Below are 72089 nucleotides of genomic sequence, written 5' to 3' on the forward strand. Positions count from 1 at the left end.
CCCCCCCAACCCTGCATCACTACTGATGTTTATCATCATTACTATGCTGCTGCTAGAATGCCCGAGGAGCCAAACCTTTACACAAGACATAACATAAAAAAAACGTAGAACCTTGAACGTGTTCCCTCTGGAATGCTAATGGATGGAAAAAACACCATACATTGCTGCAGGAACTGTGGAAATGTGTTTTACTTATAGTGAATGCATCTGTTTGTCTATTGCGTTTAGCCTAGGATCATCGTGAATTTAAACAGTTTAAATAGATTTTCTATATTTCTGCGTAGTTTTTGCTATTGTTTTGTCCAGTTGTTTGAGTGTTGAATGTTTAATGGACCACAATGGAAACAAGCCTTTGGCTTTTCTGTGTCATCCATTTGTGTGTGAGTTTTTAACTCATTGTACTGCATGTCAATCAATCAATCGATGAATGAATGATGTGAACACTGAGGAACTTGAAGCTGCTGACTCTCCCTACAGCAGACCCATTGATGGCAATGGGATCAAGCCTCCCTTCTCTCTTCCTGTAGTCCACGATCAGCTCCTTGGTCTTGTCAACATTGAGAGGTCACTATATGGTAGCCTAATGTTTGTAAAACTCCATTCACAGAGCTTGAGGAACTGTGTGTTCTGTTATTTATTACCCAGCAACTTTTACACATACCCATAATTAATCCTGCATTGAACCCATCCTAAGCATTAAGCGCAGTGGGTAGCCATTCCCCAGCCATTCCCCAGACACCAGCTTCAGCTCTATTAGTGCATTTTGGTCGACGGCAATGGCATGTACAGGAAGAACAACTGCATGAAGAAAGGCCTTAGTCAGCCCACAGTGGGATTCAAACCCAGGAATTTCTTGCTGTGAGGAAACAGCCCCCCATGATACTGTAACATAGCCCACAGACACTACTAGTTCTTTAAAGCATCAGCTATAGCCTACAGTATCTTCTTTATGGCATTGACTCAATAGGGCAGGCAATAGGCATAGTGGCATGCTGCCCTCTGCTGTTAGAAAATCAGACATGCTCTTATCTTTCTTGAAAGGCTCCAACTTCATTCAGATACTGGAACATACAAATGATACCAAGTTATTAATCTATAGAGTCACTCTAGATATAACTTTAACCACCTAAGTACCGGCTACCGGTATTTGAAAATACAAGGTCACAACGCATTGTGATGCAACACGTTGCAAGCTTGTAGATCTGTTTATTTGAGCTGTGCAGCACCATTGTATGCCGAAATATGAAATGGAGCTTATATTAAGTGGTTAATTCATCTTTGCCTAGACTATAGGACTGACCATATAACCTCAGAGCATTTCCTTGTAATATTTAACCAGGTACATAATATGTAACCCATTATATGGTCAGTTCTCTATTTCATATTCAAAATGTATGCAAACTGTAAAGCTGGAACTGTGCCAGTGTTTGAATTAAAGCGCTTACATGAGCCGGGCCTGCATGATGCAAGCTCCATAAACTTGAACTCACATGACTGACCACACACGCACACCACAGCATTAACACGTGGAAGTAAACTGCTTCCCCCAGGCAATCAGGTTTATGACAGATTGACCCTATAGAGGCCTGTAACCTGTCCTCCTACTGCCTGTGGACTCGGATCCGGACCTGGGTCCACTTGCCAGATGTTTTGATAGGTGTGAACATTATTGTCTGGAGTATACTTCATGTAACGGTATACGTATCAGGTGTGAAAACCCAAGTGTATCAAAACACAGAAGCTCACAGCAATATGACCACTCTCTCTCCCCCTCCCTCCCACTCTGCCCCACTTCCCTCCCTCGCAAGTGTACTCGGGTATGGAAAAACATTACTAATGTGAAAGCCAACAGGTGAGGGAAGGTGTAGTTGGAAAGCAATCGTACCAAATGTGAAACCAGCAGCACATCCCACCACTTTATATAAATTACAAATATTGCACACAAACATATGCACACATTTACGGGGTGTGGGTGATGTCTGATTTAAGCAGTCACACCTGGCCTTACTACTAATTGGACTGTACATACATAGTGTATACTCTATTTTAGATATTGTCCCATGCAGACTGCACCTTCAAAGCACCTCAGAGTGCTACACCATGACTTATGTACATACTTAACTATGTATTTACCGTATCAATTATTTTAGTGTGACTGCTGCCCAAATGACATGGACCTGAATGTTATGGATTTTAAGAGAGGTTACAGTAGCCTAAGTACTTCATTATGGAGATCACAGCAGGTTAAAGGAGTAGTGCACCCCAAAAATGACTTATTTCTATCAAATTATTGACTTCGAAATGCAACAAAAACAAAAGCTCCATGAATTCAAGGCTTTGTGGGGTGTGTAACTGATAGAAAATAATATTTTTTGGGGTGAACTACTCATCAAAATATGACGCACGTTGCACAGCAGTCGTTGCTTTCACAGATCAAATTAAGATATCAAAGGAGCACTTTAATGTTCATAGTTATTTTAATTCGGCATATTTGTACATAATATTGAATGTCAGGACTGGACTAAGTAGAATCCCTGACACTCATCGGCTTTATTCAAGAGTAAAAAAAAAAAGGAAAACGTTACACTGATTAGAAATGCACTTCACATGCATGTCACACTTCACCATTTCAAATTTAATATACAGTATATTGAGTCAGCGGTAGCCACAATGATTTTACTTAAAATAAATCACTTGCATTTCCACCCTAGCGCAATAACAATGTTAGTGGTACAGATGCCAAAAGGGAGACTTTTGATTGTCCTGCTTTTTCCTATTATAAAGGCCCAATTTATAAATCATCGTACAACAGTGTTGAGCGTCAAAAACAGACGTTCTACAAGATTGTGATGTGACGTGTTGTGACCTTGTAGATCTGCGGTTTCCGGCACGCGACAACAGCGTACGATGAAGTATGAATTAAGCATAAGGCTTGGTGATAGAGATTGCGTGAAAGCATTAGTTGTGCTAGATCTACCATGTCCACGGAAAGAACCAAAAAAATAAAAACTATAAATTATAACTAAACCTAAACATATATATAACACAAAACAAAACACTGATTTAGACACGGCAGCAACCGTCACACATTGAAATGAATACAGTACACAAAAAAGAGTAAACGAGACAAAAAATATTTTGACATGACAACTTGTCAACAGATGGTAATAATGCTTATGGTATAATGCATATATAGATATTATAAGAGCTTTGCGGTCTGTTGTGCTTTGGTATGAGAGGGAGACACCATTAGATGGGTAGAAAACACATTAAAGGGGAACTTTGCCGGTATTTTGCATGAATTGCATCGTTCTATTGTCAGAACGACAATTCACGATGTGAAAACTGTGCCAACGTGAGCTCTCGAAACTGAAAACATTTGGAAGGTCTGGTTTTCACACGTCCTCCGCAAAACAAAACGTTGCAAATTCACATTAAATACCAGCCAACTTCCCTTCTAAGAGAAAGTCCCACAACAAGGCAAAGAGGCCAAATTCCAAACCAAAACTCATAGTCCTACACCCATTCCCTTATGGAGCTACCCTGCCAGAAGTATAAACATCGGGACAGTGAGGGTATTCATGTGGCGCCAGGCCTTGTACTTCCATAGGGCGACATTGAGAGACTACTGTAAGTATTAGTCCTGAAGAGTTTGGAAGAGTGCCAAAGTCAACTGATGTGCTGAAATTCGCTGATTACACTTTACCTAACCACCCCGCCGTTCTCATCTGTCATTTTCTTTCCCTGGTGTGTCGTTATGTTCAGAAACTGAAGATGGCGTTCCCAGAGGGGCTAATGCTGATGAGAGTATTTCCGTTGGCGGCGTCCCAGTCGGGTTCTGACAGCCAGTCGTGGGAGGTCACCCCAATGTCCAGGACCTGGGGGTTAGTACGTGACACGGCGAGTCTGAGTAAGAGGGAGAAATGGGGGTGTTTACCATTAACTGAGGACCAGAAGATGACTAAGACAAATAACTAGGCGCAAGTATGATTTCGGAACATCAAAGGATTAGTAAATTAAAGAAACAACAGTTCATTAGGTTATGCTATTTTTTGTTCATGGATGTTAGTGATGTCCTCTGCTGCTATGCCGTAATTGCAAAAGATTCTTCGAAGGTCAACCGAGTAGTTCAGAGCAATGACAACTAACAATATTTGAAGTGACAAAACGTCTGGGAGAAAATGTTTCCAGCCCAGGGCCTTTGCACCTAGAGGAGCCATCACACACTGACCCTGTTGTCATAGTCTGGTAACTCTGCTCTCAGGGCCCAGGGGGCAATGCTTGCACAAGGTCTGGATAGAGCTCAACAGGATTACTTTAAGACATTTGGTTCATGGAAGGAATGGCGTGGCTTGTGGGACGAATGCCGCAGAGTTCAAATTACCTACAGAACTGGTTCTCAATGTGGGGTCCGGGGACCCCCCTGGCGTCCTTGAGTGCGTTTCAATGTTCCCAGCTAAATGATTGATAGTTAGGAACCAAATGGGCCCTTATCGGTCGGTAACTCAAATGGTTCCATTTGAACACTCAGATTTAATTTAACACTAAGGATCGATTGGGGTCTAAGAAATAAACATGATATCAAATGAGGGTCTGTGGCCTAATGCAAATCAAACGGGGGCAGTGACCTACAGTAAGCCAGTTAACAATCCCTAATACATGATTATTCAAAAAAGTCCTATGGTGTGTCAGTCATGTATTATTATAAACTGCCCTGGGGTAAAGGATGTCTAGATTGGTAATTGCCAAGTCTCCTTTTCTTTTGAAGGAAACAGAAGATATCACTCACATTATATTTATTTCATATACTATTTGAGTATTGAAAGTTGACCATAGTTTTGTTCCATAGAGACTGAGGACAATGTCACAGCTTTTGTGCTATAAACTGGGTGGAAAAATATTGGGAAACAACTGCACTGCAGAACCAATCAGAATTCCCCTCGAGATGAATAAAAGGTCCATGTATCCGTCCATCCAGCCACAGTCCTAAGGGAGGTCCTTCATATTGGGGCGGTGACAGGACTGTTTCCAAAGCAGTGGCCATAGGTTTCGTTAGCAGCCAGTCTTGCAGCTGTTCCAGCAACTACAGTACCTTGCCATTAGAAGTCTGCAGATATATCGGTACTAGGCGGAGAGATCGCCAATCGTCTGGCAAAGCAAGACTATGTTACTGGGATGGAATCTAAGGTGATGGATTACTATTGGTGGATTGAGGTTATGTTAGTATGAAGGGCTTCTACAGTTAACAAGGCTTTTTTAAATGGATAGCAGTATACAATTTTACCTGGAGACGACCCATAGCTATTCAGAGCAAAGCTGGAGATACAAACAAAGTAGATTGATTATAATTTAGAGCCTGGCTTTAGTTTCAACCATAGAGTTTCTTCTAGTTGATATCAAAAGGCATTTGAATTGGTCATTCTCAGACCATCACCAAGTGAATTGTGATCCATTTCACACAATTTTCTGTCTAAGCCCACCAGATGGGAATAACTGTGTCCTGCAGTACACAGGAAGCACCAGTATGGGGCCTGGTAAGATCATTTTAGGGGTGAAATTTGAGGAGAATGTTTTGGTGATTGGGAAATTGTGGTTGAAAACGGCGGAATCATTTTGGATTCTGTTTAAACTTAGAAGCATACAGAGGAATCTTCTCTCACCTGGAGAAAGCTTCCTCCAAACCATCTTCTGTTTCCTGGAAGAAAAAAAAAGATGAATCTCAGTGTTTGACAGATGTGCCTTTATTTTTCCTCTTTGATTGTGTCGAGCTGAACAGTGTTACATTTTAGATTGCTGTTATCTCTTAGTGCCTTCCATACGTTTAGTGGATAATGGAAGATAATGGAATAAAACATATTTAAAAAAGGCACAAAGCCGACATTTTAACTAAAACCATTATCTGTGGAAATAATTATTTCAGGCACCAACACTCACATGGAAAATGTAATTAAGTAGTTGATTGTGTAAATCATTTCTTGTTTGTGCGAGATGTGTGTGTGTGTGTGTGTGTGTGTGTGTGTGTGTGTGTGTGTGTGTGTGTGTGTGTGTGTGAGAGAGAGAGAGACACACACACGTGTCTGAGTGAGACCTGTGTATGTGTGTGTGACTGTGCATGTGGAGATCTTACCCAGGCTGGGGGGTTGTTGTTGTTATTATTCTCAGAGGGCCTGTGGTTGTCCACTTGAACTTCTACAACATTGCCGTTGTTCTCCACCATCACATCAACATGGTCGTCAAAGTCCAGCAGGTTCTCTGTGATGACATCTGTAACATCAATGTTCCATCAAATCAAAAACCAGCAATGTTCTCTTATATCTCCTTTTTACATCAGTGGTTTGGTAGAGTTGGGCGGGGTTCACGTTTTCATACCGTTTTTTTCCCATAATGTTGCCAAATTGCTGAGAGAGTCTCTGCCATGTCACATCTTGTCAGAACACATGAACTGTGAAATCAACACCAATTGTGTGTAACCCTGGCTTTCCAGCAGTGTGCTTTGTCGACAGAGTCTTATACGAGACGATTCTAAGATGACCCAATGTTATTCTCCATAGAGAAATTACTTCCGTGAACCAGGGGATGAACGGGTGACGACGGTACTCTATATGACATTGATAACCAACTAAGCCCGGTGCACAGCTCAGTTTATAAACAAACATAATATTACATTTATCACGTTGTCCTATTGCGTAATACTAATGCAATATAAATGGACTAAGCGCCGTCACCCGTCAGTACGTAAACGTGACATAATCGGCAGCTGTCCACATCAAATCCAACGTGTTTAACCTTGAAACCGAGCCAACGCAACTCTACTGGTTGGCTTCAGGTGTAGATGATACATTTTCAGTTACTTTGTCTGTGTGTGTGTGTCTTCACCTGTCCCTTTCAAGCTGCCCAAGCTATTGGATCTCTCCGACTGGGAACTGCTGCTAGCCTCTCCAGCTGAGCCAGACTTCACTCTCTTCTCTTTTTCTAGGAAGAAAAGAGACATTTATCTCCTTGATCAGGAGAAGATAGTAAAAAGCAGCTGATTGTATCCTGGAGATGTCCTTGGTGTTTGAAACTTGAGTTGGATGAACCCAGACACAAGCTGATAGGTGTGTTGTGTGTGTGCGTGTGCGTGTGCGTGTGCGTGTGCGTGTGCGTGTGCGTGTGCGTGTGCGTGTGTGTGTGTGTGTGTGGGGGGGGGGGGGGGGGGGGGTTGGAAGTAATGAATGGTGACGTGCGTTTTCCTACCCTCTTTGGCCCCCTGCCAGAACTCGAAAGCCACCCTGAAGGCTTGGGCCACTGTTAAAGTCACAGCCTGAGCCTGGATAACACGAGAAACATTATCAGCAAGCGATCATAACAATGTTGTTTGTTGACAAGGGTTCATGACATTTACCTTGATTTCGCACTTTGAAGTCGCACTGGATAAGAGCGTCTGCTAAATGCCTAAATTGTAAATGTAGATTGTTCGTCCATATAGACTGTTTTGCATTTTCTGTACTGAATTTCGTCACCGTGGTTATATTCGCATCATTAGCACCACCATTTTAGCTTTCTTTTATTGTGATCTTAATATCTTGCAGTCTTGCTTTCTCTGCACCTGGAACTGCTGTTGTGTTGACCAATCTCCCCTCAGGGATAAATAGATGTCATTCTTATCTTATCTGTAATGTAATTCCTGTTGACATTACAATGTAGACAATTTTTGTTTAGGTGTTGTAAAGTGCCACTGGAGATAAAGTATGACAGATCAGAGGTTCTCAATTGGCTTTGCACAAGGAGCCTTCAACACATAATCGTGCCCCAGCATGTTATGTACAGTGATAAGGTACTATTCCAGTGCACGCAAAGGGATTACCATTCTACAGTAGAGTATGACGTGATGTTGTGGTGCTGCGTAACACAACATACGCATGGCGTCTAAAGTCTAACTGAAAAAAAACCCACCAAAAATAACAGAATGCCATTCACAGATAACCTCGACGAGAGGTTAAACAGATAGGGGGGGGGGGGATTTCAAAGGCTATGAGAGGGTCATAAAATAGTGGCAGTCACAAACGTGACATAACATCCACAAAGCAGGTCATGTTCAATGGCCTTGTTATGCCTGAACCGTTACTGAGAATCATTAGCGCCCTCGCGACCTGTGACTCAAGAACTGTTATGATAGGACAGTAGGAGGTCAATGCCATCTCTATAATCTCCATGTAGGAAGACACGGGTGGAGTAAGCCCAATTCATACTTTGTTATATGACGATGTCGGATGTGGAAAATAGCCACTTTACAAGTTGTTAATTTGGCTATTTTCGGCACACGCCACCATCATACGACGGAGCATAGAGTAGGCATTGGTGGGGGGGATGGGGAGGAGGGGGTCTTGGAATGTTATCCTAGAAGACGGATGGGAGGAGGATGGAGGGAAGATGAGAGGAAAAGTGCCCTTCTTCTTGACGTCCAGAAACACAGGGAGTTGATGGATGGGGCTTAGAAGTGTGGCCGTCTAGGGTTTCCAGAGCGGCGGGGGGGGTCAGGGGGTGGCTAGGGGGGATACAGTGGGGAAAAAACCCTGTTCCAAAGACGACTGCTAGACAGTTGCGTTATATCTGAAGGCATTTGGCTGACTTTAGATGGGCTTAATACAGTCTCATGTAGCCAGACGTTCTGAGATCTCCACCTACCGACACATCAGGTGACATCTAAATTCAATGTAGTGGCTAAAACCGGGTGTAATGTTGAAATGGTGTAATGTTGAAAAACCGGGTGTAAACCATTTGGAGATTAAAAAAAAGATCATATCGGTGCAATAAATACGAGTCCACCTACCTTATCATACATCACTAATACCTAATTCCACTAAGTATAATTAGGTGTTTAACAGAGGCACTTGCAAGAGTAAGCTGAATCAATAGAATGTTTGTTGTTTTTAAGTCGGCCAACTCACCACTTTCCTTTTGGAGCACAGGTAGGCGTGACACTCCAGTGTCCCATTCAAGGTGTTCTGGGCGATGTAGGCAAACACCTTGTCATGCAGCTTGTCGGCCGTACAGTATGATATTCTGCAGACAGTCAAACTGAGTTTCAGCCATTTAAGCCTGATCCACGGGTGCATTCGCAAATACGCTCTGAGAATCTACTCCGATTTCATTTTTAAACATTTATATTAAAAATATTAATGTTATAATATCATTAAAAACGTTTTTTTTTATATTATTTGACAAATTGTTGAATGTTTGACCCGTTTTTATAGCATAGTTTGTTGATTACTTTTGATGCAGTATAGGTCTTTTTTGTTGTTGACATATTAAAAAAAGTCTTACTGTATATGTCACTTCACTGTCATCTGGGTACCCCCCCCCCCCCCCCCCCAAAAAAAAAGAAAATCATGTGGGGACGCCCCTGGGGGTCCCAACCCACAGGTTGAGAAGCACTGTTCTAGACCACAAAGAAGCTACAATCATCGCGTTTAGCAATGACTTCCTCCATCATTGTCACAAATGTTCAGACCCTTGGACAACCTGGCCTTTCAGTCGACAGATCAGTGGAGTGCACTCCAGCGTTCTTAAAGTGGATTTACGAACACACTTTGTCTTACGCCGGCATTGCGTGACGGAAATAGCTGATCTACAACGAGTTGCATTGCGAGCTGGTAGATCGGATATTTTCGCCAGGCGACATCGGTGTGTGATGGAGTAGAAATTATTAAGCATAGCCTATTTTTGAGGTTTTTTTGCATGTAATGACATAGGGAAGACACACACCGAGTTACTGACACAATCACTTTGCCAAAATGCAGTGTTATTTTCTCTTACACACACACACACACACACACACACCTGTATATGGAGATGTTTTCTAGCAGCTTGTTGGTGAGTCTGTCGTGTAGCATTATTCCCTGAGGAGACACCTTGAGGGAAACCTTCTGGGGTTTCTTGCCACTTGCTTTGGCCTACATTGGAATCAGACAGAAGACAATTCAGCACAGCAAACTGGCCATATTCACATGGGGGGAGGGAGACAATTTTGCCCTTACTTCATTGTCCAAGGTTTCACCTAAGGCTGCAGAATTGATAATTTTCTTAATTATTCTATCGATAACTTTTTATTTTATTGAATATTCAAGAAGCATGCTTTAAAAAAGGAAATATTTCAACGAATCGATTAACAACTTAATTATTATACGTGCCGTGCAGAAATAGTGAAAACAGCCCATCTAAAAGCTCACAACGCATCACATTGAGTTGTGACGTGTCTTGAGCTTGTATATCGTCTACTTTCACTATTAAAAACAACAACAAAGAAATCTATAACGACATGCCCAAAATGGATCGATTATTAATCCATTAAAACCTTTTTTATAATCAATTAGTTTGATTAACTGCACCCAAACCTCACCGTGGCCACGATCCTCTTGACGGCGGCTGCCGATAGCTCCTCTCCCTTTGGCTGGTCCACTAGGGTCATGCCAAGGTGACGCAGGTTGAAGGTCATGCCCTCCAGGATGGTCTCCCTGGTATCGGTCCAGTTCTCCGGAAGCTCTGGAGAGAAAAACACATGCACCGGCTTGTTTGTTTGGCTTTCCAGGAACAGCGTGTTTATTTCCATCCCGCCGAGAGATACACGGAAAGCAAACTACAATGTAAACAAGTATACATTAAGCTTTTAAGTTGGCCAAGTTCTGCTGCTTTTCATGCTGACGCGGCTTTGGCAAAAACAGCAATCTAGGCCAGAGGTGGATGTAAAGTCAATATTTTCGCTCAGAGTAAAACTTCTAGAGCTTGCCAATCAAACAAGAAAAAAGGGGGAGAGCTGGGAGCTAGGATGCGTGGACTCTGGCATAATAAGTGTGTTGAGAAGTTCATATTTTTGTCCCCAACACTTTCACAAGTCTCTTTAAGGCTGCAATTCAGAATTTAGGTTATTTTAGATCGGTTAAAATTTAACCGATCTGTATGGTAGAGTATGTTAATATAATATAACCATAACATCTGCAGTGGTTGGACGTGGTTTCCCTACTCTTCCATTGAGACATTTAGACCCTGGTGTCGGGTAGGACACCTACTGGTTGACACGTAGTACTGCCTGAAGCTCATAAGCACCCTATCTTCCCTTGCCAAGCGGGAATGACTTTGATGAGCGGGAGGTAGAAGTTTGGTTTCCCAGGTTCCCACACCTGGGTTTGAATAAGTTGCCACAGTTGCAATTACCTCTCTGTCACGACACGAGAGTACATAAAACATCCAGATTGCTGCTTTGAAAACTAGGCCATTAGATTATGTCATCAGAATCTTTTACTTCGTCTTAACCCTCTGGCATCTTCTTTTAAAATACAAAATGCCTATCCTTATTCATCAAGGCTGTTATGGCCGACTTTAAAAAGGGATTAAAAACAGTTAATAAGTTAACAAAACAGCACCGCACACTGAGAAATATTACCATTCGGAATGATAAGCGATGAATAGACTGATATAATGGTTTATATTGGCCATTATTTTGCTTTTTGATGACATGGGAATTATGTAGTCAGCTCACGTGTAGTGATGCGACGCATTGTTATAAGTTAAGTTTTCAATGCCAACTTTAATCAAATCTAAGAACTTCAAAAAGATCCTGCCCCTACAAATAGCGGTCGATACATGGGTGGTCTAGGACTCTCCGAAATCGGGAACAGACCCGTAAATCTGCCATCGGTCAGGCTCTAGTCATGAGAACGAGTACGTGAGAAAGCAGAGGTAACAGTAACAGTTGGAAGGAAGGAACAGTTGCTTCCTCTGCATGGTGCCTTTATCAATTTGTGTGTGGAGCGTACTGCCCCTGACCCCCGACCCCCAGTGTGTTTACACAGGAGATTCCCACAGAGATGTGGAGGAGGAGGGCCGCCAACTCACCCCAGTGTTGCCAAGTCTGCTTATTATAAGCGACTTTGGGGTTGTTTTTCTGTTAAGTCGCTTGTACACATTGGTAGTTGCGTGTGGGTTGCGGGTTTTTGGGCTGTTTATTACGTGTAGTTGCTTATTTTGGGCTCGCTCATAAATGTTGTTTAAACCAGCGGTTTAATCATGTCAAGGACCCCCAAATGAATAGGTCTCCCATCAGCATTTTGTGATCCTTTAGCCTGTACCAGGATTTGTGTTCATAAATATTCAAAATGTTTCACTCCCCCCCCTCCCCAAGATTTTTAAAAATAGTATAAGTACAAGCTCACTTCGCATCGTGAGCTTGTAGATTTGCTATTTTCAAATAGCTGATGTATAGGTAATTAGGTATATAGGTTTATAGTGCCTAGCTGTTCTTTAGGGCTTGTTTTCATATACCTAGTTGCTCATTCCTCTCGCAAAATCTGGCAACACTGCTCACAACCTCAGTTACCTAGAAATGCTTTCTTATTCTCCTAGTTGAACTCTTCTGGGAGCCGCTGCATTCCAGTACCACATATAATGCTCTCGAACTCACGTGCACATATGCCCAGTTAACCTCTTAACCACTTGAACCCTAATACTATTCTGAGGGGAGAAGATTCGGTGCAAAATGGTCGATGCCATTGTGTGCTTGTAGATCAGCTATTTTTGGTCAATACATTTGGTGTAGAGGGAAAAAAGATAGATAGACCCCTGGGGGACAAACTAAGTTAAACCTTGATTGTACGACGGTGGTGTGTGGCGAAAATAGCCGACCTACAAGTTCACAACGCTGTAGCTCTGCTACTTTCACCTATGACGACATGGCCAAAATAGGGAGGCCAGATTGAAAGGGGTTACCGCACGCAGGGACGACCGCACTAGAACATGTGGCCTTGTTTTGGCCTGGTTGTGAAACGCAGGCATGCAGCAGGTACCAGGTACCATGCACCGCTGACCCAGTTAAATACAAAGGGCTGAGGGTTCAAAGGTCGGCTCTCATGACACGTGAGGGAGACAGCTGTGTGCGCACGAGTGGCCGGAGAGACCAAGTGAAACCAGATGAGCCGGGTGTAACAGGTCCATCAGTTCATCTGCTGGACTTCAAGAGATTAATTAGTATTAAAAAAAACTTCTCAGATAAGTTCTAAGAACATATAGACAGACAAAGAGTGACAGAGATTGGGGTAAACCCAATTCATGCTTTGTTGCATGATGGTGCTGATTGTCAACAAAAAATAAATCAATCATCACTTGGAAACCAGTTATATTAATAATCGTAAATTAACCAAGATATCATTTAGACCATGAGTACAAGATGGCAGGCGGGCAAATCTAAAAGAAGGCACAGGACAGAGCAAATTCTCCTGGTCCGAATTCCAAAAGTAATTTCAGTCAAAGACGAATCCAAACATTGATAGACGAGTGTCCACTCCACATACACACACACCAGAGTGTGAAATCCCTTCCTCCAACACGCTGCGACAACACTGGACAATGCTGATCAAAAGGACCCACTGACAGGCAGTTCACGTCCCAGGCTGATTTGTGTGTCCACAGCAAACACTAAATCACTGTGGAAACCCAACTGTTGGCTTAGTTGTGACACAGGATCACAATGGGACTGGATGCCAAATCTTGCTTCTTAACCAATGTTTGCCTCTACCCAACTGTAAGGATACACAAAACTTCACTAAAAGAAGAGTTTTGGCCCATTTTTAGAGGGTGAAAGGGGTTTGACTTCCAGTGGAGACGTGAGCAGCTGCTTAACTCTTAATTCGCTAATCGGCACAAACATTGTTAATATTGGTTGCATTAACACATGTGAAGGATGTTCTTACTCTTCAGAATTTGTGTGACTTAAGACACCCCTGGGCTTTAGTCTTAAAATCTGAATAAAAAGATTTTGAAAAGAAAAAGACTAAGAGGATGAGACAATGTTATGTTTATTATTTTGACTTGAAGGGCATCTTATTCTTGGAGAAACATATGGGCATTCTGGGCCAAATCCATTATCTGCCCGCAAATTCCACTATCAGTTGGGCCCCATCTTGAAATCAAAGATTGTTTAAGATACTTGCAGTTAAGAGACTAATTTACAAACACGATAAGGTTAGAAAAACAAGATGAAACTTCAATGAATGCGATTGTGGATGCATAATAAGTTCCAAACAGAAGCGGCCTTAGTTGGGTCATATCTGCTTTCTACCAAGCCTCGAGTTGAATCAGTGCTCTAGAAAGCAAAATGTGAAGCACAGTCAAAGATTCAAATAACAGACGTTAATAAATATGCAAGACTCAATATACATCCACAAACTCACTAGTATTACATGGGATTCTGGAAGAATAACAGGCAATAAACTTGTTACACAACAACCGTGTGGTGCATATTTTTTCAAATTGTAAAAAAAAGAAAGAAAGATTTGGGAGAACGTTAAAGCTACACACTAACTTTCATATCCAACTGAGATTCGAACCGGGTCCCCCAAGCAAGTGCTGACATTTTTACCCCAGAGCCAATAGAACACGCCTGCTTGCTCAGGGGAGAATGTGAACTTTGACCTTCAGGGAGTACCACTTGCCAACCAATAGTGGTCCTACCAGACCACAGGATCTAAATGTCTCAATAGTAGAGCAGAGATACCAGTAAAACTAGGGTTGGGATCCGGAACCGTAGGAACCGGATCCAACTTTGAGGAACTGGAATCAGTTCCATCACATTTGGAACCGTTTACGGAACAGGTTTTATCACACTGGTATGTGGACCTCACGGCTGCTATACAAATACAATACCACCATAACTCGGAGTGTACAAATGGAACCAAATGGTCCATTTGGTTCCATTTGTACACTCAGAGTTACAGATTTGGAACCCCCTATAGGAATCGTTAAAGGGAACTGTTAAGGAATCGGACCGTTAAGAGGGATTCGTTAAGGAAACCGGAATCGTTAGAATCCTAACGGATCCTAACACAACTGCGGTGGTTGTAACTGGGGTTGCCCAGTTACAACCACCGCAGTTGTGTTCGTTGTATTGTATTAACAACATACTCTACCATACCGTTTAGTCAAAATAACATTTGATTTACAAAAGGAAGTTACATAGTGGAGCTTTAATGCAGCTAATATTTTTGGATATAAAATCCCATGGAATAATTGGTATTCAAGGACAGATTTAAAAATAAATGGGGAAACTTTATAAGTGACATGGCACAGACTAAATGAATACTTTAAATGTATGTGTTTAACTTTTGTAATATTTACTAAAAACCAACCATTTATTTTTTTCATCTTACTCAATACTGTGTTGTCCCATTTTACATTTTTGTGAAAACTCAACAAAAGTCAACCCTAACGGTGCGTTTTAACAGCGGGCGACTCTCGGGCGATGCCGGGCGACATCGTCCAAAAAGATAAAGAAAATCCATCTTTCATCGCCCCCCCCGCCCACTTCGCCCGATCGCCAGTAGTTGCCGGCTCTCATAAACTTTCTTTATATTTTGGACGATGTCGCCCGGCATCGCCCGAGAGTCGCCCGCTGTTAAAACGTACCGTATGAGAGAACTCTTGAGTTCATGCAAGGATTCTGGAATCAAATATACTACAGAGCTTCGGAGGATGTAGAAACATAAACAGGTGATAAAACGGGTCTGCAGGGTGTATGCAGTGCTAAAAACAAACATTTGAGAGGCACTTGGCAGTGATTGTAGGGCTGAATGGGCACCTAAACTGAAAAATAATTCAAGGAACACCGCATCAATGAGCCAGAAAGGAGCCGGAAAAACCATAACAATCCTTTATAGATGATACCAACAGTTGCATTTAAATACATTAGTTGACAATAACTGCAGTAGATATCACAAGACAGAAGACAGTGTTATTATGCATAACTAAAATGCACAGACCTTGCACAAAGCCACTGTCTGCAGTTTGACAGCTAATAAGAGATGGCAGATCTAAGATGGCCTTTGTTTTGCAATATCGACAATTCACTTGTCGTCCCAAAACCAAAACATCGCCTGTGTCAAAAGATCCCCCAAAATGTATCCCAATCACTCCTCTAATTTGGGTTGATCGATTTCCATATGTTTAATTTAACGTATACTACATTGTAAGACAACGTATAAATCAGGCTTTAGCCTAAAGGGAAATGGAGTTTCTAGGTATTGAGGAGAACAGGGATATAAATCTCAACCCTATAAAGAAGAGCCCTGTCTTCATTACAAAGCATCACAGACAGACAAGACTCATATATTCTACTGCATGGCGCCCTGAGTGCTGCTGGCTCCACAGTGAACAAGCAACACTTGTTCAGTTTATCCTTCTTTAGAAAGAAAGAAGAGAGAAAAAAGTAATACAAGACATATTGTAGAGGGTCCACATTCCTAGTCCTGTAGGTCAAATGTAGGACACAAATCCTTGGTCCAGACATGGTCCCCAGGGATTAAAGAAAAATAAAAAGTTCCCACTCTGTGATTTGAGAGACTGTATGAAAGATTGAGGATTTAAGCTTTGCTTTTATGAAATATCCCAGACCATTATGGTTCATGACAGATGCTTCTGAAGTAAACATGTATCCTATTGCTAGTTATAAAACACCCTTTAGGGAAAGCCAAGAGAAAGCCATGCTGGACTCTATTAAGCCATGCTGGACTCAAATGACTGAAATCAGTCATGGCAACTGAGAACTTTAATCCATGGGTCTTGTGGGCCAGCAGCGGGTGTGTGTGTGGAGGTCAGGTCACCGTCTGAGGGATGTGGGTCAGTTGGTAAGGAGTGTTTGCCCTATAATTGGGAATAAGGTAAGGTTCTTCTGGGGCACAACAATACATTACAAACCAGATTAGAGATCAGTAAATGGGTCATGGCTAGCAGCATGCCTTGTACCCTAAGTGTTGAACTGAGCCATTGATCTTTTTCTACATAATATGCCTGCCGCAGGTAAAAATATGTGTCAGCATCAGTTCATCATAAAATGTGCTTCAAATCAAAATCCACTGTCTTAATAACCTGGCTTTTGCTAGGGCATAATGGGGGCTATTAAGGTCATCATCTTTAATGCTCCTCTACAGGGATCATTCAAAATGTTCCTCTATACACCTAATTTAGGTGTATAGAGGAACAGTGTTGCTAGGGAACAGCTTGGGTCTGAGCTACTGATATTTGATGATAATAAACAGTGCAACAGCATAGAAACTTGGACCCATTTAAAAGAATGTCGTCAGGTGTGAAAAGGATGTTATAATGGCCATCATGGGTGGTGGCGGAACCATAGATATATATAAAGGCTAGATGGCTCAAGGGGCGGCGCAAGCGTAGCTCAACCGCGGCCATCTTGCGACGGTCACTCATAACATTATGTCTATGGTGCATATACTTTGAAATAACCATAGCGTGCTCAATTTTCATCCGATTTTCAAACGGTTTGGTGTTTTGTAAACACCAAAGATGTAGTTATGATACTGCATACTTATAATTATAATCATGTTTTTTTTTTTAAATACAATAATATCATAACTACATCTTTGGTGTTTACAAAACACCAAACCGTTTGAAAATCGGATGTAAATTGAGCACGCTATGGTTATTTCAAAGTATATGCACCATAGACATAATGTTATGAATGACCGTCCCAAGATGGCCGCCATGTGGCGACGTCGTACTCCATTGGCCAGCAGCGCGGGTGAGTCATCTAGCCTTTATATATATCTATGGGCGGAACACTTAAGTCAAATTCTCAGTGTTAATTTATCCATTTGTAACTCCCAAGAGTGTACAATAGGGAAACAAATGGACCATTACTTACATGTGTTTACCTCTCATAGTTAAAAGTTATCAAAAACATATTGTAAACATATTTAAGGTCATAATCACTGCTAGACTGTCCAGTAACAGGGGTCTCCCCATCTCTTTAGTAAACAGAAAATACTTTTTCAGGCCAGGAGCCAGGTCAGGACAGAGAAACTCATACAGGATAAACAAGTTAAATTGGCGATTAAACAAAACAAATTAGCTGCAGACAAAAATGGACCACGTTGTGGGGTTCTCCCTCCTGATTGGATGAAATTGGTTGCCATCCCGACACTGAAAATAGATTTTCTGTTTACTAAAGAGCTGGAAAGACCCCCGTTACTGAACAAACATCATATAACAGAGAACACTGTCAGACCGAACTTTTCCAACAATATTTATTTTACAAAAACATCACTACACCTCCTTTAACCACTTAAGCCCTGCAGTATATACCTGGAAACAGACTATCCACAACACACAGCTTGTAGATCTGTTATTTTCGCATTATGTGACATGCCCAAAATAGTGATGCCAGGGTTAAAGTGGTTAAATGAACTGCAGCCAACTTGAACTTGAACACACGGTAGCTGTGCACTGGCTGACCTGCAGCATTCCTGCTGGTTGTTATGGTTCTACAGACAAGTAGAGACTCATGCCGTTCAGACAGAAAGAGACCCCAGAAGAACCAGAGATCAAGTGAGATTTAAAGTGTTACAGGGCTGAGCCAAGTGGACTCTCGGTGTGAACAACAATGGTCACAACATTTACAAGACAAATAGCAGAGGAAAAGCACTAATCATTTGACACCCCCACCAACCACCTCGTCAATAAATAGAGTAATGCAGGCCAGGGGCTCTCAACCTTCTCAGGCGGTGAGTGACCCCCAAAATGATCTCATGTGAACTGGGGACCCCCCACCCTGACAAGTACTGTAAGAATGAGGCATTACATTTAGTTTGACTCAGTTCCACAGATAAATATTGTGGAAAATATTAGATCTACAAGCTCATAGCTCACAACACCTGGCATTGCTTGTAGATCTGCTATTTTCACAGTTTTTGCGCTTTCTTATTATTTGACAATTTGGCCAATGTTTCGCCAGTTTTAATAGTATAATTTGTTGATTACTTTTGATGCAGACAGTAATGCTTTTTTGATTACAACTTTCTTAAAAGTCCTTAAATTGCCACTTCACTGTCATTTGGAGACCCCCCGCTCCCCCAAATAATAAATCATGTAGAGAGTGGACCCCCCGGGGGTCCCGACCCACAGGTTGAGAACCACTGAAGGCCTAATTCCTATATTAAATTGTATTGAAATGTAATTTTATAATGCGTTTGTTTCGCAGTGTTTTAACTTCAATGCTTTTGTGAATATCCTAGTAGTCGGAATAACAACTAAACTTGCCTCGCCTAATGAATAATACGGATATACATTATACACATTTAAAAAGGCAAGTGGATGCACTTAATTGCCAGTTGCCACATCAACAACACATTTTTTTGGATGTCAAGTTATAGCGCCCCAATGTGTTAAAGAAAATATGAAATATGCAAATGTCACTGCGTTTCGCGACACTGTGTCTACACACGATGGAAATCGGCAAATCGCAACTACATAACGGAAAACTACTAGCCTTGGATCAAGACTATCATAGATGTATTTGATCGATTCTGACATTTTCACATCTAGATACGAAAGTCAAAGTCAGACTCGATAAAATACGATCTATGATAGTCCTGATCCAAGGCTAAAAAACTACTGTCTTTACTTCTTAAAACTTAAAGTGGGTATCAGTTCGTTAAGGAACTTTGACAATAAAGCCAAACTGACTCTGGTCCAGGTCCATGGCTAGAGTCAAGTCAGCCACACTGGAAAACTAATAGAAAAAAGGTTTACATTTTTTATTATAAATCAACTTTTCTTATTAAAAAACGTCTTACTTCTGTGCCGGCCGGAGTTCCACGACTGTTTGGCGATACTTGGACTTCTGATAATAGCTCTTCCAGCCGTTCTCAGGGCGTCCATCGCTGAGTTTTTAATCAAAGTTTGGTGCCAAACCGAGCCGTTCTGATCGCAGCTGAAGCTGGAATGTTGTTGTCTGGCCTGATGATCAACCCGACGATTTGAACCTCTGGCATTGGGCGGGGACTACAACACGCCACTCAATCAACCTTACGCTACGCCGTACGACGGTGTCGCTCGCAATTCCATTGCGATTCCAGTGGTGGATGAAGTAGTTGTAGTAAGTTTTGTTTACTTGAGTTGAAAGTAGCAATACCCCAATATATAAATACTCTTGTTACAACGTACTAAAAGCCTGTATTCAAAATTTGACTCGAGTAAAAGTCCAAAGTATTACCATCCCTGCACATCCCTTGTGATTATTGAGCTATAGGATTATAGAGGGAAATATATATAGCTTATATATAAACTCTAGCGATAATAGCAGATCTACAAGCTCACAATGCATTGCATCAGTCTGTTGTGAGCTTGTAGATCTGCTATTAGCCTATTTGTCAAACAATGACGTATAAACAAATCCAAATGTTCTAGATCACTCCTAAAAAATAATTATATATATTTATATATATATATAAATATATATATATAAAAGAGTTGTTTTGTTTGTTTTATTAGGAGTTTTGAAACATCGGCAATTTGTCTATTAACTATCTTTCACCATTTTGAATTGTCTTTTGACTTTGTATATTATTTTTCTTCATTAAAAACAGTCACTCTCAGATAATAGCCGATCTACAAGCTCACAATGCATCACAAGCTTTTATCTGCTCTTTTTTTGTAAGACAGGGTATATAAATAAATGAACCACTTAAACCCCAGCATCCATCTTAATATAAAGGCACATTCAATTGTATTAAATATGAATGATAACTTCAGCAGTTGCTTTACTTTCTGAGAATATTATGTTTTGGTTGATTTACTTTCGCCCTCTAGTGACCACTAATAGTCACTAATTGTAGACAGGCGATGTAAAATCTCAGTTATTTCTGACTGTCTTCCATGACAGATTGGAAATTAACACCGGACATAACACAACAAACTTGTTCAAACAGCTCACACTGCCACCAGCAAGACTTTCTTTAATTTTGATGCTCAAAGTGAGAGGACACATCCAACCTCACTGCTCTGCATAAAGAAACTAAACATGGCAGAACAATGAAACGATAAAAGAAAGCACCCTTTACTCCATCTCCTTCCACACTAACTTGTAAAACGACTTCAGAACAAAATTCACAATGCCATAGCGATCCACGTAAATACTTGTCCAGGTAGGCAACATGAGCACGACATGGTCAAATGGTTCCGGAGAAAATGTCATCCCAACACAACACATTCACAAAATCTTCCCTGGTACAAAATGAACCAACAACAAAAAAGAAAAAAATAACTAAAGTCTGGAGAACAACCAAACATTATAGGGAATATCAAGGAGGCGCAAAACAAATAAATAATAGCACAATCAACCCACCTGAATGCCAATCCCAGAACCATGTTAAACATAAAAAAATACCGTTTCAATAGGTTCTAATGACAAAACAATAATACTCTTTTTGCAAACGTTATGCTAACTACGTCCATGTACGAGTGGATGGAGAACGAACCAAAACATCAACACTTGGCACTTAAGAAATAAAATACAAAATGACAGACAAAAACAGACAAGAAAAAACATTCCTCAGCAAGTAAAAGTACATTGTTGTAAACAATAATATGCCAACTCTTGGGCATGATAACAATCAATCCGTTTGGTTGGCATTTGGCATACTTTGAGCCTGTATAAGTGACTTGTACCATATCCATTTGCTATTTGTTATGTTTTCCCTTTTGAAATGACGGTCTTTGAGCGTGACAGATCAGCTATATCAGGACCAAATAGATGACAAAGTATTTGATGTACAAGGTAACTGATCACATACTATGATATTGGGTTTATCGTTCCATACTGTGACTTCAATAGAGATGATCGTATGATTCAATGCTCGCCTTTTCCCATATGAGAACAAAGCAAATCAAAGTAAGAGAGACACAGCGTTGACATTTTAGATCCCAGGGTTGGAGGGTAAATGGTCTCTTCATCTTATAAAAGAGAAATTTCAAGGCACTGTGAAACTGCAAATGGGTAACAAACAGTTACCTTGACATCGTTGACATCGTTTAAATCCAGTGGATAATAAGATGGCCTAACAGGTTCTAATTTGGTCCAGAAGGATAGGAAATGGGTGCAGCAAACAGATGAAGATCACTTAAGATTTTGGCAGTGCCAGGTCAAATCTATGAGCGTAGCTTTGACTATATAATTGTCATTTCTCCTTGAAATGTTAGTTATCTAAAAAAAAAATGCTTGCGGTCTGTGATTCCAGCAGCCGTGGATGTACCGTATCGGTGTTCAAAAACAAAACTGAGGAACAAATGAAATGTCGATCTGTCCATTATACCAAACAAAGTACAGTCATCACTCAGATGAAATGACTTCATCAAAAACAATCATTGATGTAAGTGGTGAGAAAAAGAAAAAGAAAACGGAAAAAGGGGGAAAAAAGAATAATACATTTACATTCGTCTCTACAGAGAGAACTTTACTTTACAGGCCATGTTTCATTGTAACTAAAATAGACATTACCTGCCGCAAGGGAAGAAAAAAACAATCGGTCTGAAAATCTAAATTGTCTGTAATAATAATGTGGTGAGAGAGAGAGAAAGAGAGGTAGGGAGGGAGGAATGCAGGGAGGGAGGGAGAGAGGGAGAGAGGGAGAGAGGGAGAGAGGGAGAGAGGGAGAGAGAGAGAGAGAGAGAGAGAGAATGTGGTGTGAGAGAGAGAGAAAGAATGTGGTGAGAGAGGTGGGGAGAACTGACACTAAGAAAGTATGACAGACACTAAAGCCCAATTTATACTCGGTCGTATGATGGTGTTGCTTGCTGACAAGATCAGCTCTTGTCGACAAGCGACACCATCATGATGGGAGTATAAATGAGACACAAGCGATGTATGATGGTCCTCTGTAGACACACGTCCGACACACGTGTCCCTTATCTTCACCTCTTTGTTTATTTGACCTCCAAACAGATCACACCGTCTAATGGCTACATCCTCAAACACAAACAATACAAAAACATCTCAATACGCAGAAGAAGAAGAAACAAAAGACTTGCGTACGGATTGTTCACAACAATAACTCCAAATCGACCCGGTTCTCAAAACAGAAGCGAAACAGGGCCAAATTAACCTTCGCCATGAGGACTTTGCGTGTGTTTTTGTCTGTGACTGTTGTCTGTTGTATGTTACAGTGCAAAATTTGTCAGGGGAAATAAACAACAACTGAACTTGACCGGAGAACGTCAAAAAAGAACCTTCTGTCTGAGAAAACGTGTGTATGTCAGAGTCACTTCTTGAGGGGCTGGTAGACGGAAGCATTAGGGTCCAAGGAGGACGGACTGTTGTCCATGAACTTGGACGAGTAGTGCGGGGCCACAATGGGGCTCCGGCTGCCGCCGTCTGTGGAGTAAGACAGGCTGGGCATGACGGCCATCACCTCTGCTATCTTCTGCTTCAGGTCGGCGATCTCCTGCTCCCGCTGGTGGATCTGGCCTGGGGGAGAGGTTATTTACATTAGGCTTCGAACGAATCACAGGCAGAAATTCACCCAGACACGGTTAAGTGCAGCCTATTTAACTTGTTACTGATTGGACACAGACTTCAGATCGCATAGCAAGCATCCAGGTTTGTTACCGTAATGACTATAATAGCTACACTAAAAGTACCTGGACCCCCTATTCCTAAAACACAGATATTTCGGATCAAATCAGACTTGAAAGCACAGGGGCTGGGGTGGGGTGGGGTGGGGTTGTTGTTAGGTGGTGGGCTTTAATGCACTGTTTGCAGTGCGACCGAGGGTCGATTTGGTTCCATTTGTACACTTGCAGAGTTAAATAAACACTTTTTTCTTTGTTGTTTTCTATCTAATGGGGGTCCATGGGCTAAAGCATATCAAATCGGGGCTCCTTGAAACGAAAAAGGTTGAGGACCAGTGGTTTAGTGTACCTTGTGCTATTTCCAGCTGCCTCTTGGCATCTCCCAGGGCAGAGAACAGGTCCAACTTGATCCTGGTCTCAGCACTCAGGCTGTTCTCCAGGTGCTGGGTCTTCTCCTGCATGGCTGACAATGCCGACATCAACACCTCTGTGTCTTTCTCGTTCTCTTTGTACTTACGCAGCTCCTGTACAGGGAGGACAGAGGGTAGAGCAGGAGGTGAAGGAAGGAGGATTACGATAAAAGCTACATGTTAAAGGGATGAACGTTGCGCTCGTTTAATAAAGCGTACTAGCCACGTTCTTTTCTTACTATCCCTTTTTAAAAATCTCTAATTCTCTTAGTAATTCTGTTAATTCCCAAGTACCCTTGTACTAATACTGCTGATCTTAGGGAGGATGTAGGCAAGCACGCGTCTCCTCAAAACACACAATGTGCCAGTCTGCTTCTTTTCACCCCTGACGGACCTGTAGGAGTTATTTGTTCCTGCATTTGCAGGCTAGGCCCTCCCAGCCTCGCTTTTGAACACGGCCAACTGTGTTCATTGGGACACCAGACCAAGCCAAAACCCTAGTCCCCGCAGTGGTGGGCAGTAACCACCCAAGTGCTCTTTAATTATCACTTGTGAACTATGATGTCAGTGGCAGATCACCAATAGGACCTGAGGAACCATTTTGGGTCGGTTCAGCAGTTCAATAGTACACCACTCAAAAATAAAGTTCTGTTTCTAATCTCACCTGACACTTTCCCTCGAGATCTCTCATCTGTTCCTCCTTCAGCTTGACGTCCATGCTGAGCTTCTTGCACTCCGTCTCCAGCTCTCTGATTCGCTCACGCAGAGACTCGGTACACTCACCCCTGACGGCCACGGTGTCAAGGGTGACAGAAGAAACAGGAAAAAAGAAGCAAGCACAGACATTTAGAACAGTGCCTGTGCCTATCAATGCAGTTAAAGGTGATATTTGTATTTATATATATATATCTTATATTTATGTAAACAAATAATGACAAGAAAATAATACATCCATAGAGCTTTTAAGAAGGTGTGGAATAAAAATATCCCCCGCCCCCCTCAAAATATGATAATTTTTGTTTTGTTTACCCCCGTAAACTCACGGCTGACATTATTAATTTGTGCTTCTGTTTTGATAGGGCTATGTGCTCCCCCCACCCAACCCCCCTGAAGAGTGTTACAATGTGCAAACTACAAGACTGCAGGACTTATAGATGTGAATCAGGGCAACATAGAGGATGCAATTGCGACATCTAGTGGCTGAACGCTCTCCATTGCACCTTTCAACTGGTAGGATATAAAACCAGCAGTACTAGGAGTCCATGAGGACCCATAGATAATAGAGGTTGCATCAGGATGTATCGATACGACATGTAGCGTAGTGGCATGGCTTCATCAGTGTATCCATTCCACTCACAATTGACCAGTATGATGGTGTGTACATGCAAACTTACCTGGTAGCGGCAGCCAAAGCCACAGCCCTAGCGGCGGTGGCCTCCTCCATCTTCTTCCTCTTCCTCTCGTCAGCCAGCTGTTTCTCGGCCAAGGCGCGAGCCTCCTGCTCTGCCTTAAGCCTCTTTTCCAGCTGGGAGATGGTCTGCTTGTCCTTCTGCTTGGCCTGCACCGCACCGTGGAGCCTGAGGTGTAGGGCAAAATATAGTCAAGACAGGTGGAAGCTTTAGCCTGATTACACTGTACATTTTTGTTGTTGGCCTCGGTCAATAACAACAGTGAACATCCCCAACCCATATGGACTTCTGTTCCGTTTACTGGCTACCAAATAAGAAGACAGGGTCTAAGGCTGTGTGTAGTTTCAGGGGGCACTGACATTAAAGGCTTCATGTATACTTTGTTGTGCGATCAATCTGCATTCATTGCTGGGACAAATGCCAGTAGTCACTGGTTGGCAGTGACGGAAACAGGACACGCAGGTAGACTTGCACATTTTCGGCCGTTTTCCGGGCCGATGCTACGAGAGAGCTTCTCCTGATTCGAGGGGAAATGGAAAAAAGTAGACCATACCTCTACAGTGAGAGTATTTGAATGGCATTTGTGCCCAGACTGGGGGGGTCCTTGAAATAAAAAAAAGTTTGAGAGTCACAGGTGTTAAGTGCAGGTAAATACGTTGCACGGGGGGCGGCCCTCTCACTTGTTCTGCAGCAGCTCGTTCTCTTGGCTCAGTTGGCCCAGCTCGGAGCGCAGGCTGCGGTCCTGGCTGGTCAGGGAGGACAGGTGGCTCCGCAGCTCTGACTCCAGCTGTCTGCTGGCCTGAAGGTCTGCCTTTAGACGCTTCACATCCTGCTCCAGCCTGCACCAACCGACAGCAGGGAGGGAGAGAAGGATGCGGTGAGGGTGGGCGGGGGTGTTAGATGAAGGCACAGGGTAAGAGTTTGAAACATATGGGGAGGCCAGCGAGGCAGGGAGAGAGGATGGAGAGAGTGTGTGCAAGACAGGAAGATGTAAATAAATTAGGGAGAATAAAAGAGGGAGAGAAAAACAGAATAAAATGATACAGTAAAATAAAATGTATGAGTGTGTGAAATGAACAAACACACATTTTAATTTCTTTTTTGATGTCTTTTCCATGAGACACGTCCCTAAAGCCTGATTTATACTTGGTTGTGCATTGTGTCTCGCACCGAAAATAGCCGATCTGCAAGCTCACAGTGAGCTTGCAGATCGGTTATATTCGGTGTGACAAACCGGCGCGCAACTATTAAATATAAATCAGACGTTACGGGATTATAAGCACAAACAATACCAAACACAACACACTCCAAAACATCACAATGAATTCACAACGAATGAAAGCTGCTTGATAAATAAACTAATAAAAGCCCTCACAAAAGTGGAAAATATTATGTTCTCTTTAACACTTATCCCAAGAAGTGCAAAAACCTTAGTTTAAACACCTATTAAATAAGATCTCGCAAGATCCCAGAACGAAGTTCAAACTGTTCATGACGATTTTTGTGTTTTGGATAATGGAACACAAACATATTTTTCACAGACATAGCCCCTTTTTATCATGCTAAATGTTCTGAGTTTTAGTTTATACAGTATGTCCCATGATTTATTATGATATCATGAAAATGTGTTTAACCAAGGAAATGTCTACAGTACTTTTATTTTGAAATGCATGCCTCAATTCTTATAAATACATCTTCAGTCAGTGTATATGTAAGAGTCTCTATGTGTGTGTGTGTGTGTGTGTGTGTGTGTGTGTGTGTGTGTGTGTGTGTATGTGTGCGCGTGCGTCTTACCGCACTAGCGCGTCCGGCTTGCAGAGCTGGTTGTTGGGGATGCAGTTCTCCACCGGGTCTTTCTGACCCTTAGCGGCGCTTTTCTGCTTCTTGCCTTCGCTCTTATTGGACGAGGAGCCGGATGGCACGCTCCCATTGGTGGAGCTGTGGTTCCGGGGGGAGGAGTTAGAGACACCGCCGCTGCTGCCACCTCCTCCTCCGCCACTGGCGGCAGCATTTTTGTAGTTCTTCCCCCCTGTTCCCGTCCCGGCCTCCTCTTTGGGAGCGTGCGTGTTGGCGTCGGCGTGCGTGTGTGCGTCTCCCGCCAGATCGTTGTTTAGCCTCCCCCCCGCCACATGGTTCTCCATGTACTCCACCTCCTGCAGTTTGGAGTCCAGTGTGTGTATAATGCTGTTGTTATTGATCCCCACTGTGTGTTGCTTTTTGCCCTCTTTGCCGTTACTGTCCCTGCCTTTCTCCCGGTACTCCAGCTCCGGTAGCGGGACAGGGGTTGTGTTTTTCTTCCCAGGAGGCCCTCCGTTTTGGGATGCTGGCGCCGTGGCGTCCACCTCTGAGACCCCTTTAGCTAATGCCGCTGAGGGAGGGAGGGGCAGACCAGAGGCATGGTTAGAAGGAGGAAGGGTTTAACGTTCCAATATTTTTTTGAAAATGTTTGAAAATATTGGAACATTTTCTAACATGGAAACGATTCAGCAAAATAATTGCAATTATCTCGAATAATTGTGATGATTATGTAATAACTGTGACAGGCTTAGAAATCCATGGCTGATTTTGTAGGTTGGTTTCCTGTACAGGTTAAAACCTATAGAAGGGTACAAACATGGCAAGGCAAGTAAGCAACGCAGATGCAGCTAAAAGTAATAACTGATGTGGTTAGATTTAGGTGTGGAGCATTAATAACATGAGTGAACTTAGATTTAGGTGTACCCAGAGCCAAGGGTGTGCCAATGTGCAAGCACAGACAATAGCTAACAGTATTGCCAATGCTTTGCACATTGGCACACCTAAATCTACCACAACCATAATTCATTTTATTAGCTGGAGCTGTGTTGCTTGAATCGCGGTGTACTATAAGATTAGTCTTATGCAACCAGCCACGTTTTACGCTGCTGTTGTTTTCAGCATGAATTATTTTTTAAAGTCATAAATGACAAAAGTCTGCCTAGGGTTTCATTCCCGTTTAAAGTTCCCATGTACTGGCCTCCACCGGCTATCTGTTAAATACAGAATTTACTATCCGTTTTAACCACACGAACTCTAGCATCCCAATATACTCTGTGCAAAACAGTCATCCTGTGTTTCCAGAAAGTGGCATACCTGTTCAGTTTCCCATAGCTCTGTTTGATTGACTCGACAGCAAATTTGAACCGGACATGACACCATCAAATGTGTTTCCAGATCAAATCTGGTGCCAAGAACAGGATATGGGTATGCCACCTTCGAAAAGTGGGACTACAGTTCTGCACAGAGCCTATTCTGGACATGTCATAATAGGTGAACATGCGGCAAAAAATGCAGATCTACAAGCTCACAACACATCACGTGCGATGTGCTGTAATCTTGTAGATCTGCTAGTTTTGGCGAATGTTAGCTTATTATGACATGACCAGAATAGGGACGCTAGGGTTCGATCGCTTCGTGCAACCTCAGATCTCTGGTAAAAATTAAAAAAAAGTTGAGCTGGAACACACACAAACGCAAAAACTACACCTGATAACCAACTTTGTGACTTCTACACCTGCGTGAGTCTCCACCAGGAGATGGCAGTAGTCTGTATCATGTCTGTATCTAATGGAGCCACGCTCCAAAGCAGAGATGACATGGATCGTTTCTCAATAGCAGAACGCAAAGAACAGACTTGCATCTTTGAGAAGAATGATCTTGTCAAGTGAACTATTATTAGAACTATATTATTGCAGAAGAATAGCCACTTGTAGACTCCTTGTACACGTGTTGCGATGCGTTTTGAGTTTGTAGATCTGCTATTTTTGAAAAATATTTGCCCCACAATAGGGACGCTAGGTTAGTCGTTTGAATGGTCACTGCTAATGGCCGACTTCTGCCAACGGCGTAGAACACACACAGGTCAAAATTCTTGTCAAACCAGAAACAGGATGGTCTCAAAGGTCATGCCTCAGCTAGACACACAATCTAAATGTCTCAATAGAAAAGCAGGGAGACAAAATACAACCACCCCAATTGTATAAGTTATATTGTACTCTACCATGCAGATTGGACACATTTTCATTTTATTCATAAAAAGTGACACAGTGCAGCTTTAAATTATGATTGTGTCTGTTTGAGCATGTACTTATGCATGTGTGTGTGTGTGTGTGTGTGTGTGTGTGTGTGTGTGTGTGTGTGTGTGTGTGTGTGTGTGTGTGTGTGTGTGTGTGTGTGTGTGTGTGTGTGTGTGTGTGTGTGCACGCACGTGTCTATGCATTTATACATGCGTCTGTGTGCGTGTCTCACCCTCCTCTGCCTCTCTCTCAAGTCTCTGAAGCATCTGTTGCTCTGGAGGAAGAGCCTGCTGCAGGAGCTGCATGTAGAACTCGTTCTCCTTCTGCACCTCCTTCTGCTTCCTAAGACGCATCTTGTAGCTGACGTAGCTCTTGAAGCCGAAGCCCAGAGTCACCACCGGGTAGCCGATGCTGCGAGGTACAGGGAGAGAGAGAGATGCTAATGTTTCAAACTGGCACCATGACAGGCATGATTCATGCGTTAGAATCGTGTACCATCTGCATTAGAGCTGGCTTCAAACTGTACAACAATATAATAACAGCAGTGAGCGTTCCAACCCATATGAACTTCTGTTATGTATCTTGGATACCAAATACGAAGAAAAAAAGCCTTGTTTGTCAGCTGTTAGTTTAGCTAGATAGCTATATTGACCAGACTGAACTACATAGACCTGGAACACCTATACGTTGTCTATACCATTCAAGCCGGGAACACCTGTGTGTCACATTAGCTGTTGCTATCTGTGCTGGTGTTTATGCAACACATTTCTCATCCTGTCATATTAAAGGTACCTTTGGCATCCACGCTGATGCCGAGGATAACCTTTTGCATCCTACGTTTACGCTGAAAGAACGCAGTCGACTCAATGTGCAGTCCTCACAATAGGCTTAGGCTTCAATGCTTTTGGTTAAGCTTGATATAAATTGTGTGGCTGTGTATTTTCAAACAGGGAAGGGACCCTGTCTTTTCATTTTATTTTGATCAGTTTTAATAAATGTGCTGGTGACGTCTCACCTCACATGTGGCTTTGATTTACAACTTTCTCTCTCCCCATCCCCTTCCATTGTTAATTAACATTATACCGAAATGGTTGATGATAGCTAATGTAGTTATCCTTAAACTAACAACAAGATAACATTAACCAACCAACAGCCAATCAGATGTGACCAAGGGTTTTGGCTCATCTCCTAGCAACTATTCTGGCAAGTACAAAGCAATGCATACAGACAGACACAGTACTACATGAAACAAGGTACTACTGTAAGTAGGTCACTATCATGACATTTTACTTCGGTTTTGGCATTGAACATTGGAACATATAAATCAAAATTGCATTTGTTTTTTCAATTAGGCTTTGTAGACAAAGAATCTAATACAAATAAATAATGTACCATGGCTAAATGAAAGCCATATTTAATGTATACATAGAATTTTGTTTTAACTAGTGGAAATAGAAGTGAGCTTATAGATCTTCTATTTCCGCTATATTTTTAAATGCATGAACAAAAATAATTGCGATTATCTCAAATAATTGCGATTAGGCGATTATGTAATAATTGTGACCGGCCTAACTGTAAGTACTGTTTTCCGATGAGCAGAACAGGTCCAACACAGGCTAAAATAAAATGTCATTAGGCATGTTTTAGCCTCAGGCACTCATAAAAAACAAAATGTGGGAAATAATACTACTGCACACTGCATAATACTACAAGGGAAAATATGGTTACAGTACCAGTGAGCAGCGAATGGCCGACACAGGTCGACATGAAAGTTTTTCAGGTCTTTGAAGCGGATGGCGGCTTCGATGTATACGAATAATATCCATAGCGATACAGTGGGTAGACAAACTCCTCTTTCTGTGGAGAAGCACAACACAAGAAGAAGTCAGCAGTCTGGGTTTGGCACTGATGGAACCTGGCAGTAATGCATTTTAGATTCTGAATCAGAAACATTTGACTGCCAAGTGTGCGGTTCATACAAGGAAACGGCTCTGGCATTTTTAATTAAAAAGTACACCAAGTCTTTGAGATGAAATTGGCTGTTTCACTGGCAGCTATATAGAGGATCCAATAAGAGAAACTTTGGACTGACCTGTGTGCCAGACGTACTGGACCCATACGTAAGTGCTGGCAGCGAAGAACAGCCATTGGACGGGGATGAAGAGGAGGCAGATGATGTCTGATGTAAACGCCACACACACAAAGAACACAGAGAACGCCTGGGTGGAAGAGAGGAAAAATTGCATACAGTAAATATGTATTAATAGCACTACTTAGTGCACTGAATCTTTTTGTCTTCTAACAAATATGAATTTTGCAATTGAGAGAGAAAAAAACTAAACAATTCTGAGATATGTGGCTGGAATTGCAAGAGAAAGAAACAAATTGAGGCCTTTTTAATTTAATTTAATGTATTCAGAAAACAGTCTCCCAAACGCATGCACATACACACACACACACACACACACACACACAGACACACACACACACACACACACACACACACACACACACACACACACACACACATACCAGTCCCTGGTATCTGAAGGAGTCGTAGACACTTCTGATGAAAAGCCAGAAGGGCCACAGGTACTCGAATCTGAACTCCAGCACAAAGTCAGCCAACAGCACCAACACCCACACCACCAAAAACTTCAGGTAGAGGAATGTACTGCGAAGACAACAACAATCATTATTCTACAATGACCATGTAAACTTATTTTATGACACATAACCACGTTCAACTGGTGTCCCTATTTCGGGCATGTCATTATAGTCTGGCGAAAAAACAAACAAAAAAACAAACAAACAAATAGCATATCTACAAGCTCACAAGTTGCGATGTGATGTGTTGTGAGCTTGTAGATAGGCTATTATTTATATTTTTATGAATAGGGCTTCCGTTGTTACGCCTTTCATGAAGAGGACAGCTTGGTGAGGCTTTGTGTAGTGAATAGGGCTTTTTTTTTTTTAAGATAAAATGTTCAGATTAATTAAATAATGGAAAACTCATCTGTATTTCCCACCTACCTGGTGATTTTAAAGGGGAAATTAGAAATAATGATTAGCAATCTACCACTCTACAATGCTATGCCTGTAAAGCAAAAATGGGAATCTGGTTTGGGGTGCATCTATGATGACATTGATTGGCATAACATGCTTGAACGTTCACAGACTTTCTTAATATCCACTAAACACAGACAAATGCAGTTTAACATTTTTAATAGAACCTATTATACACCACATAGATTACATAAAATATCCAATAATGATTCCCACAACTGCCAGAGGTGCAAAATCTCTGAGATTTACTTCATATGCTGTGGAGCTGTCCGTGCTTGGAGGAGTTTTGGAAATATTATATTGTTAAAACAACTTCAGAAATAGTAGAGTCTGAAATAGTGCCCGACCCTAGGATTTGGATTTTGGGAGACATACAGGGACTCGCATTAAGCCATCATAGGAAATACTTTATTTTGCTGGCTGGCACAGCTGGGGAAAAAAATGTATTCTTCAAAACTGTAAATCTGAAAACTCTCCCTCTCAGAGACCTTGGTTGAACGAATTGCCTTCCTATTGTACTCCTGAAAAGATTTTATACAATGTAAGGAGGAAACCTGCAACATATAAGAAAATATGGGGTTCTTTTATATCTTTATTACTTACCATCACTGCGTCCTTGTAACTACATGAGATATTGTATCATGTTTTTAATGCAAATATAAAGATGGAACTTGTACCATACCTGGGGGTGTGAGTGTGTGGGTTGCTGTTGTTTTTCTTTGTGTTCTTGTTTTTTTGTTGCTGTCGTGTCTTTTGTTTTTTTGTCATTGTGAAAAAATGTTTGTCTAAAAAAAAAATATCTTAACAAAATAACTACTAACTAGTTGAACATGCATATATATAAATCCAGCCTTTCTGTGGCATTATTATCTATATCTGCATTTGTGTGAAATGAAATGGGTATTAGGGGTGAGAGAACCTTTCTTCTATCCTTGAAGACACCCAGAGTGAAGATGTTATTTGCATAATATGAATGAACACCCAGGCAGAACCTGTGAGCTCCTTCGTCATGTCTGGACATGTTCAATTTGACACAGCTGTTTGCACTGTCTTGATTTGCCATCGATTAAACAGCAGGCAAATGCACGTTCGATTCTGAGTTATTTTTAATGAATGGGTTTGTTATGTATAACTGGCAGTGGTGTAAAGTAACTACGTTCATTTACTCAAGTACTATACGTAAGTACAATTTTGAGGTATTTTTACTTTCCTAGATTAATTACAGTTTTCAGTGCTTTTACTTCTACTTCACTACATCTCAGAGGCAAATATTGTACTTTTACTCCAGTTACTAGTTACTTTATAGATTTTTATTATTACAAAACATCATTACCCACTTTCACCCCCATATACTGTATTTCGGCCATTTGAAAATAGACCAATATGCCATTTTCATTTTTATACATTTTGATACCAATACTTTTGTACTGTTACTCAAGTACATTTAATTCTGGACTTTTACTTGTAATAGAGTATTTCTACATTGCAGTATTGATACTTTTACTTAAGTAAAAAAAATGGAGTACTTTTCCCAACACTGCTCTGGTGGCTTTTTTGTTTTGATTCTGAACCCAGGACGAGCCACGCTGTGCTCACTCAACAACCCCGCCATCGGCTTTAAAACGTGCGTCCCTCATCCGTGCACGTCGCCGTTGTCATATTATTATAGTTCGCAGGTTAGAGGCTCACTCAGCCTAATAGTAATGTAAAATACATATATATTCCCATGTGCCATCGCGTGTAATTTAACGGAAAAAACGAATACATCCATAACGTTCATGTTTTAGAAGCAATTCATTGCTTGCATCTAAAGAAAGGACACATCTGGACAAAATGTCTCAAACATATAGGCCTAAAAACACTGTCCATTCAGAGGTGTCTCGTTCACACCGTGTCTAAATTTGGATACAACGACACACATCGGCTACTGTGTTGCATGTCAAAAAACGAAAATATCCGAAATATAAGCTCACATACATAGATCGGCTATTTTGGCCGAATGTTCGCCTATAATTGCTGCCAAAATGTTTGCCTATTATTTATGATTTGCCCAGAACACGGGGGACGCTGGATGTTTCATCAAGTGGATGATGAATGCGCGTGCACACACACATATAACACATCATACATATATGATCCATAAACACAGAGACGCCATTGTTGTACCATAACGTCCGTTAGGACCGTTGTGTTCTTCCTACCTGCTATAAATACCCTCGGTGATTCGGCTCCGTTTTAACGGCCGTCGGAGTTTGCTGCAGTCCGCATTGCGCCGCTTCATCCTCCCCCTGTTGATCCAACAATGAATTAAATATCGCGGAAAATGTCATATAGTCGACCCGTTTAATGAGCGCGCCCCTCCCCCCCTTCAGTGGTCCTCCATTGTTGTTGTTTTATGAATACATGAAACAAAGACATAAATAAAAACACACGTCCAAGAGGAGAGAGCCCCTCCCCTTTTCACGACACCGTCCGTGCGTAGCTGCGTAGGAGCGTCGTGTGACGTATGACGATATACCCACTTATTATCAAAGTGAAGAAGAGAGCGCTTCAATTTTATAACCACGTAAAACAGTGGTTTTCAACCCTTTTCATATCAAGGTCCATTGTTTATTCGGCATTTTGAGCCACGGACCACCATTTGATGAGATTTAGCCTCTTAGACCCAAAACTTATAAGAATATTTTTGTTATCATTGCAGCCTGAAATCGTGGACAAAATCGTATCCAATCATGATTGGATACGATTTTGTCCACGATTTCAGGCTGTATTGATGTGGTGGTACCACAGGAGAGATAACAGGCAAACAAATAACAAATCTTCTACATTCTCTAATTGTGTAGACTTCTTGTATTCTTGTCTTGCAGATGTTTAACAATAATTTAACTCTTGAGAGCGTAAAATGAGTAGAGTATCATTTTACACTCTCAAGAGTTAAAGATCCATAAGGGTCCATTTGGTTACCAACTGTCCATCATTTAGCTGGGGACCACCTGGAACCCCCTCAAGGGCCACTGATGGTCCCCGGACCACTGGTTGAGAACCACTGACCTAAAAGAAAGCAACCCAGACACGCTCCATAACATAGCCCTCAGCCATAGAGAAACCCGACAGGGATGTCCCTTAGTCAGCTGGTCTAGGGACAGCACAGCTACCAGACGGAAAACCCATCACTGGACTTAACCAGATTATAAGAAAACAAAAAGTAAGCTACCTGGCTGACATACTGGAAAGATACATCCAAAACCAAAGCAAGATGGAATGCTACCTTGCATTAAAAAGAGAATATTCATTGGCAGAATACCTGAGCAGTGAGCACGGTGAACGACCCAAAACCAAGGAAAGCCTTGACTAGGTACAGAGTCAGTGAACACAGCCTTGCAATACAGAAAGGCGCCACAGACAGACCCTGCTCCCAAGGGAAGACAGACTATGCACCCACTGCACACAAAATGTGGTGGAAACAGATCGAGCTACACTTTCTAACCACCTGCCCACTATACCAAGACATAAGAGACACTTCCCACACATTACATTCACCCAAAGTGAGTTTGAAAACATGACCAAAGACAAAACACTGATTCATTGATTGAATACTTTATTAGCAGTTTGCAAAAAAAGCACAGGAAAGTATAGCCTATACAGTTCAATACAAGGTCTGCTAAGAGGATTTCAAACCCAAGAAAGCCTATGGCTTGTTTCCATTGGGGTCCTTTGAACTCAATTCATCGAAACATTAATGACAGATATACACTACTATGCAAAACATAATATAAACTGTTAGTTTACTCCTATACCTACTGGGAGAAATACAATAATGTGCGAACAGCGAACACAGCAGCAAGATTTGTGAACTGTTACTGATAAGAGAAGCTTAGCCAACTGCCACCCTAAGGACTAACCATCTGTAGAGAGTGCCTTTAGACCTACTGCACATAACAGAGCTGTTTCTGAAGATTTTTTGTATACTATTTAAATAGTTTTGAGAAAAAAGGCTGCTAATTGTCCCAAAGTGACTGCAAAAGATTGCTGCTATTTGTTTCCAAAAAGCTTTATACCCTATATAGCATGTGACATAGCTCTGTTTAACACAATGCTGTACCCCCTCCAACTGTATTACTTTCCCCATTTTCTTTAACTGTTTTTTAATTATATTTTGAAACTTGCTTTGGCAATGTAAACGTATGTTTTCTCATGCCAATAAATAAAGCTCCTCTGAATTGAATAGAACAGACGGTGACGTCACCGCGTCGCAGCCGTAAGCAGTCAGCACGCAGCGTCAAGGGGGAAAAGATGGCAGCGCCCGTAGCTTAACGCGTTTTATCTCTCCATTTGGGATTTTTCTGTGGATTTATTATCAAAGGTACGTGTGTTGAAGCCTCTTGGTTGTGTTGTTCTCTGTTCTGTCTTTGCTGTCAACGCGCTTTAATCAAGCTCAGATCAGAGAGGTTTATGTGCTGATGATAACATTATGTTACTGCTGCATGCTGCTTGCTACTCAGCCACGTTTGTTTTCATGATGGCATAGCAAGATTTAGCCAGGTTTATTCCATACTACATCTCATATACACGTACTACGTACGTACACAAGATCAGTGGTGGAAAAGGTACTCACGCTTTTTAGTAAAAGTATCAATACTGCAATGCAGAAATACCCAGTTACTAGTAAAAGTCTGGTAATCAAAGTATTGGTATCAAAATATACTTGGATGACCAAAAGTAAAAGTACTTACTAAGTACTTATGCTGAATGTCCCGTTTCACAAGTTATCATTATGTCTAAAATGGATTAAAAAAAATTGAAAATAGAAGATCTACAAGCTCATGACGCGCCATGCAACATGTTGTGAGCTTGTAGATTGGCTATTTTCAAATAGCCAAAGGTTAAATAGGGCTGAAGTGGTTAATGTCTGTTTTGTAATAGTACTCCAAATATACAAAGTAACTAGTAACTAAAGTTTTCTAATAATTGTTGTAGTGGAGTAAAAAGTACAATACAGACATTTTGAAATACTCCAGTAAGTAAAGATTCCTCAAATTTGTACTTAAGTACAGTACTTGAGTACATGTACCTAGTTACTTTCCACCACTGCACAAGATTAACATAATTTGCTTTCGGTTCCTCAACATTGTAACAGTTTGCATATAGTACAGTGGTTTGATACTTCATTGCAGGCTTGTACAATAGGCTTACATGTAATCCATTTCATTTCATCCATAATACCTTACAAGTTTTTCTCACTTGTTTAATTTATCCTGCATCACTTTTTACATTTGTTTTAATTCATATGCAAACAAGAAATATGACATAATAATACAAAGAAAAAGGGGGGAATAAAAAAAGTAGAAGGAAAAGGAAGGAAAAATAAAACAAATGAGAGTAGACAATTTAAAATAGGGATAGCTTTCCTGTATTACTTTAAAATTTACTTTCACGCTTCATGCATTTCTAAGACCCATTTACTTAAGTTTCTTTTAAATTCATCTTCACGGTTTCTCATTTCATAAGTAATTCTTTCCATCTCTTTAATCTCTTCAACCGTTATTTTCCAATTATTACGTACTTTGCATACTTTTAAGTGCCTTTGAAGGTGCTACTATGGGTCCAACCCTATAAATCTTATAAATGTATTATGTTTAAGCATATTAGCATACTGTCTGAATCTGTGGAGTCATTTTCATTCTGTAATGATTTGTACCAATAGTGGGATGTTGGTTTTGCCTTTACCTGGCAGGTGCAACATTTATATTTTTGTGTTATAGTGCTCCATCTTTTCAAAGTTGACATACTGATTTCATTGAATAATTCTAGTGATGGGATGGCGGGTCAAACCTTAATCTAATTAAATGGTCAATTCTGATGCTTTGTTGGAAGCATGTAGCCTACAACAAGACCGAACATTGCTCTTGTTCAGACAAACCGTACTGGCCAGCTCCAGTAACAAGTTGTATACACGTTGTTGAAATATTCCGTTAATTTCCATTAAACTGGTTTGTATTGCTACAGATGACGTCCGCTGAGGAAGAGATGACAGAGACAACGGCACCATCCACCCAGGATGAAGAGGAGCTGGTGGAGAAAGAGGACAACTCAATAGAAAAAGACGACGAGGAGGAAGAGGAGGGGTTGTTTGAGAAGGAAGGGCAGGGAGGAGAAGAAATAGAAGATGGCGTGAATCAGGTGGTGAAAGAGGACAACGCTATAGAGGCAAATGGAGAGGAGTTGTTGGAGAAGCAAGAGGAGGGAAAAGAAGATGTAGAGGAGGTGGAGCAGGAGGTGAATAAAAAGGGAGAGCAGGAGAAGAAGGCAGAAGCTCACACAATAGTATCTGGAAGCACTGATAACGCTGAGGATAATGCGGAGACAAAAACGGCGTCAACAAAGAAGCAGAAGGAGAAGGAGCTGAAGGCGAAGCAGGGCGAGGCGGTCCTGAATGTCAACAATCAAGTGGTGAAGATGAGGACGGAGGTGAAGAGGGTGAGAGCACTGCTCATCAGGAAGCTGCTGCGTCACTTGGCAGACCTGAAGAAGAAGAAGGGCAAAGAGACCGACCTGGAGAAGAACCAGAGGAGAGTCGACCGGCTGCTGGAGGAGATCCGTCAAATGAAACGCCTCAGACCAGATCAGGTAGGTTTGACTGCACCGTAACCACTTAAACCCCTGTGGTCTTAGAGAACTGGACTTGGTTGGCAACTGTACTTAGACCACTTTTTCCGTCTACACCAAATCTCTTCGCCAAAAATAGCAGAAATAAGACATATTTCACATGACGCAATAGTACAGGATTGCATATTTACTTCCTCGACATCCACTACTAGGGACAAAGGATCTTTTATGAGCAAATTTGAAAACGAGACGCAGGTTCGTCAACAGAATCATTCTGCTGGTGATGACCCTACAAATGTGACCCAGGGTGTGCTGCATAAATTCAATTACTATTTAATTGATTGATCTCTATTTCCTTTGTATTTCATTTTGTGTAATAATTGAGGATTTTTCTCATCATCAGGTGACTAAAACAGCCTTGGTGAATGACTTCAACTTTGAGAAGGTGTGTAAAGACCTAACTACCACTATGTCTCAACGGGCCTTGGCACGTATCGCCACTCACCCTCAGTTCAGCAAGAAGATTGACGTCATCAAAGCTGCCGTCAAAGCCTTCGACGAGGAGAGGAAGAAGGAAAAGCAAAAACAAAAGATGACCCCTTTCCAGGAGGAAGAGGAGCAATATGCATTGAAACAAAAGGAGGAAGAGGATCAGGAAGAGACGGAGGACGAGGAAGCGGAAGATGACGATAAGAATGCAACCATTGCGGGGTTGTCTGAACCGGGCACAGAGGCAGCTCCTGTAGATGAAACAACAGAAACATCAGATCAGACAAAATCTGAAATTCTGGCTAGGTCCAAAACTGTTGTGGTTTCAAAAAGTGTTAAAATGGCCTCTACGAAAAGCACAGAGATAAAGGACATTTTGAAAGAAACACAGCAAGGTAAACCCACAGCGACGAAAGCCCCTGAGAAGAAACGAAATATCAAGCCTGCTCCTAAAATGCAGCAGAGCAATAAAGATGAGGAGGATGATGATGGTGATGAGGAGGATGAGGAGGATGAGGACGAAGAGGAGAAACAGAGTAATGATGATGACAAAGAGGACAAAGGGGGTGATGAAGAAGAGGAAGAGAGTGATCTGGAGTCAAGTGATGAGGAAGAGAAAGAGTACTTTGACGACAGCACAGAGGAGCGCTTCCATAAGCAGTCAGAGGGGAGCGAGAGCGAAGATGACTTCTTTGTGGGAAAAGTGAGCAAGTTCAAAAAGAAGAAGAAAGCCCTCGCCACCCCGAGTCTGAAAAGTCAAACCTCAGACGAGGGCCAGACCGATAAACCTAAATCTGAGCTGAACTATAAAGCGCCTAAATCTGAGCTAAACTATAAAGCACCTAAATTGGCCTCCGTCTTCTGCAGCACCCTGTCGAGTTCCAAGCCCAGCAGGGGCGGACTGAGCCGGGATAGAGGCAGAGGCCGAGGCGGGGATAGATCCAGGGGCAGAGGAAGAGGGGGGGACAGGGGTGGGGGTACGGACAGGTTTTCCAAGAGCCCCGCCAAGTTCCAAAAGCAGGATGGAGCGGCCAGAGGGAAGCCAGGGTTCAAGAACAGCGAACGTGGCTCTGAAGCCAGACAATTCCAGTCAGAGGACAAGGACAGGACCTTCACTGGGCGAGGGACGGGACGGGGAAGAGGAGGTGTTGCCAGGCAACAGGATCACAGAGGACCAGGTGGATTTTCCCATCAGGCACCACAGCAGGCATTGCACCCGTCCTGGGAAGCCAGTAAGAAGAGGAAGGAACAGCAGGGGCAGATCATGGCCTTTCAGGGGAAGAAGATTAAGTTTGACGATGATGATTAATGTGAATTTGTTCTCTATTGACCTTTGAGTAAACTTTGAAAATTGTATAGTGTCGCTGTCGGGTGGAAACCTTGTATGTCTGATAGTACTCATTGTTTGTTTGGTCTCCATGTCTCTCCAGCTTTTTATTAAACAGAAAATGCATTTTCAGGTTGGGATACCAATTTTATCCAATCAGGATGGAGAACTCAGACAGGATACATATCAAAAGATATGGGGAGACTCCTTTTACTGAACAAACACTCTATAGCAAGGAAAACTATTTGAAAATAGTGCTTTAACCTTTTAACAAAAAAAAACGTTTTGTTTTAACCAAATATCACTTAACCTACCTTTAACCTCTTTCAATGTGGCGTCCCTATTTTTGGGAATGACCTGAAAATAAACAATATATATTTGTATTATTCAAAAATAGCAGATCTACAAGCTCACAGCGCATTGCATCACGACAGCTTGTAGATCAGCTATTTTTGCTACTTTTGCGTGACACTGTTATTCGACGATAGGGCATTAGACGTACTTTATTTTAAAAGCTTTGAAAGATGAAAAATGCTGATACAAGATTTCTGCCCGACAACGACAAAATTGTTTATTTTTTATTCTGTGACCACAGGAAGAAATTTGAAAAAAAGAAGAGGTATGCTTTTCTCATGAAAAGAAAATATCAATAACGTCACAAAGACCCATTGTGATTACTAAAATGGTAGAATTATACAGTATTTTGTATAGTGGAGTTTCACTACCTCAAATGTCATTGTTCCTCGGTGTCCAAAATTAATGAGTAGGCCTACCCCTCATACACACCTCAGCTGCATATGAGAATTGATCACATGATTGTTGATAATAGAAAACCCAAGCACATTCACTAGTTTTCAAGGACTCATTCTAGCTCTACACAAACTGATATCAATATGCTACTTATACTAAATATAAGTATAACTTGAGAACCTGTACAAATACTTATTTTTTTCAAATGGTTCCATTCATTTCCAGCTCCAAATGGAAGATCATCAGATCACATTTGATTGTATTTGATTGTATGGGACAACAAATGGGTTAGTTTGCTATCCTTATTATGGAAGTGTGTTAATAGATGAAAGGTGTTTGCGGTCTCCATAATAAATTAATTTTACAAGAATTGATCATTTTATTTTGTCTAGTGTGGAAAGCCTAGTGATGCGAGGTAAGTTATCTACAACAAAAATATTTATTGTAATAAAAAAGTAAACCAATCTATCATGAATTGTTGTGGGAAAGAGGAGTGTTAGTGATCGAGTCCAGTCATTGGCTGGTAGCAGTTACGTCTGACGCAAACCTTTATCCGGCTGCGTCGCTGACCAATAGCAGCCGGTATGCAAATCTGATTTAAAAAATATTCCGCGAAATCTGAGTTTCGCGGGAGAGCGCCCCGCGCGTCCGCTCATTCATTGGCAGCTTCCTGGAACCATTTTTCGGCTGATTCTGAGGAGCTCGCGGCCCAACAAAATCCATTGCATCTTCCTTATTTGGATAACTTACAGTTGATAATAACATCTAAAACGACTCGTAAGATGTTAAACTCGTGATAACGGTCATTATTTTTGCTCCGAACCAAGGTGGATTTGCTGGAAAAGCGAAATCGCAGAGGCCGTCTAAAAAAGGACATTCGGATAAGATGAGAAGGGGGGCTGCCTCGGTCCCAGAGAAAGTCCTCACACCGGGGGTTGGGGGCTTCTCTAGTGCCGACAATGCATTCTTTTTGTCGGCTGCTGGATCATTTGTAACCAATCCATCGACCCTGGTCCCAGCCGGTGATGCCCTGTTGGTCTTGTTACCCGAGCCAATGGACACTAGGCTCCGGAGCGCAACCCCCATCGGAGCGTCAACACACAGGACAGGGCAGACAGCTGAGCTCGGACAAACCCAGGTAACCGATTCAACTTCAGCACCAGTGTCGGTGTAAACACCGCATATAAATCAGATTAAGTTAGATATGAATACTCTGTTAACCGATGGCAAGGCGCATGAATCACGATTAAAAGACGAAAGGAGATTATTGTTTGTCATAAAATGTTTCAATTAATTGAATACACAAGGACTCCATTGGAAACGAGCCATAGTGCTTTCTTGGGTTTGATCCTTTCAGCATCCTTTTGTATGGAACTGTACTTTCTATGCTTTTTTTTTTGCAAACAGTTAAAGTGCTCAATCAACATGCTTATAGTCAGTCACTAATAATGGGACAGGAACCAGCTAAACTACTGTAGTAACTTGCTTTATATATTTAAAATGTCACTTTAATGTACAATACAGTGAACGTAGAAGTGCACAGTGCATTATTATACCCAATGATGGTAGACTGTTAAATTGCTCCGTTTCTTGAGCAACCCGCCTCGACTTCTGAGATCGATTTTTTTTAGCTTGTTGTCTTCCTGACAGGACGGTGTCACAATCGAGCTTGTGGTTATTTCTCTGGGTAGCCAGTTGGCTACCTGGCCTGGTGGGCAAGTAGCTAAAGCTAGTCTGCAGATCGGGCTGTTCTGTTTTCTGCAGTTCTCCCACTTGAGTTCAGATCATCTTGTACAACTCGGGCTAGTCGGGACTCGGAGCTTTAAACTTTCGTTCACTTTTAACCAGCACAGCGTCGGAAAAGGTCTGTCGGATTAACGCATGCCTCCCGTCGGCGATGAACCGTCTGAAGAACTCTGTGGTAAGAAGGGCTTCATACCCGGGACAAACATGATATGACTAGATCGCAATAATATGCACATTTTGCTGCCAGTAGTGAAGCTAACGTCAAGCTAACCGTCTCAAAGAGGGGGATGGGACGGGGTTTGCTGTTCCCATTAAGCACACTGGGAGCTCTGCAAGCTTATTTTTGCTATCCCAGGTTAACAGCGTTAATCCTCACCAGTGCACAGTTAATGTAACTCCGTGAGAGTGAGTACAAATATCACCCTACTCTAGTCTACTGGAGGGTTGCAATTGTACACACTAGTTACAAATGGATACATCAACACTAACAGTGATGATGTGTACAGTCAGTGTAGCAAAATGGCTACCTACTAGTGAATCAATCATAACACATGGGTAGATCATGCAAAAACTAAATGCCATTTTAACTGAATGATTGCATAGTAATAAGATGCCCATGCAAGGAAATGTCTTGGGCAGATGGTGCCATATTAAGTACTTAAACTGATCCTAACTTGACCTGAAAAAGTAGGTGCAGGACTTGCATTTTTATGTATCAAAACATGCATTGGCATGCATTCATCAAAAAACATAACAAGCTTGATATCAAGGAGATATGTGACATTATATAAGGTGTTATGCACATTCTGTATGTGAAGAGTTATTCAGCCTTTACCATCCAGCTTCCAGACCTGAACATTAAAATAATGGAAATGGCCTAAACGGGCTATTAAGGTGGAGACATAACCTACACACTTGACACTTTGTTCTCAAACTATTTTTTTGTATTCATGGGCAGTGTTTGGATACATACCAACGGCCGTAGCTGATGGGATGGGGTAGAGACCCTCCCCACCTGAACTGCCATCAGCTGGGTGAAGCTATAAAAGTCCCCCCCGGGGACTAGGAAATGCTCCCATAAAAGTGTAATGCCACTATGACAGTATTGAGTGCAGGGTTCAGCCCCCATTCGTCCCTATTTGTTCAAATACATGTTCTAAAGATAAAAATGATTATATTCCCTGCTGGGAAATCCATTTCACTTGTTTTGTTTTGTTGCTTTGTCAGGCAAAGAGGAGGCTGGAGTTGGAAGCCGATGACCCAGATTACTTGCCCCCGGATGTTGGCAGCATCTCCAAGATGCTTGCAACATCCCCCACAACAACAGCCCACCGCCAAAAACAAGCCAAGAGTAAGTCTTTTGTATATATATATTTCTATATTGATATGTTATATCGATATTGTGATATGAGACTAGATATCGTCTGGGATTTTGGATATAGCTATATCATGATATGACATGAGTGTTGTCTTTCCTGGTTTTAATTACTTAGGCGCACACACACCGTTAGCCCCAATAACACTGTTTCACGTTTGTAAGCTAGCTTTATTCCCATCCTGTTTGTCTGGCTGTCCCATGCCAATTGAAAAGACTTGGCTACTCTAAATGTATACAAATAAAAACTCAGCCCCACAACACAGACCAGAATTCCACGGCTTTCACTGAAGCATTTTTTGTCCGGTACACAGGCAATGACACCACCCCGTTTCAAGGCTTCACTCGGCCGTCTTCGTCCACAGCGCCTGACAGGACGCGCTATGACACCTCCTTGGGCCTGATGACCCACAGGTTCCTGCAGCTGCTGGCCCGGGCCCAAAATGGCATTGTGGACCTCAACGTGGCTTCACGGGAGCTCAATGTCCACAAGCGACGCCTCTATGACATCACCAATGTCCTGGAAGGGGTCCAACTGCTCAAGAAGAAGGCCAAGAATAACATTCAATGGATGTGAGTAGTTTTGTATTGCGTGTCCATTTGAATGGATGATGCTGCCCTACGGCTGGGCAATATATCGATATTATATTGATCGATGTTTTTGGCAAAAATGCATATGTAGACATATATTCGTACGTACAGTATCTGCCAAAAGGATGAAATGCATACAAAGTTCTAGAGCTTATTTCAATTGTGATCCTTTGAGTGCAAATGTGTTTAAACTGAGTGCCCTGTGTATATGAGACTAGATGGCATAATACGGCATAAGTGTTGTCTTTTCCTTTTATATTTTATAGCATTTTTCAAAAATAGCCGATCTACAAGCTCACAACGCAATCCAGGGCGATGTGATGTTAGCTTGTAGATCTGCTATTTTACTGGAAAGTTTGTTATTATCGTTACAAAATAATTGTCATGGTAAGGCTCAGAAACGGGTAGGACCCAAATGCAGAAACGCACAGGAAACCAAGAGTAGAAGTTCAACCAAAACTTTACTTAGAAGAAGGTCATCAGTGACTAAATCGTTGCTTCTTCAGCTCCTGCACCGTGCAGTTTTGGCTGACAAACTACAAAAAAAGTTTTGGTTTGATGGTTGTATACTTCTAAAAAATGTAATTTGTGTTAATGTGCAGGGGTTGTCAATTGCAAGTGGACAGTGACCACGAAGTGTCGTACGCGACTGTCGACCCTCGGCTCCGCGGCGAGATCGACCGGCTCCAAGACGAGGAGAGGAGACTTGATGAACTGATTCAAAGCTGCACACGAGAGGTCAACGAGCAGCACAAGGACAGGCACAGTCAGAGATATCCTTTACTCTTCATTGTCTTTTAAGCTTGTAGATATTTTTAGAAATGAGACTTGGTGTAGAGGGGAAAAAAAGGAGTGGACCAAGTATAGAGCCCTTGGGGACCCCGGTCAACTAAGTATATAAGGTTAGACTGGGAACGAAGACCCTGGAACAAAATATTTTGAGATTTTTGTTCAAAAAACGGTTAGGATTTAGAAAACATTTAGATTTATTTTTTCACTATTTGATTTTTTTTTAAATTAAAGGTAGGGTAAGTGATTTGCTTTGATTAAAATAAGTGTTAAATAGCTCTATATTCTGATAGTACTCATTGCTATAGAGTGTTTGTTCAGTATTAGGAGTCTCCTTGTCTCTCCACCTCTTTATTAAACAGAAAATGCATTTTTGTCTCAGTTTCATTTCCAATTTTAGCCAACCAGGACAGAGAACTCAATCAGGATATAGATTAAACAAGTGAAATTGGAAGTGATGACACTAAGAAATTAGCAGACAAAATTGGAACTGGAACACTATACAAATTAAGCTTAAAAATGGGTACTTTCTCCTGATTTTGACACCTACCGAAAAATGTATTTTCTGTTTATTAAAGAGCTGGAGAGACGGGGAGACATCTGTTACTGAATAAACACTCTATAGCAATGATTACTATCAGAATATAGTATTTTAACCTTTTAACAAAATACTTTTTGTTTTAACCAAAAAATATCACTTACCCTACCTTTAAATATTTGAGTAATGTTTTTTATATATATATTCAAAGATTTGCACAAATCATTATTTTTCAAAAATAGCTGATCTACAAGCTCATAGCGTGGCACTCAGTGCCGTGCTATGAGCTTGTATATCTGCTATTTTTGAATAGCCAAAGAAATCTAAAATGTCAGATTCTTTCCCGGCTTTAATGGGGGGTTAAAATGGGAGTGGGGGGGTTTAATGGGAGTGGTTAAAAGCCCTCATGATGTGGTGTGTGTGGTGGTATTCCTTGACTGTGCCCCTCACGTTTGCCTATATGACATATGAAGACATAAAAAGGATCCCCTGTTTAAAAGAGCAGACGATGATTGTCATCAAAGCCCCCGCTGAGACCAAACTGGAGGTGGCTCATCCAGATGAGGTAAAATGCTACTTTGTGATGATGATTCTTTTGTTTCATTATCATCAGTTTCAGCTGCTTTCTTTTACAGAGCTCAAAAGCTTAAAGATTGGTTCAAATGAGTTACGGATTGCAGCTTTATGGTTAATACAATATGACTTGCAACTCTGCAGTGGAGGTGGTATCTCTGCTCTTACATTGAGAAATTAAGACCCTGGTGTCTGGTTGGAAACCTACTTGTTGACAAGTAGTACGGCCTGAAGCTCATGGGCGCAATATCTCCCTCAGCCAAACAGGGATTGCCTCTTGAGCGGTAGAAACTTGGTCTCATGGGGGAGACCCGCGTTTGGATCCAGGTAGGACATAAAAGTTATGGATTGCGGCTTTAAAGACATTTAGATGCACTCATTTCTTAGAGTTTCGACAGTTTGCTGATATTTATCAGTGACGGCAAGAGTTCCCGACTGTTCCTAGGTTAACAGAACATTGAATTGCAACCTAAGCGGTTAGTGTCTGGAATGAAAGCCTGAAAATATTCTCCAGTTCGGCATACTGCTCCCTTTGAAGAGCATCCGGTCATTTCTTGAGCACAAGAACCACTTCTGCAAGCTTATTTTTTCACTATATTGAGTACTCAGTTGAGAAGAGTGCTTCTTTCACTTTTCGTATTTTCATTGCCAAGTGTGGTCTTAAATCTTGGTGACATGAGAAATGGCTTGCGTCTTAAAGGACGACTTCACCCATTTTCAACCTACCTTCATATGATAGATTCTCACTAATGCTTATTTTAATAAGGTACCATTTTTGTCTACCCCATCTGTCTCTCAGAGGAGGGCTGTGAACAGTTCCGAAACCCGCCTACCAGTGACATCATTGAATAGAAACTGCAGGCTTTCTATTCCTGGAAAGTTAGAATGCTATAATGGATGCCATTGTTATTGCGTAAATAAAAAGAAAACAATTGAAATCTTGTTTGTAAAAAAAGAACCCTGCCAAATGATGATGTCACTGGTAGGCATGTTTCTGAAGTGTCCACAGCCCTCTTATGAGACGCATACCTAGTAGATTATGAGCGTTGGTGAGGACCAAATATATGAAGATAGGTCGAAAATGGATGAAGTCGTCCTTTAAATAGTCTGAAGCTTTAACTTCCTGGTACCTGCAGACGCCCTGTCCAGGTGTAGAAGGTATCAGTCGTGTGTCCATCTGTTCTCTCCAGTGCCTCCAGATCCACCTGAGGAGTACCCAGGGCCCCATCGAGGTGTACCTCTGCTCGGACGACTGCATGCCCTTAGACAACACTGACGGCTACCACGGCAGCCTCTCTCACTCGTCCCCAAATACAAAAGCCACAGCCTCGTCCATCAAGGTGTCGTCTCCAGGTGAGCAGCGTCTTGGTTTCCCCCTGCCCCGGTTCCCACACTAGGTGCCACACATGCTGCGTTTCCACATACCAGTCCCCACACCGCACCCCACAGCCTGCTTGTGTCGCCGTTTCCATAATTACAAGGACCCGGTCCATAGTCGGCTCAGGGGGCGCTGGGCGGTCTGAGGTAGTGTTGATTTTGACAGCAAATATTGATTCAGTTTTAGTCATAGTCTCTTGAATCAAATTCCATTTAGTTATAATCATATTTTAGTCATCTGAAATGTTTAACTGTTAGTCTAGTTTTAGTTGACTAAATCTACAGTTCATTTAGTTGACTAAAATGTATTTTGGCGGGCCTTGATGGCGTCGTAATGGCTGATTTTACACTTGGCTGAAAATAGCCGATCTACAAGCTCACCGCGTTGTGAGCTTGTAGATCTGCTATTTTCAGAGCGCAACACCTGAGCACAAGCATAGCACGACTTGTCTTTCAGTTCTTCTCCACTAGTCCCTAACATTTTAGTCTAGTTTTTATTTGTTGACAAAATTGTCAATATATTTTGTCTTAGTTTTAGTCATCATAGCTTAGTTTTAATTTAGTTTTAATTTAGTTTTTGTCAGTGAAAAAAGGTAGTCAACGAACATTTTTCGTCATAGTTTTAGTCGACGAAATCAACACTGGTCTGAGGCAGGCCAAACCAGGACCAAACCGCTGACGTGTAAAGCGGGGCGCATGCTACAATTTTCGGTGGTCACCCTCTCACCGCGGTGGTTTGAAGACTCCAACATGGCGTCACTGAGGCGCGGTGATAAGCGACTCACCGCTCACCCCGCTCACTTATAACCAACATCACCGAACTATGAGCGCCTAGTATCATAATCACCTTTTTAGGTGATTATGATATGACCCTTTCACCTAAAAGGTGAAAGGGTGATCACCTAAAATGGTATCATACAGCCACCTTAACGCTGCTTTCTACTGATTGACCGTGGTCATGATGTTTCGGTAGACTAAAGTGAGGACTGTATAGACCAATTATTTGTTTGCAAACATTGAGACTCTCACAACCGGTCACGGATGCGACCATTGTGAGCTTGCAGGTCTGCTATTTTCTCTCCCCCAGGACTTTAGAACATGTATAGTTTGCTCTGATTCTTGTTTTTATTTGCATTTATTTTGCTCTGGATTTGCTGTGCTTTGCACTTCATTTGCATTGGTTTTGCTGTACTTATATTACAAAGGAGTGTCAATGGCCATCTAAGCATAGCTGTGTATTTTCGCATTTTTTTTCGCAGATCCCATAGGCCGAACTGGCAATATCCGGTGATTATTACACGAAAATGCGGATAAACGGGTTACATTTTGGGAAAGTGAAAAACGGTCGTCATTTTGTGCATTTGCTAATGATCAATGCCCGTGTGCAAGTTGAGATCACTTGCACAAGCCAGTGAGGAGAAACATGCGGGACAGACGCTCTTTCCGTGTGACTGACTGAGTGACGGACAGAGTTTTCTTTAATCATATGTAGGATTGGCACTTAAAGCTGCAATAAGGGATTTCTGGCATGACCTCCCTGGCCAGTATTTAGATTACGCTATGTTGTAGCTGTGCAATTCGTAAACAAAGCTGCATAAATCACTATCAGTTTTTGTGGTTAAACCCCTCCTTCTCTCGATGTTTGTCTTTCCAGACGGCGCTAACCGCTCTCATCGCCATAACGTTAGTGACGGTTTCTCCAGCCCGTTCTCTGGCCGGACGGAATCTTCGCCTCTGTCGCTTAGCGTCGCCTCTTCCTCCTCCTCCCCCCTGGCCCCTGCCTGCCTCACCCCCCTCCGCCCGCACTCCAGTGACCAACAGAAATTTGTCACCCTCACGCCCCCTCTGAACCTCTCCCTGGCAGGCTCAGACTACCTCCTTAGCATGGGCAAGGACGAGGGCATCACTGACCTTTTCTCCTCTGTGGACCTTGACTGTCTGCCCTGGAGCTACACGTCAGTCTGACCCCACGCTCCCTCTGTAGGAAGGTGGTTCTCAAAAGTTTTCATTTCAAGGACCCCCAGTGTGGTATGTATTAGTCCGCAGACCCCCATAACTCTGAGAGTGTACAAAAATGTACACTTTTGTGCACTCTCAGAGTTAGAGGTCCATAAGGGTCCATTTGGTTCCAAACACCATTTAGCTGGGGACCCCCTGGAACCCGCTCAAGGACCCCTGGCGGTCCCCGGACCCCACTCTTAAGAACCACTGCAGTAGGACACTACAGGCAGCCATTTTGAACTTGCGGCGCTTCTGCACAAGCAGGATCTCGGTGGCGAGCTGGGCTTGGTACCCAACGAACCTCATTTGAAGTTACTGGAAAAGCCTGTTTTTCTCTTTCCTAAAAAAACATGGAGAGACTCGCCTTCTTGTGGCCGTTCCTCTCGTGTCTCTTGGACTTGCACTGACAGGCCTGTCCGTCAACCCAACTCCCCTACTTGCCTGCCGGGCCGCAAGCTGTTGCATGTCTGAAAGTGCTTCTCAAAGGGGTAAGTGCTGTAAGTGTGCTCTTCCTGAGTCACGCTGCCTTGACACCAGGCTCATGCATGACCCGATGGTATTGATCCCGGCTGGCAGGGTGCCCTCTAGTGGTTGGAAAGAGACTGTTCGTATCACTGCTTCAGACTTCAGTGCTGTGCGAGTGGACTAATCTGTACTCTGCACACCTTTAAACTTAAAGTGCCTTTTCTCATCATGTGCAGGATTGGCCCAGCTCTCAGTTGATTACTCGTATATTTTCAGACTTCAATATTTATTATTTGTAATTCTAGTATTTTAGTAACAAGGCATGCCATTTCACTTGCAAAAGACACGTTTTTAATTTGTATTTTATTTTAGTAACAAAGCATGCCTTTTCACTTGCAAGAGACACATGGTGACATGGGAAACGTCACTCAGACAAAGCTCAACCAACAAAAGCTAATTTAGTTTTACAGCTGGTCATTAAGGCATTTGACATTTGTAATGCTTTTCTTTCTCTTTGTTTTGTATCCACTCAAAATTTGCCCATTCGACTAATCAGGTAATGGTTTGTACTGATCTAGGCCAGTGGTTCTCAAACTGGGTCAGAACCTCCAGGGGGGTCCCCAAATGATTTGGGGGGGGGGTCCTCAGATGATTTGTTAATGTGCAACAATGTTTTCTCACTGAACAGTAAACAAACCAACATACAGTATAAGTGTATACAGGGTATCTGCACATTTCTAAAGTGACAATTTAAGACCTTACCTCCATAATGAAAAAATAAGATCATTGCTGCGTCAAAAGTAATCAACAGGCCTAATTGTCAAATTCTATATAAGAAAGAAGAAAATCATTTGAAAATAGCTGATCTACATGCTCACAACCCCTCACAAGATTTATCTGTTGGAACTGAGCCAAACAAAAAGCCTACAAAATCCTACAATTCCAAGTGCTTGTCAGGTTGGGGGGGGTCCCCAGTTCAAGTATTTGGGGGGTTGCAGCCTGAAAAGTTTGAGATCCACTGATCTAGGCTATGGATAAGAGGTTTGGCAAATTTAAGGTTTTATTCTATGTATTTCTAGTTAGTATTACAGAGTTGGCAGATTTTTTGAACAGTCCTCTCTTCCTGTTTGGGAGTAGCTATTTAATTGACCTCTTTCAGTATTTGAACATGTAACCTTTATCTCTCTGGGATAAAATGCTGACTTCCTTGTTGAGATGTTTTCTAAATTGGATGAGAATGAGAACTTGGGCTCCGCAAGGAATTTCCCTCTAGGCCTGAAAATGACACGACACTACTGCTATGCACGGATATGTCACTGTTGTGTGAAGTTTTGCGACTATGTTTGAATTGTGAGTGAGAACAATGAACAGGCTGAAGAATTTAAGTATATATAAAGTTGTCCTTTGTATTTTCATCAGCAGTCTGACTGTTTCTTTACAGAGTGTTTTACAAACTTCTAACTATTATATATCTCAGCTGTATTGGTGTCAGCCAGGTCATGTAAAGTTCCTTGACTGAGAGGGAAATTGTGAGAAACGCTGCGGGTCGAGGGTCACAGGTTTTACGCAGTATGTGTGCTGGCTCCAATCACATTGAGTGACATCTGTACATTACGAAAAGACTAGAAATGTATTGCAGTGGCGTTCTGTGATGTACCACTAGAGGGCAGTGTTATCCTACAGAACACCAGACAATCAGTAGTGGTGACAGCACAGGGTTGTTTATACAAATTTGAAGGCATTCTGCTTGCTTGGGCAGTACAGTGGAAAGGCAGGGCATGACAAGAGTACATTCAAATAAGACAGACAGCAATACACAATAATAATTCATATTAATAATAAATTAACCTTTTTAGGTCTGCTCTTAGTCCCTTTTTTAGTGTTCAAATTGATAGTACTGAGTGTTTTATGGAAAGACCAAGTAAGTACAGTATGATACAGTTAAATGAGAATGTCTTTTTGAAGCTCGGTTATTAATCATTGTGATGGGCCGAACAGCATACATAGTTTAACTTTGTGTGTGTGTGTTCAGGAAGCTGCAAAAAGTATAATGTGCAAGACTCCATTTCAGTCCGCTGACATTGATCATGCAGAAGTGTCAGGACAGGGGGCTTTTGTACTGGAAACAAGAAACTGTGTTGTGCTGGGAAGCCGGGATAGACTTTAAGACGCATGTAGCCTCAGTGCAATGACTGATCTAAACTAGACGTTTTTAATAGGCAACAATAATAACATACTTTGTCAGCGGCCCCTTGACTTAGCCAGGCTCATGATGACTGTATTACTTAAATCCTCTCTGTGTATGTAATCTTACTTAGAAAATCTAATGACAAGCAGGCAGCTCGGGGAAGTTTTCAGAGTGTAATTGCCTTCATGCTAAGTTGTATGCCTTTGTCAGTGATTAAGTGCCTTTTTTGTTCTTAGGTGCTTAGCTACTGTAATAGTTAAGTAGATCTTTAAAAGAGCCGAGCTACTGAAAGCCACTGAATCATTATCTCCAACACAAATAGAACTGGGTGGAGCAGAACAGAAGGCAATATAAATTCAGCAATTGGTAACTCGTCAAAGTGACTTGTTATATGCATACTGGTAACTAACGTCATTAACGGCTTTATCCAACCTACAATTTGTTTTTATTATAGCGCCAAATGTAATTGTGATGAGGTGAATGCTGTCTCTGGTCCATCACACATTTCAATTGTAAGTCTAGGAATGGGGCTTCAAATTCGCTTCGAATTCCATCAGTGTGTATGTTGCACTTCTTGATGCCTCTCTTTGCTGCCTTTCTTTGTCTGTGTCACAAGTAACTCAACGACCTCATCACCACCTTCCACATGATGATGTAATCCACCAGAAGCCTGCCGTGTCCGAAACCGATCCATAGATGGCAGTGTTGGTCCTCAAAAGCCCCCACTAGACCATTTAACCCAGTTCCCCATAAACAGTGGCTCACACACTTAAGTTCATGGAAAGTCACTGGATTGATGCTATTATTGATTCATGTACTGTATGTTGTTTCAGTTGTTGTTTTCTGCTCCCCTCGTTCACCTCCGTGCCAGAAAGACTGATTTGCACATGAAAAACCGAGTGAATATTGAATCGGGTCAATATGGAATGAGGTCTGACGTAAGCCCTTCTCAAGAGGACTTGGGTCAAAAGATCAGTCAATCTACCTGTCAATCAGCCAATCAATCAATCGATGGAGTTTCATTTTTAGAGTGCTTTTCCTTGTCACCTACCACCTAATGACATAGCCGGCTTGAACCAGAATTGGATTAGGACTAGGAAATGCATAAAAGCCTCAAGTGGAAAGAATTGATGGAGAGTAGGTCCCTGTACGTTGGGTGCCAGTGTAAAAAATTAGGCTGTTGCTACTCAAACTGTGTGTGAAGGCTGATTAGGTTTGCCTAGTAGTAGAACCTTCTTTCTCTGCAAACCAGTTCGTCCTCTGCTGCGCTCTCGGCGACCAGAATGTTATTTTAGCATCTGTTCTACGCTGAAGCAGCGGGGAGGGAGACGGCAACCAGTAGCAGGGAGAGAAAAAAGAGTGAGGGTTAAAGAGAGGAGTAGGAACGCAGAGGAGAGAGTACTATTTGCTTCTCATTGGCTGGTCGAGGACGCGCCGTCTTTTTGCGCGGCGCGCTCGCAGCCAATCGGCTGCCTGTGGTATATTTTTGGGTTTATGAATGAAACGGCAGTGAGGGAGTGGGGACGGGAGTTGCTTGATTTCATCAGTCGTTGCATGTGATGGTAGGCTACCACAGAACGGAATGTCCTTCAGTGTTGCAGTTTTAACTGTGGCCTTCAAAATGACCGGCATGGAGCACACACACAGTGAAGTGGAGGTGATGATGATAACCTGTAGTCCTTACTCTATTACAGAAACACCAGCAGGCTGATCACACCACACTGACTGATCCCTGAAGGCAGACCGAGAGCCCATGGTCTCAGGCAGCAGAAAGCACTGTTATGTAGGTCAGTGTTACTCAAGTCCGTGCGCAAGTACTAGTCTGGCAGTAGCCAGACGATTAGCCACTTGAAACCTACCGTCCTTATTCTGGGGGCGAACATTTGGCAAAAGTAGACGATATACAAGCTCACAATGTGTCACGTTGCGATGCGCTGTGATCTTGTAGATCGGCTATTTTAGGCAAAATGAGATTTAAGGGGGTTAGTATAGACCCCTGGGGTACTCCGGTCAACTAAGTAGGGTTTAAAGGAGTAGTTTACCCCAAACATTATAATTTTCTATCAATTAAACACTCCATGAAGACTTGAATTCATGGAGAATGTTTTGTTTTTGTCGCATTCCTAAGCCAATCATTTGATGACCGGCGGAAAGATGCTAATATCTCTGGTAGGAGACTCCACAGGAGACTCCACCGGTCATCAAATTCGGCTTAGGAATGCGACAAAAACAAAAATCTCCATGAATTCAAGGCTTCATGGGGTGTTTAATTGATAGAAAATATGCAATGTTTTGAGTGAACTACTCCTTAAGTAGTTAAATAGATATCTAACGTCTGGGGCACAACTATTTAAAAGTGGTTAAGGGCTGCCACCAAGACAAAATAAGTCTGACATAAGGGAATTGACCAAACATGGACCTCCTTCGACCAGCCACAGACCTCTGTTACATCCCATCCATTCAGAGGCTTGCCTGAGATTTTCTCTGGCAAAGCTGGAAAATGACTCTAATAAAAGTAAAGCCATAGTTCGGGTGGGGCACAAAAATAAGCAGCAGGTTTCATATACTGTAACTGTTATTAAGATTTCCTGCCGATAACAAGTACTCCACAAAAAGAACAGTTGACCTGTTTTGGCGAGGTCCGTTATAGATATGGTCATAGGGAATTGCTTTCCTGTGCCTATTTATTTTGTATCAACCTAGCTGTAGTATCAAGGATGTGATGTCCTCACTTGACTCTTTCTACTGTTGATGCTGAATCTCTCTCTCTCTCTCACTCACACACACACACACACACACACACACACACACACACACACACACACACACAGACAGATCGTGTGTCTTACAATAAAAACACATTGATCTTAATCCAAGCAAATTACCTTAAAAAGAATGTCAAGTGAAGCTAGGCTTGTTAAAAAAAACAAAAAAACAATCAAGATGGAGAGCATTACTCTGCCAGGGTGCTGTGTAAAATGATCAGAGTCGTCGTAACTAGTTATTTTCTGTAGATGGCGGGGGGGGGGGGGGGGGGGATCAATACCCAGCCCCTGGCTGCAGGAATCCATACGGCAGGTCGCAGTATGGATCGAGCATTAGAGAAAGTGATTTTCCTATGTCATGTTGTCTTTAGAGGCCTGTCTGCACAAAGGCTTGACCTCCTCGCAGGAGGCTCTGGCTTTAGATACAGTATGTTAATATACTCTGTGATTCATGCATAGCCTCTGTAGGTTTATAGAGTAAATGATATATATATATATATATATATTCAGGTGCCTCAGCAGAAGATTCAGGAATTGAATTGGCCGGCTCTCGCACACACAGCTGTGTCCTGGCTCAGGCGACGAGGCAAGGGAATGGTTGGAGTGTAATGGCTACTTTCCGCTTGTTCTTTGGTTTGAGGTTTGTGTTTTTCCTCGCTCCGGCCCGTGCTACGCGGTGTGGGCGTGCAATGCTTCAGCTGGCGTGACGACAGCCTTGTGACCTGTTGTGAACCCTTCTCTCCAACCAGCGCCCCCCCCTCCCCCCCAAGGGATATTTGCTTTCTTCGGTTCCACTTGGTATGATCAAATATTTGCATAGTCAAAACTAGGCGTGAACCCGGCCCGTCGGTCCAGGCCCTTTAACCAGTAGAGACAAAGACCAGTCAGCTGTCATTTGCATATGATTTGCATAGAATCCCCCGTGTGACTGTTTGGAATGTCAGGAGGCCAAATTAACCAGTGTTCCGTTTTACCCGGATTTGCATCTCATTTGCATGGGACTTGCCTAACGAGGGTTACTTAGCTGAGTGACCCCCGCGGATCTCTTGGAGAGTCGGATAGTGAGATGGGCTAATTTCATTAAGGCCGGCGTCCGTTTGACTGAGAGTGTGCGTTTGGATGTAATCATTATAAGGGATGAGTATAGGCAAGCTGTTCCTAATCACGGCGTTTTGCGTGCATATGGACGTTGTGTCATATTTACTGTAAGGATGAAAGATTAGGCGTGGATGGGATAGCGGGCAGCATCAATCTCACTCAGGATCTTCGGGCGGGAGCATTAATCATCTCATCTATGGAAAAGTGGTCCTCATCAGACTCCAGGCCAGAGTCTGCACACATGGCGATGATCAGGAGGTTGCTGGAAGGGACAGAAGGATAGTTAGTGGCTGACTGAGCAGTTACACGAGCCAATACTTCTTCATTGATCCCAGGTCCTACATTGGATGTTAAGTAGCGTTTTTGTCCCATTAATGTGTTTATGTTGATGTCTGTCTGCTCAGCCTCCCACCATGGCCTCTGGTTTCAGATGTTTAGAACCTGGGTTTAGGACCAGTCCCTCAAAGTTCATCAACAAGGCCTTTTAGCAGAACAAACTTAGTCCCATCGTCCCTTCATTTAGAGAGAGTAACAAAATCTGTCTGGGGATTTAAAATACAGCTGCCCTCAATCTATATTTCTTACTCCGTGGCTGTGCAGGAGGCTATAACCATCTATAAGAGGGTTGGTCAGTGTGCGTCTCTGTTTGTCCAGGGTTAATCTCACAAACCGCTGGACCGATCAGCACCAGTTTCTTGTGCACACTTTTCACATGTTTCATACTTTTTGGAATATCTAACATTCATTTTATAGTGGAAGTTAATGAGTCAGATTCTTGAGAAGAATGATTGTTTTTGAAGTCATACGTACCACCTGATCTTAGTCCATCAAATAAATACAAAGTATAGTTTATGGGACCAGACTCTGTTCTGCAAACTACAGTAGTGTACTGGCAACGCATTCTCATACCCAAATCATCATATTTTGACGCTTGGTTTGGTGCCTTTGGCGTCCGTTACTGACGCCGAGGATGCCTTTCGCGTACCATGTTGGCGATGACAGAATGATTGATTGATTGATTGATCTTTATTGATCATGAAATAAAACATATGATTGATTAATTACTTTATTAGTCACAAATGTAAACAGCTCGAGGTACAGTCAAACATTAAGGGGACTTGTTTCCATTGTGGTTCTATGTATTCAATTAATCAACATAGCATAAAAAACAACACTATAATACATGTCATCAACAAATACAAAGAGACTTGAACTCATGGATATTTTTTCGTTTTTTCGTTTTTGTTTCATTCCTAAGCTAATAATTTGATGACCAGGGGACCGGTAGGCAGCGGTTCCAGTAGGAGACACAAAGAAGACTCTTGACCGGTCATCACATTTTTGGCTTAGGAATGCAACAAAAACATATCCATGAATTCAAGTCTCCATGGTGTGACTAATTGATAGAGAAAAACAGTCATTTTGGGGGTGAACTATCCCTTTTAAGTAAAAAAAAAAGGGAGTACTTTTTCCACCACTGCGCCTCACAAGGTTCATGCCCACTTCTAACACGTGCCTGCCTTGTTGTCAATATTTTTATGTTGTCATTGTTTTTGGCAACATTGCCTTGCTTTCAACGTTGAGTCTACATGTTTCACATTCCATTGTCCCGTGATAGCAGGTGATTGTGAACATGACCGCTTCTGTAAACAAAAAGTGACAAAATAATCAGCCAAAATGAATAATGGAAAGAAATACATTCAATATAATTAACATGCACAATGCAATGAAACTAACTTAAAGGAGTAGTTCACCCCAAAAAATACTTATTTTCTATCAATTACACACCCCATGAAACCTTGAATTCATGGAGATTCTTTAGTTTTTGTCGCATTCCTAAGCTAATAATTTGATGACCGGCGGAGTCGACTACTGAGTCTTCTACTGACCGATGACCCGGTCATCAAATTATTGGCTTAGGAATACGACAAAAACAAAGAAATTGATTAAATAAGTCAGTTTTTGGGTGAACTACTCCTTTAAGCTCACTAAAATTGCAAAACGGTGACCACTGGAGTCATAGATCGTAACCAGCAACAAATACAGCGCTGAATTTCTTTTTAATTAGGTTACGCACTCGTACCTTGTGATTGCGGTAGGGAAGTTCGATTAGGAATGGATTTCACACCCCATTGTGTGTCTGTGTGTTAGAGAGATGCACTCACATATTAAAAAATGTTGGCTGCTGAAAAATCTAAAAAATAAAACAAGACATTCCCAAACGTCCTGATGGCCAGTCTGCGCCTGGAGGGCAGGGAGTCTTTATGGGCCAATGGATTCCCTCAGATATTATGTACAGCATTTCAATAAAGAGAATGAATTGTGTCTTTGTTAGTGCTATCCTCCCACATGCCATTTGACTCCAGACAACAACTGGGGGCGAATATATCATCTACAGACATTTCATAATGTTATTTATGTATCTTCAAAGTGAAGGAGCAGGAGACTGGAAATAAGAGCTATTTCTGTTTGGACAAGTTGGATCATAGTCTCTTAGGAAATGTTTTAGACATCGCTCGGTAATGTTAACAGCTGCGACTCTACATTTGACCTCTTGGGTTAGTTGAGTTATATTAAGCTTTGCATATTCGGGTCAGGGAATGTTTCATTGGCCAATTCCATTTGCACATCCCTGGAATATGTCCTTATTTACCCCATCCTAACTATTAGGAGCAGTGGGCTGCTATGGAACAGCGCCCGGGGAGCAGTTAGGGGTTCGGTATCTTGCTCTTGGAGACTTTGGTGTGATGCTGTGAGGAGCCGGGTTCGAACCGGGATTGGAGTGGATAAGGCTTTACTGTCCCTGTGGGGCAATTTGGATCCCAACAGTGGTGAACAAAACCAATGCACATCATAAAAAAAACAAATACATATACCATATGGTAGATGTCATCATAAAAATGTGTGTGCAATTGCTAAACTTGTTGAAAAACCCAACAGCCGAGGGCACAAATGATCTCAAATACCGGTTTGATTTGGCTCTTGTAGGATAAGTGTAGTGTACCTCCTCCCTGATGGCAGGAGTGGAAACTGCATGAAGAGGGTGTTGAGTGTCCGCCAGAATGGCCTTTGCCCTCTGAGTGGCTCTAAAATGATACACATGCATGGCCAAGATCGTTCAAGGTAGTGCCAATGGTCTTTTGGCAAAGTAGAACCGTTTTACCATGCTGAGGTTGCCAAACCAACAAATCATGATTGCAAAAGTTAAAACTGACTCAATAAAAAAAGAGAAGAAAACATTTTCATGTGCGATCTGGCAACACTGAAACCACTCAACTTTCTCAAGTAAAACAGTCTCTGGTTGTCGTTTTTGCAGACGAAGTCAGTGTTGGCAACAAAAGTCATTTTGTCATCCATGATGGTGCCCATGAAAGTCCCCGTATTGGCTTACTGTCTCCACAACACGTCTGATTTCTAGCCAATTGTTTCTCAAGTGGGGATACCCCTAAGGGTATGAGGAGGTACGTGAGAGAAAGTGGAAAATAAAATGATTGTTTTTCTGTCAAGTGTTAAACCACTCAAACCAAATGGACGCGTATTGGTCCATTTGGTTCCACTTGTATGGGTCCATTTGTAATTAACCCCTTATAGTTGATTTTGCAAACCTTTTTACGTCCAAAACCATTCAATTTTTTAAAAACATTTAAAAATAGTGAAAATAGCCTACAAGCTCATAGAGCTTGTAGATCCGCTATTTTCACTACTTTTGTGCGATGCTCTTGTATAGGGCATACATTTTCGAAAAAACATCAAAAGTTGAAATATGGAGATACGAGGTTTCTGCCCGACAGCAACGATATGATATATACAGAATGGTGCCCACCCAACGTTAGAGTATGCAATAAAAGCCCAATTTACGCCTGATTTATACAACAGTGTATAAAATAGCCAATCAACAAGCTTAAACGTCAAAAGTAAATAAAATTATATTTTTTCTGCTAAGTGTTAAACCACTCAAACCAAATGGAGCCTTATTGGTCCATTTGGGTCCATTTACCGGTCTATTTGGTTCCTTTACAGGTCCATTTGTGGGTCCATGTGGTTCCATTTGTACAGTCTCGGTAGTTAAAATAAAACTGAGGAGTTTATAGTATAGAATGCGGCACCAAAGATTAAAAAGAAAACTTTTTGACCCATGACATACTGGATATCAAATTGGGAGTCCTTGAAATAAAAAAGATTAGACTTCCATGTGAATAGGATTAAAGTAGACCTCACCAATCTGCAGCACCTACTTTATTTCAGGTAGACCAGTTAGAGGGTAGCCAACCTTGATTGTTAATTAACAGTGTTATCAACTGAATTACTATGGAGAATGTCATAAACCAGTATTCTCAGCTACCGTTATATAAGCTTAGATATACCCTATCTATCTGCTGTTGTGTTATTGTTCAACTTTCAGATACGATTAGATCAGTGATTCTCAACCTGTGTTCGGGGACCACTGGTGGGCCACAAAGGTATATTCTTGGGCCTCCAAATAATTGGCACAACTCTATTTTGATGATAATAAAATAATAATATAAAAGAATAATGTAAAAAAAAAGAAACGACAAGGGCACTAGCCATTACAGACTGATAGAACAGCTGCAGCATCTTACACACCCTGAAGTAGTGGTTGTCGCAGTGGTTGTCAAAGTGGGGTCTGGGGACCCCCAGGGGTCCTTAGGGGGGTTTCAGGGGGTCCTCAGGTCCCCGCTGAAAGTTTTTTACATCTGCTATTTTTGAAACTCCTTGAATAATCTCTAAAATGTTTGAAATATTTTGGAAAACTTTGCATTTTCAACTCAAATCTTCTATTCTGAGAGTCCCTGGCACAAACCATTTTCAGATGGTGGTCTGTGGCCAAATAAATATCAATTTGGGGGTCCTTGACATGAAAACAGTTTGAGAAGCAGTGCCCCAAAGGACCCAAGCCTCCTCTGAAAGAATAGTCTCCTCCGGCCCTTGCGGTAGTTCACCTCGCTCCACCTCACCAAGCCCGCCACCACGTTGTCGTGCTCCCTCATTGTCTGGATGCTCCCATCATTACAAATCAGTTATTGCCATTTTTGGCGTGAAAGCGTGAAAGACAAGATAACAAATCAAAATAAAACAAAAATCAATAAGATAACAAGATGATGGCAATAAATATCTGCTATAATTGGTCTCTATGAATATATGAACAGTCTATGAGTATACATTCGCCTTGTACAGTCTATCAATAATGAATAGATGAATGAATATTTATGGACATTCTATCAACAGTTATCTTAACTAGCACGTCAATGTTTGGCATTATGTCCATCCTAGTTTGTAGCATACTACTACTACTGTACTACTTGCTATAATAGAATAGCAGCATGAACAGTAATGTTTTGTCTTAATGCTCTGTGTCTTAATGTCTTATTGCTTAGGCTAATGTTTTTTGTAAAGCACTTTGAATTGCCTTGTTGTTGAAAAGTGCTAAACTTGCCTTGCCTAATGGTGCAGTAAATATAACAACAATAAGTGGTGCAATAAAGGGAGCAGAGATACTACAGTGCTGGTGTGCATTGTCAAGAGTCCATGTGCAAGAGTTCAACATTTAAACTGTGGCACTTTATTACGTAGAACTTCCACAGAGGAATTAACCCGATATAATTGTTTTCGATATGTTTGTATACCATCACTGTCGAGTGCAAACCTTCTATGTCCAAAACCATTCATTTTTTTATTATTTAAAAACATTTTTAAATAGTGAAAATAGCCTACAAGCTCCCAGAGCTTGTAGATCTGCTATTTTCACTACTTTTGTGCGACACTCTTGTATGATGACTTAGGGCATTCATTTACGAAAAAAACATAAAAAATTGAAATATGGAGATACTAGGTTTTTGCCCGACAGCAACGATATGATATATACAGAATGGTGCCCACCCAACGCTAGAGTATGCAATAAAAGCCCAATTTAAGCCTGAATTATACAACAGTGTCTTGTGCCGAAAATAGGCGATCAACAAGCTTAAACGTCAAAAGAATCAGAGGTTCTTTCTTCTCCTCTGTTGTGGTTTTTCCAGCAAGAGCTGCCTTCACACTGATGAAGGCAAAATAAAAAATACAGCAGGGTGTGACTCTTTACAGATATCTTTACCTCAACAAGTATTCAGTTCTTCTACTCTATGCAAGGTTTGTTGTAGTTTGTTGCACATTTTTGTCATTTAAGAACCGCCTTCAGTTAGACAAAAAATCTTAATCCTCCCCATCCCAAATCATATGATTAGGCTAAATATTTTCCTTTAATTTAAAAAAAAAATGTATCTGTAGATTTGTGTGTGCTTTCATAAATGTGAATGTTTTGGCACGTTACCAACAACATTTTCTGCATTCCTCCTGTTGAGTGGTTTTATTAGGAAAATGTGACTCTTGTTTCTGTATGTGCGCTAATCCCATCTATACAAGGAATGAAAATGCCCCTGTTGGCTAAATCTGCAATTATTCCCTCTGTAAGCGGACTAGAAGGCACTCACAGTCTCATTACCAGTGTTTAAGTGTTTAGCGTTGTGTGAGGTGCTTAGCCATGAATGCGTACGAGCCTCACCCCCCTTGCACGCACACACACGCACGCACGCACGCACGCACGCACGCACGCACGCACGCACGCACGCACGCACGCACGCACGCACGCACGCACGCACGCACGCACGCACGCACGCACGCACGCACGCACGCACGCACGCACGCACGCACGCACACACACACACACACACACACACACACACACACACACACACACACACACACACACACACACACACACACACACACACACACACACACACACACACTGGGAGGCCGGTGGTAAGTCTAATGAGGACGAGGGCTTTGAATGGTTCCTATGCTCTGATGCATTAAAGCTTAATAACCTGTCCTTTCAGCTCCCTCTCATAAACACTCTCTAGGCCTGATAATTGGAAGTACCCCTCTCTCTCTCTCACACACACACACACACACACACACACACACACACACACACACACACACACACACACACACACACACACACACCTACCTTCCTCTCTCTTGTTCAGAATGGTTGCTTTCAGTGCAGCTGGGTCCATTATTAGTCCTTAAAGCATAATTCTCCTTTCTTCTAGAGACGTTCAGGTGTCTCTTCACCCTGACACTAGTCTATAGTCTGTGGATGAGGGGAGACTGGAATGAGTGCATGGTTGGCTTCCCTGGTAATTGGCACACGGAAACATTTGGCCTGCCTTTAACCACTTGAACCACAGCCTCCATGTGGTGAAGATAGGGCCAGCCTTCCCCACTTTACCTTTTCATCTGCCTAAACATTATGTTCATTTATACTTATGTTTATCATATAGATATTTACAGCATATCCATCGTCGCTTTCTGTTATTGTTGCAATATATTCACCATTACCTTTCATTAGAGCCCTGTCGTCAGCTCCAAACAACCTGTTTGCTACATTGCTACTAGCTGTGTATGTATTCAGAGTTTGTTTGTGTTCACATCCTGACCCACTTTACATTCTACACCTTCATTTCAGGTTCTTTATTACAAACGACACAGACACAACTGTTGGTTGGAACACACATTTATTCATTTGACAGTGGCCGCAAAGCACATTATTGCTAATCTAACAAACACATACCAAAGACGATCCGCCATCCCAATTGGAGCCACTAGAGGCAAAACTGTACTCAAATCCTACAAATGGTCTCCTAAGTGGGCGTCGGCGTCTGACGGCAAATCTCGTGAACATCCAACATTTTCTGGTGCTAGATACCTGGAGTGTGTTGCTGGGACAGAGAAAGGTCGATAATGAAGTTGATTTTCTCCTGATTTGTCTCTCTGAAAAAAGCCATTTTAGTATGAAAATCTTGGGATTATTGTGTGGTTTGTGGCGATTGGGTCCAATATTTAGTTCAGTGACCATGGGGCTAAAGAATATTTCAGTAGCTGTGTTCACGTTCACTCTTCCAATAATAGACTGCTTCCGGTCTCCTAAAAAGGCGTCCGCCTACTTCATAGAGAAACGGGAAGTAAACCGGAGATGGCAGGTCTTTCAAAAAAAAAATCTTGGCAAGTTGGCACATACTTAACCATTTCCACTTTCCTGGTCTGATGATCTGAACAGAGTGACTCGGGGATGAAGTTCTCCTTGTGATGTCATTGGGGCATATACCACTGGTCAGGGGAGTTTTTTTTGTATGGTTTTGGAATTGTATTCTTTGTTTATTTCACTTGAGTTGTAGGTGAAGTTAAAGGTAGATCCTGTGCTAAGGACAGGTGGTTTGAGCCAATAAGGATAGGCCTAATATTTAAGTCAGTCTGGTCTGAGATATATCACAGTGTGAACATGGGTCGCAATGCTGCTGGGGAGCTTTGCCCTATCAGATGTTGTTTACTCTGTTATACATGACTTTATGCATGCAAGTGTATTGTCTCCGCAAGACCGAAGGCAGAGACTATGTTTTGCACCGGCACCGTTGGCTCGATCGACGTAAAACTGTTCAGTGTGCACACACAGCATGCACTCCCTGGATGCCAGAGCAGAACCTCTTCCCCAAATGTTTCACATCGGCATGTTATATAAATATTTATTTTATGTTACTTCGACAGATTTTGTCCAAACATCACGCTAATCAGTACACAGTATCTATAGTCATGTGATCAAGACGGATCTGTCCAAATTTCATCCTGATTGGCTAAGATTGGCTGGAGTTTGCAGGAGTGGCCCGTTTTTAACAAAATGTCTCAAACCATGAACGCAGCATCCGATTGCCGTGAAACTTTGCACGCACATTCCCACTAGGCCGAGGAAGAAATGCCACCCATTTCACATTGTCCTGTTATAGCGCCACCAGGAGGCCGAGTTTTGCAAAACAAATATGATATTACTCCTACAGATTTTGTCCAAACACCACGCAAATTGGTACACATTATCTCTATAGTCATGTGATCAAGACGAATCTGTCCAATCTTTCATATTCCATCCTGATTGACACATTCTGAACATTGCTGACCCACAATAACCTACCTGACCTGGCAGAGACCTGTGCTCCGAGGAGCACCTTTTCTAGTTGTTTTTCTTTTTTGAAGCTTACATAGCCGTGGACATTGATCTTGGACATTGATCTTGCTATGCAGTATGACCTTGTGAAAGCAGCAAAAGTTTGAAATAAATCCAGAGACTTAATATGGCAGATTGTGTTCCAGTAGAGTGGAGGCTGGCGAGACTGCAAAAGAACTTCAGACACGGCTGAAGGACCTTTTATGAAAAATGGATGAACCCCTGACAGAAGTGTAAGGAGCAGATTGGGCATGCCATTATCATGGAGCAGTTTTTTCACATCCTCAGCACAGAGCTGCAGACGGCGGACGTGGATCAAGGAGCACAACCCTGCTACGTCACGAGCAGCAGCTGGCATAGACCTTCATGGCAGCCCAGAGGTCCTCCAAGAGCTACCAGATGGGAAGGTCAACCACTACACCGTTCTCCTATCATGGTAAAGCAGGGGGTGGTTCTGTTAGTGGGTCTAGGAACTTTAATAGATCTCAGGAGGCCTAATGAGAAACCAGTTAAGTAAGATCCACCTGTGTGTTACAACTGTGGTTAGCCGGGACACATTAAAGTAGAAGGTCCAGTGAGCATAGCAGGTTGTTATTGTAACGCACATTGTAAAGCGCTGTTAGTTTCAGGAAGTGACCAGACTCTTAATTAGAGAAGACCATTTGCCCAGTCAGATGTTGCTGCAAGCAGAGAAGGTTAATGTAACCTGTGTCCATGGTGGTATTCAACTGCTGAAATACCTATTCAGATAGATGGCAGGAGTATATTCTCAGAGTAGGGGTGGTATCACATTTTTCATTTCATTTCCAGGTTTCTGACAGTTCTTGTGCCACACACTGTTTCAGACAGCTATAGTCTAGATAGTCAGGATGTTTTATTACAATGCAGACTTTTGGATGGAGTATACGTCTTGCAATGATGGCTCCAAAAACAGCGGTTCAGTTGGTGTCAGGAGTGGCAAAATCTTTACTGATGTTCCAAAGGCAAAACTCTGCAAATGTAACTACGCTCGAATGCTTAAAACCTGAAATGCTCACTCTAGTGGAGTATCACTTTTAGAAAAAGAAGTGGGGGAATTGTCCTTCGTTGTCAGACAGCTGCATACAAATGTATAGGAAACCAGTCCAGAAATGTCCTGCATGCAGAATCTTGTCAATTTAACTTTCAGAATGAAATTGACACTCAGGATTAAACAGTGTACATTGTCCTGTATATATTGCTCTCTGATGTTTATGCCTGTAGCGGTTTACCTTGGCCAGGACTTTCCGCGTCAAGGTTAGCATGCACGCTAGCTTGTACACCGCTGGCTGGGTTCCATGTGTGTACTTTGTGTGTACTTTGTGTGTGTGCGCGTGCGCCTATATGCTGTGGATTAGAGTAAGAGGGCCACTTAATGTGTTGACGCCCAGAGCGCAGGCTGTATGGCTCCAGTAAGTGGCTAATGTACAGTCACAGTGGGTCCACACGTGGTGTGTTGTAGCCACAGGCCTGAGGAGAGCAGCTCAACGCAGCCGCCATGCTAAATGCACACTGACCCAGAAACTTACCGCCTGACCCCTTTCACTTCTGCTTATATAGTCCCCTTTTTCTATTTCTTTCTTGGCCCGGCTGTCCCTCACACTAAGCCTGGTTTTAGACTTTGTCGTATGACAACTGATGCACACCGACAATAGCAGCATCTTACAGGCTCTGTGAGCTTGTAGATCTGCTATTTTCGGCACGCAAAATAAGCATGACTGACCCCTCACAATGTGATGTTATGGGGTTTATTTGTTCTTTGTTGCTCTGAGCGGTAGAAGGATTTCAGGATCTTCTGTAAGACTTTGAATTTCCTATGTTTTGTATAGGTCAGTGGTGTAAAGTAAATAAGTACATTTACTCAAGTACTGTACTTATGTACAATTTTGAGGTACTTTTACTTTACTGGAGTATTTCTAATTATCAGTACTTTTACTTCTACTCCACTACATCTCAGAGGCAAATATTGTACATTTATTCCACTACAATTATTTGAAAAACGTTCAGTTACTAGTTACTTTGCGGATATAAATTATTACATTATAAAACATACATTTACCACTTAAGCACCTAGGCTGTTTGAAAATAGCTGATCTACAGGCACACAACGCGTCGCACCGCGACGCGTTGTGTGCTTGCAGATCGGCTATTTTCAAACATTTTAGTACTTTTACTTTTGGTACTTTAAGTACATTTTGATGCCAATACTTTTGTACTTTTACTCAAGTCAATTTTGAATTCGGGACTTTTACTTGAAAGTTGTGTAACTTTTGAGTAATTCTACATTGCAGTATTGATACTTTTACTTAACATCAACATTTGAGTACTTTTTCCACCACGGGGGTATATAGGTACAGCCCAGCCTTCCTCCCTCGCCACGGTGTCTGTGTGCATTGTCCATGACAAGTCCTCAGTGAGCCTCACCAAGCCTCCAGGTACTTGAAATTCTTCCACTATAGAGCTATAGGGCAGTGGTGGTTCTCAGCATTTTCCGGATCAGGGCCCACTCGAAACTCTCGAAAGCATTCGCTGGCCCACTCATCTGCCCACTTAACACGGCATGGGGTCAGATGGGTGGGCCGCATGCATTTTCACAGCTTAGTGTTTTGCCAAGTATTTGGGGCCCACTTGTAACACCCTCACGACCGAAACATATACATTCAGCCCTATTTAAACTTTGTCTGTTTGAAAATAGCCGATCTACAAGCTCACACCACTTGCTGATCTGCTATTTTCCAAAGATTTGTATACATTTTAAACCTGTGAAATGGGACATTCTGCATAATGGGTACTTTTAGTTTTGGTATATATTTCGATGCCAATACTTTTGTACTTTTACTCAAGTAAATTTTGAATTCTCGACTTTTACTTGTAACAGAGTAACAGAGTATTTCTATATGGCAGTATTGATACTTTTACTTAAGTAAAAAATGTAGTTCTTTTCCCACCAGTCTATCTCTATTTACGTTCTGTGATTTGCTCCCCTTGCATCCTCGACACATTTTACTGTCACTGGCACACACGCACACGCACACACACACACACACACACACACACACACACACACACACACACACAGACGCACGCGCTCAAGCACAGACACAAACCCCTCTTTCTCTCTGTCTCTCTGGCTCCTGATCAGCTGACCAGGCTGTTATGACTTATATAAGCTGTGTTAGTGTTCCTCCGTGACCCCTCACTATGTTGACAGTCAGTGCTGTGAGAATGCTTCCCACAGTCATGTTCAATCACAGTCAAGACAGAAATGTGTGCGCGTGCATGTGGACTAGAGGAAAATGTGCTGCAAATAGTTTTACTCAAGTAGAGGCACTATTACTTAAACCGTTAAATTGTCCAGAACCCCGGTTTGATATGAATTAGGTCACAGATCCCCATTTCATACAAATCTTTATCTCTGGGATCCCAAACTATCAGTGGAAGGCTCTGTACAGACTGGCAGCCCAAAATCCAGCCAATCCAGCCTAAATGTGATTTTCAATCCAGATTGGAGTCGGAAAAATGTCTTCTTTTTTTACTGTTCAGACTGCATAAAACTATTTTCCCTATTGTCCCTATTTTCAAATAGTTCAAATAGCCAATCTACAAGCTCACAACGTGTCGATGTAGATTGGCTAGTTAAACTATTTGAAAATGTTTTTAAAATTTGTCAAAAATGGCAAAGAAGTTTATGGATAATGGGTAAGGTACCGGCAAAAATAAGGCCCTGCGACACCAATCTGGATAGGCCACGATTCAGATATGGGCTGGATTTGGGCTGCCAGTCTGAACCAAAAATCCTCAGTGTTAATTTAAGTCTCACAGAGAGTTACAGACCCATAAAAGGTCCATTTGGTTCCTGACTATCAATCGTTTTGCTGGGGACTCCGTGGAACCCCCTTAAGGACCTATAGGGGGTCGCCGGACCCCAAGTTGAGAACCCGTGTCAACACTGTACTTTACTTTAACTACTTAAAACCTATTTTCTTAACCGGGGTCCCCCAGGGCTCTACGCTATAGGTCCACTAGTATTTCCCTTCTCCACCCAAATCTCTTCGCCGAAAATAGCCGATCTACAAGTTCAGAAGTTAACGCATCACTTTGGTACGTGTTGTGAGCATTATCTGCTATTTTTGCCGAATGTTCACACCAGAATAGGGTGGTCATGTGGTTAAAGAAGGGCGCCTGGGAAATGATTTAAACATAAGGTACAGCAATGTTATTTGTGTAAAATGCAGCAGATGACCATTCTTCTTTCCTGTTGTGCTCCCTGCTGTGAGAGGGTCACAGTGTCACACAAAAGTAGTGAAAATAGCAGATCTACAAGCTCACCGACGCGTTGTGAGCTTGAAGATCTGCTGTTTTCACTCTTTCAAATGAACTTTTTTTAAATCATCTTTTGGTCATATGAGCTTTCCACCCGACAGTGACGATCATCCCAGTGTATGCGTGCACGCGTGCTTGTGTGTGCGCATGCATGCATGCATGCATGCAATGTATGTGTGTGTAGCTTAAATGTCAGACCCCCTTCCCGTGCGTTGCGGGAGATATTATGCAACCGTGTCCCTGCCACACTGCTCTCTCAGCGTCAACATGCGCCTGCCCTCCTTGCTCCAGTTTTGAGGATGATGACAGCGCCTTGTTTTGTTTTGTTTATCTCCCTCTCCTCTCTTGTGGTGTGTGTTTGTTTTTTGCGCGAGCGCGTGTTTGTTTGTGCGTGTTTGTTTGTGTGTGTGAGTGGGGTGGGGGTGCATTAACGAGAAGATTTTTTGACCTGGCATGCCCCGCTGGTTAGAGTTACTTTGGGAACAGTGGTGCTTAATGGCCGGGAGAAGCCTGCATTCAGTGCTAGAGTGTGATTTGCTCTCTTGTGTGCAATTTTACATTTTAGGCATTTAGCAGACATGCTTATACAGAGTGAATTACGAGTTTGAAATGAGAGTAAGCATGAAGCCCTATAGTCAACAAACGACAGAGTAAATAGTGAACATAAGTGCAGTGCAAAGAGAACAATGTAGCGCTCAAAGAAACTAGGACACCACCGGGTAAACATCAAACCTAGCATCTGTCTAAAACAACATGCTATCAGTGACCAGACCGCCATTATCCCAATTTCAAGCTGGGTGTCCCGACTCCCGACACACATAGCCTAGGTAAAACACTACAATGTCCCAGTTTGGAACATTCACTACCAAACTGGCCCGGTTTTCACCACAATGAATGAGTTAAGACTTGAGGCCGATTCCTTTATTTTTGAATAGCCAACACTAAAATCTAAAAATAACACAGATGCTTTCCCGGTTTTAAAATAAGGCTGACACTATTATTATATATTGTTTTCAGCACTTACAGACATTTAACAAGTTCTGTCCCATTCACTATTACTTAAACACCAATCATGGTGATGAAAGGTACTGTCACCAGGTGCGCTCAGTGCTAAAGTAAGCTAATTGACCCCATCCTGGTGAAAACGCTGTTGCCTGTGGTGCGTATGTACGTGTTCATACATGTGCACGTGCATGAATTTGCAGTTCCTTGGATGACTTGACCCTATTCTGTGTCTTCACATTGGGTGGAAATAGCCGATCTACAAGCTCACAACGCGGCACAATGTGATGCCTTGTGACTTTGACACTGTCACTTTCTTTTGCATTGCACTGATTGAAATGGACACTTTTTCTGATTGGCATTTCACTGACTGTAATGGACACTTTATATGTTTTAGGCTTTTCACTGACTGTAAAGGACACTTTTAGGCGTTTCACTGACTGTAATGGACACTTTATATGTTTTAGGCGTTTCACTGACTGTAATGGACACTTTATATGTTTTAGGCGTTTCACTGACTGTAATGGACACTTTATATGTTTTAGGACGGGATATGGTGAGACACTGTAACCTTGTGTTGTTGCTTCCTGCATAGTGCTGGATGGGATATAGTCACGGTGAGACACTGTAACTGTTTTTCTGCATAGTGCAGTGTTTTCCTGCGCTTCTTGTTTTCTTTTTCTTGCCTGGTATTGCTGTA

The 72089-nt window shown here is 42.0% G+C and overlaps 4 protein-coding genes across 7 annotated transcripts; 2 read left to right on the plus strand and 2 right to left on the minus strand.

Annotated features, from left to right (window-relative positions):
- Positions 1-2465: 2465 nt before the first annotated feature.
- Positions 2466-19757, minus strand: ldlrap1a (low density lipoprotein receptor adaptor protein 1a). 2 transcript variants are annotated; one of them, XM_084079892.1, is made up of 9 exons: positions 19620-19757; positions 10382-10524; positions 9823-9935; positions 8931-9045; positions 7237-7309; positions 6877-6972; positions 6128-6252; positions 5661-5695; positions 2466-3906 (listed from the first exon to the last, which is right to left on the minus strand). In XM_084079892.1, the coding sequence occupies exons 1-9, from the start codon at positions 19702-19704 to the stop codon at positions 3762-3764; spliced, it is 930 nt and encodes a 309-aa protein (XP_083936018.1). In that variant the 5' UTR covers positions 19705-19757; the 3' UTR covers positions 2466-3761. The 2 variants fall into 2 exon arrangements, with proteins under 2 accessions (XP_083936018.1, XP_083936017.1); XM_084079891.1 differs by having other exon boundaries at positions 6128-6264.
- Positions 19758-20763: 1006 nt separating this feature from the next.
- On the minus strand, positions 20764-34686 carry maco1a (macoilin 1a). The gene is made up of 11 exons (XM_084079911.1): positions 34512-34686; positions 31777-31918; positions 31337-31463; positions 30978-31101; positions 29477-29655; positions 27005-27578; positions 25891-26049; positions 25196-25378; positions 24466-24586; positions 23741-23915; positions 20764-23287 (listed from the first exon to the last, which is right to left on the minus strand). Exons 1-11 carry the CDS (start codon positions 34589-34591, stop codon positions 23082-23084), a joined length of 2070 nt encoding a protein of 689 aa, XP_083936037.1. The 5' UTR covers positions 34592-34686; the 3' UTR covers positions 20764-23081.
- Positions 34687-36590: 1904 nt separating this feature from the next.
- Positions 36591-41852, plus strand: srfbp1 (serum response factor binding protein 1). Its single transcript, XM_084080417.1, has 3 exons — positions 36591-36673; positions 38317-38937; positions 39320-41852. The coding sequence occupies exons 2-3, from the start codon at positions 38317-38319 to the stop codon at positions 40712-40714; spliced, it is 2016 nt and encodes a 671-aa protein (XP_083936543.1). The 5' UTR covers positions 36591-36673; the 3' UTR covers positions 40715-41852.
- A 305-nt stretch (positions 41853-42157) lies between these two features.
- On the plus strand, positions 42158-52352 carry e2f3 (E2F transcription factor 3). 3 transcript variants are annotated; one of them, XM_084080166.1, is made up of 7 exons: positions 42158-42620; positions 44456-44579; positions 44918-45176; positions 45797-45967; positions 46972-47086; positions 48231-48447; positions 50126-52352. In XM_084080166.1, exons 1-7 carry the CDS (start codon positions 42369-42371, stop codon positions 50434-50436), a joined length of 1449 nt encoding a protein of 482 aa, XP_083936292.1. In that variant the 5' UTR covers positions 42158-42368; the 3' UTR covers positions 50437-52352. The 3 variants fall into 3 exon arrangements, with proteins under 3 accessions (XP_083936292.1, XP_083936293.1, XP_083936294.1); XM_084080167.1 differs by having other exon boundaries at positions 48285-48447; XM_084080168.1 differs by lacking the exon at positions 42158-42620 and adding an exon at positions 42954-43403.
- The last annotated feature ends 19737 nt before the right edge of the window (positions 52353-72089 follow it).

The sequence above is a fragment of the Gymnoscopelus microlampas genome (assembly GCF_963454915.1).
Source record: "Gymnoscopelus microlampas genome assembly, chromosome: 15".
NCBI classification, from domain to species: Eukaryota; Metazoa; Chordata; class Actinopteri; order Myctophiformes; family Myctophidae; genus Gymnoscopelus; species Gymnoscopelus microlampas.

Coding starts and splice junctions, on each gene's coding strand:
- ldlrap1a (XM_084079891.1), bottom strand. CDS start 19,704: ATGGACGCCCTGAGAACGGCTGGAAGAGCTATTATCAGAAGTCCAAGT. Junction 6,265..6,876: donor GGGCAGCTTGAAAGGGACAG/GTGAAGACACAC, acceptor TTGATGTTACAG/ATGTCATCACAGAGAACCTG. Junction 3,907..5,660: donor TTGGAGGAAGCTTTCTCCAG/GTGAGAGAAGAT, acceptor CCTCTTACTCAG/ACTCGCCGTGTCACGTACTA.
- maco1a (XM_084079911.1), bottom strand. CDS start 34,591: ATGAAGCGGCGCAATGCGGACTGCAGCAAACTCCGACGGCCGTTAAAA. Junction 25,379..25,890: donor AACGAGCTGCTGCAGAACAA/GTGAGAGGGCCG, acceptor CCTACACCTCAG/GCTCCACGGTGCGGTGCAGG. Junction 23,916..24,465: donor ATCTCGAGGGAAAGTGTCAG/GTGAGATTAGAA, acceptor CTCCCTGTACAG/GAGCTGCGTAAGTACAAAGA.
- srfbp1 (XM_084080417.1), top strand. CDS start 38,317: ATGACGTCCGCTGAGGAAGAGATGACAGAGACAACGGCACCATCCACC. Junction 38,938..39,319: donor AACGCCTCAGACCAGATCAG/GTAGGTTTGACT, acceptor TCTCATCATCAG/GTGACTAAAACAGCCTTGGT.
- e2f3 (XM_084080166.1), top strand. CDS start 42,369: ATGAGAAGGGGGGCTGCCTCGGTCCCAGAGAAAGTCCTCACACCGGGG. Junction 44,580..44,917: donor CCGCCAAAAACAAGCCAAGA/GTAAGTCTTTTG, acceptor TCCGGTACACAG/GCAATGACACCACCCCGTTT. Junction 45,177..45,796: donor AAGAATAACATTCAATGGAT/GTGAGTAGTTTT, acceptor GTTAATGTGCAG/GGGTTGTCAATTGCAAGTGG.